We start from the raw sequence: 72089 nt of genomic DNA, 5'->3' as shown, positions 1-72089 counted from the left end.
AAAAATTATGAACCCAATATATTTAATATTTTATCTGCTGAACTTAAAATTTATCACCTGTAATGTAGCAATTTCTTCTTAAAACATAAAAAAAATATGTTTAGGCTTTGAGGATATCAAGTAATTTGGTGATTAAGGTGTCCCCACCACCCCCCCATTCTTAACCGATTAAATCACCCACATTGTCTCTCATCTGTACTAAGAGTTTGTAGAGAAATCAAAATCAGATGGTTCTATGGACGGAATTTTACACAAATTATGAATGCACTGAAAAATAGTTCATTTTCATAATATATAACTGCAAGAAATGAAAAAAGGCTTATTTTATGTAAGCAATGATTACAAAAAATTACTAAATATTTGTGTATTTATTATTCGCTCCAGATAAACTGCAAACTTTTATTATACAAATTACAATTATATTACAATTATACAAAAACCCTTAAAGCTTTTCAGTAAATAATAGAAAATATAAAAACAGAATAACTGCTTTTATCACTGTATGGATTTTATGCTATTACTGTGTCAATCCCCAAACCCTGAAAACCCTGTTGAGATCCTTATTCAGCAAGTTTAAAAAATCTGTGACATTAACCTTTAAATAAATACAACAGAAAACTGTACTGTGAAATTAAATACATAAATAATAAAAACTTCAGTAAATTAAAAATAATAAATCGTGGTGCAGACAAGTCAAGAAAGATGTTACTCAAGGTATGGAGTGAGCAGGTGACTCCTCAGACCAGGATGGAGATAAGAGGTTGTGCAATGCTTCTGTGCAGAGTTCCTTCTGCCAGGGTCTGAGGGGGCAGGATGATGATGCAGTGGGTCATCTTCAGGTTCTGTTCACTCTGACTCAGGAAGGCCTGGAGCTCTGAAGATTAGGACAAGTAGAAATTAGCGTTTAGTGTGCAGTTTTCCATCGTGGAGCTCCGGTAACATCCAGAGTCCAGCCCTTTTGAAACAAAGTCAGAGTAGAATCAGAACAAAGCGCTGCATCTGTATTGTTGTGGAGCCGTGATGTGATTGGTGGAGAGAAGTCACCAGAGAGAAGCTGTGGACAAGATGAGCAGCAGAAAAAAAGACTGATGAGAAGGAAAAGCCAATGAGGAAGAAGCTGAGGGGTTTAAGCCTGGAAATAAACATCGGCTTCGGCTAAACGCTGGACAGACTCTGGAGGGTGTACTCTTTTACTGATGAATAAGCCGTGAAGATATATAGATTGACTGGGAATTAATCTGGAAGAATAGATTAACATTCTCCTTCTGACTAATTACTACACTACTAATTTGCACATAATAGTAATCTACTGCACTGGTAACACCTTACGGAATTATTAAAACATTTATCTGTTTTGTGGGAGTGTCCTGCAGTGCAGTGCATCTGGAAGGTAGCAGTTTTCCTCATATCTTCTCTTTTACAACTATTTCTTCCTTTTTCCTGTTCTATTTCTGCTCAACATCAGAAACTTTAACTTTCATTAACTGCTCTCTGGATGTACTTGAAACGGGACACTTCATCAGGGACTACATCATGCAACTACAGAGCGACTACAGGGGATTATTTAATAATATTTTTTTATTAATATTTGATTAATCTGCTAGTCATGCAGGACATCAGAAAGTAAATACTAGTCAAATTTAAAAAATTACTGATTGTTTGTTCCTGTTTTGCATTTTTTTGTCTTTTATTATACTGTTAAAATAAAAATATATTCACCGAAATATAAAATCCAGCACACATTTAAGATCTGCTTGTACTTCATTCATGGCTATTCTATACAGCTCCAGATTGAAATACAGGTACAAATTACTTTAAAGTGCTACTGACACTACGTTGGACAACTCAACATGCTTGGATGTGAACACTGACTGCCAGTTCTGTTCCATCAACTAAATCACTAGCTAACATCTTGCCGAGTGATGGGGAATAGGAGGTGGGACATCTTACCCACCAAGAAAAAGTAAGAACACTAAGGGTGTAAAAGCAGACTGACTAATTGGAGCTCTGACTTCATGGTTGCGTTGCAAACAAAAAAGCATCAAGATGGAGGCAAAACATCTTATCAAAACATAATAGCTTATGTAGTTTGATCAACACGCTGATTAGGCAGCTGAAAGGCTCCACATGTGTGCTGATTAGTGAGAGAGGATAAAGAGAGCAGAAGTTCACAGAGAGCATAGAAAAAGAAAACGTGTCAGAGGTGTGGAGTTTCTAATGGGCCTTTGTGCTTTCTAGGACTTGAAGCCTCCATTAGCTCTCAGTGTTTTTGGTTAATGTAGGGGAAGGAATCTGGTTATCCCTGTCTAATTCTCTCTCGCTCTTTGTGCTCTATATGTGCATGCATGCTAGTTAATCTGTGTATATGTGATTGCAGCTAATCTGGGTTCTGACTGATTAGCCTTGAGTTTTAGGAAAACTTTAGGATTCAGTTCTTAGAGATGAAAGCCATTTACTGTACATCTACTCTATGTGCTTTTCAAGTTTAGCTTATTTTGATAAAACATTATTATTATTATTATTATTATTATTATTATTATTATTATTATTATTATTATTATTATTATTATTATTATCGGAACCTAATAAATTACTGCATTTAGTACTTCTAATTAATAGATTTTTTTTATTTGTTGTTAGTTAACCACTCAAACCCTGGATGTATTATTTAATTTTTAATTTGTATGCAGAAACTATAGTGATGTTTTGGGTGATAGTTTGGTTTAGCATCTCAAGGAGTCCCACCAGGTTCTATTTTAGGACCACTGAAACTGATGTTAATTATAAGAGTAATATGGTTATAAAAGAACAGCCTACAAGATCAAAGGGGTTAATTCAGAATGTCTGCTTTATCAACTACAGCAAGCATATGAAGCCAGAGTCTGAGTGTAATTCTGCCCAAATTCATTGATAATGTGAACAGCTGTTGAATTTCAGCAGTTGAATTTGTGCCATTTCGTGTAGTTTCTAACCAGTGAAGGACCAGCAGGACAAGTTGTTTTGTGTTCACATGACTGTGCTCAAGTGTCTCAGGTGTAGCCGAAATATGTCAGGAATTTAAGGTGTAATCTGTGGGTGATGGATGCTGTCGGATTTGCACTGACAGACATGCTGCTGTCTGCAGCCAGAATCGCTCATCCTGCCAGCCCACGCTCACCTTTTCACATATCACTTTTTCACTTCTTAAACATTAGTCTGTCAATCAGTGAAAGCACAAAGCACACATCACATAATAAGAGTACTATTACAGTGGCCTCAATCCAACAGATACATCATTGATTAGAATGTTAATGGAACATTTTTAGGTAACAGCACAGTAACCAATGCTGCAGCAGAGTGGAGCTCCAGTTGCCCTCTTAACAACCTCGACTAAAAACAAAATCCACCAACTTTATAAATGTGTGCTACTGTATACAACAAAAAGTATTGAAAAAGTGGGACCAATTTTATTATTTCTGCTAAAGACATTTAAGTTAATATGAGACAAAGGATGAACAATTCACCTTTTATGAACCCACCCATTTTCTTGTGAGCAAAATATTGGAACAGATAAACGTAAAATAGTTTCAAGTTAATATTGAGTTACAAATACTTTGCTTGCAATAACTGCATCAAGCCTGTGACCCACTGACATCCCTAAACTTTTGCAATCTTCTTCTGTGATGCTTCACTGCAGCATCCATCAATAAGTGTTTGTTTTGAAGGTTACTCCCTCTAGTCTTCTCTTTAGCAGGTAGAATGCTTGCTCTATAGGGTTTAAGTCTGGAGATGAACTGATGAACTCTTCTGTAGTCTTTTGGGGGTTTTGGGGTTATTATCTTGCTGTATGATGAGGGATTCCCAATCTGTTTGGTTGCATCTTTCTTTAAATTCACAGACATATTTATATAGACTTGTAAGTTAATTGTACTGTAACAGAAAATATTTATATTCTGTTGGAAACATTTAGAGGTAATACTGACTAATGTCTGACTTTATTGCTTTATTTATTAGACTATTGTTACTTTGGGATAAATTCATAGTGTTGGTATTCAAGTCCCAGGACAAGTCCCAAATCTTGGTACTCAAGTCCTGAGTCAAGTCCCAAGTCTTGGTGCTCAAGTCCTAAATCAAGTCCCAAATCTTTGTAGTCAAGTCCCAAAACTTTGTAGTCAAGACCTGAGTCAACTCCAGAGTCTTGGTGCTTAAGTCCTAAGTCAAGCCTGAAGTCTTGGTGCTCAAGTCCTGTTCTGTTAAGTTCTGAGTCAAGTTCCAAGTCTTGATAGACAAGTTCTAAGTCCCTAGACAAGGCACCAAATGTAATGAAATTTCAAGAATTAACAATGGTTAATTAGTGGATTAGTAGTATTTAAACTTTCAGTCGTATAAAATGTTTTTAAATGTGTTTTTAAACACAAGCTGTTTTTGATTTGAGTCATTGAGTCTTTACTTCTGACACCAAGAACCAGACATGTACTTGGACAGCAAACTAACCAACTACATATTAAGCTTTAGTTGAAATATTAATGAGACCATTGCAAGACCTCTTACTATGTTTTAGTGAATGGTAAAACAAGATATCCTGCTGCAGCCCCTTGCTGATTCCTTTTGCCCCCTTGCCTAATTAATTGTAGTACCACACCCTGCCTAGGCTGGATCAGGGTGGGACATGGTTTGCATTTTTCCAGAGTCAAACTTTTCTGTAAAAATATGATCAGAATCCAGTGCAATTCAAACACACGCCAGCCCACAGAGAAAGTGAACAAAGCCCTCATTCCGGCTTGCAGCATCAACCTGCCTGACGGCCAGCCAGCCGTGTGTGTGTGTGTGTGTGTGTGGGTGTGTGTTAATTTGCATGTTCGGCTCTTCTTACATAAGAACAGAGTGTGTAGAAATTATTTTTTTCCACACAGATAATGATCACTTGTAATTATAAGCCCCACATAGATAACATAGATAAGATAGAGACACGCCCTGGCCCTCTGCCTGTTTTTATGGCTCATGCTGTTTTTCAGTCCTGCTGTTAAACACAGGCCTGCAGTCAGAGCTGTTTATTAGCATAGCAGTGGTGTTAGCTTTCAGCTTTGCTGTATCTATGAATGACATTTTTAACAAAGCTTGATTCATTTTTATTGATTCATTTCTTTCAGTGGTGAACCGCAGCAAAGTAAATGTAGTTTACTGATAATTTTCTCTTGTATCATTTGTAAGTATTTCTATTTTAAGTAAGTTCTTATTTTAATTCCATTATGTTTCATGTTTGAAGACACGCATAGAACAGTTAAGTGTATGAATGTGCTCTGTGGACATTCCACTGCTGTTCATGCTGCCTCTCCCAGATTTAGTGGAAGAAATGTCTGCCAGTCACCCGGAACTAATAAAATAAAGGGCATGTTGACCTGATGTGTTTTTTTTAGGGCTGTCAACGTTAAAGCGTTTGGAATCAATAATGCATTATTCTTTTTTATCGTAATATTAAGTCACAATATTACAAGAATAAAGTTGTAATACTGCAAGTCTTAATATTACAAGATTCAAGTCAAGTCAAATAATTTTATTGTCAATACTGCAATACTGCAATATTCCAATTACGTTACTCTCCTTCCCAAAAATTACAGCGAGTACAGAAAAAAAAAATATATATAAATATAAAATAATGGGAGACACTATATTTACAGGGACACATATATAGACATACATGAGACAAAAGACAATAGTGCAATAGTGATGAGGGGAGGGGGGGATTAAAGAGGGAATGACAGTACAAGTATAAACAGAACCCGTATAACAAAGTGCAATATAGAGGTGTAAAAGCTTAAGGCTGATAAAGTGAACGAGCTCATACAGTTCTTTAAATTTCACAGTTGTAGGGGGAATAAAGTGGGTATGATAGTGCAAGTATAAGCAGTATTGCAGGTGTGGGCTGTGTGACTGCATGCATGCACTGGCTTCCAGTCAAATTCTGCATAGACTATACAATTTTCTTGTTAACGTATAAAGCACAATGCTGTGCAGGCCCCATATCATACGATAAAACAGCTAGTCAGGATGCTCTCGATGGCCCCTCTGTAGAAGGTGCTCATGGTGGGCTTGGGGTCTCCAGCTCTTGCAGAGAAAGTAGAGACAGTAGAAAGTAAATTAAGCAATTAACGTCATAATATTACAAAAATAAAGTTACAATATTACAAGAATATGGTTGTAATATTTTGAGGGAAACGTAGGCTAACTACTTGGGCTGCCAGTTATAGAATCTTAGAGTGAAAGGAGCATTTTCAGCTCATGATCTGTTACAGGGCTGCTGTGATTATCATCAGCAACCTGCTGCTTCTTGATGCCATATACAGCAAGCTAATTCAGTGTCCATTTTGCTGTGGTGGCGTCACTACCAGTAACTTAGCCTATATTGCGCTTCAGCTCCCCTGCAGGGAGACGCTTCCTGTGTCAGGATTTTTATCCAGATCATGGAGATGTTCTGCTGCCTTTAGTTAATGTGACCTACAGAATGTAAATACAATCAATTATCATGAATAAAGAAATTGATGCAGGTTCACTTCCTGTGTGTTATATAATCCATATCAAGTCAAAGTTATGATCTCTACAATGTGAAATTGTGTTTATTATTATTATTATTATTATTATTATTATTATTATTATTATTATTATTATTATTATTATTTGTCAATAACTATTTAGTAATATAGGGCCAATATGTATTATGTAAATAAACATAATTGATATAAGATATTCCCAATATTTCCCAGCAGATAGTCTACCTTGCAAAGCACCCCCTATAACTGTACATCCAACCATTAAATACTTTTACTAGGAAATGCACCCTTTAAAAAAATAAAACACATAATTCAGAAAATATAGCTTCAACAAATGTATAATTATTTAGTTTTATGTCTTTTATATGATACTTGTGACATGTTTCTTGAGCAGGACACTGTGATTTGACAATATTCAGATCTTCAGTCTATTTTATTTAATAATAAGAAAGAGATTGATCCAAAATGACCTCCATGGCAGAGTTCCAAGGAAAAAAATCCCTGCTGAACAGATGTAATGTGTCTCATTGCATCTGGTATAAAACTAACACACTTTTAGAAAAAGACGAGCTGACTGACTGCATTTAAATGTATTATTTTTTAATAATTGTGGACGTAGATTTTTTAGTAGTTTATATTATTGTCTTGTTGCATGGCCCAGTTGCACTTTAGCTTCAGTCGATGGACATAAGGCCTAACATTATGTTTAGGAGTTACATGGTAGATGATAGACAATCATCTACTACCATACTTCCCAGCAGTAAGATGTCACTAGTGGAGATGGCTATAAATCTCTACATTAGATTTATCTCTCTATAACAAAGATTTCCAAAATTCTGTTTTGCAACAAATCCCATACTTGCCCAATGTAATTTGAGGCTAGAGAGGCCATCGTCTTTTTATTAAGATAAAGCATGTATCTGCTTTTGTTCTTTATTTTGGAACTAACTGACAGAACATTAAAAGAGCCAAAGCACAATAACATTTAAAACATTTTTTTCTTTTTCTGTGTTGTATTTTCTTTTTTTTTTTACATTTTTTTTTATTGACTTTTTCATTAAATGTCAAGAACTCTGAATGATGAATGAACTTGCCTAGCCATACTCAGGCATCTTACCCTTTAACACAGAAACATGTGTGAATAATGTATAGACAAAGACCTACACAAACACACACGTTGTGTTTTTAGTTCTTCAACAGTTTTGTCACTTTGTGTGGGTGTAGAAACTGCATTTCACTCTCGTCGTTTTCGTTTAGTGAGGCTGAGATTACTGGAAAGATGTCCTAATTGTTCTGACCTTCTGCTAATTACAACCACACAGATTTTACATCACAACTATGGTATGTGATACTTTCATTCACAAGAACTCTTTTAAATGTCTGCATAGTGTCATAGAAAGCATGATTCACATACATATTAATCCTACTTTTAAAAACCTGCTAACTCATTTGCATGTACAGATCTCAGGCAAACATTCTGTTTGTTTGTCTGTTTGAATGAAAAGAAACTGGTTAGACTCAGTCTGTGTGTACAGGCTAATAAGTAGACCCTGATAAATAAGGTAATACTTTTGTAACACAGTGGTGAAAGGAGATATTTGGCCAATTGTGCGATGTTAAAAGATTATTCATCTTTATTTGTCCTGGTGTAATTAAACTCAAACACAACTGTTTCTCCTAAACCCTTTACTCATTATATTAACACCCTTGACATATACATCAACTTTTGATACCCCCCCCCCCATTATTATAGTCATTATTGATGTATAATAATAATAATACTAATACTAAAATAATAATAATAATTAATAACAATAATGCTTAAGCTGAATGAATGTCCTGACTGAGGTACAATGATACAGTACAGCTGATCTAAGTTCACCAGATGTCCCTTTGTGACCCATGTTTTTAAACTGTCAACTAAACTACACATTCCTGTACTAGCTGTGAACATGAGTGTATGTGTGTGGGGGTGTGTGTCTGTGTGTGCTGAGTGCCTGTGTAAGGAGTGGTGCAGACACACCTGAGTAAAGTATTACAGTTAGTAGAAGTGCCTGCAGAGATCCTGAGGGGACAGACTAAACTGCAGACAGACAGCTGTCTGTCTTTCATTCAGTGGTGCTAATGTAAAGCCAAGGTCACTTATTTTACTGTGCTCTGCTGTCTGTGAGAGCGTCAGAGGCCATGTCTCACACTCTCACATATTCTGTCTCACACTGTCTAACATTCACCCCTACTGTCTCGCAGTGTCTCATACTGTGTCACACTTTCTCACACTGTCACACTTTGCCCTACAGCAAAAGGGCTGGAGGGGATGATGTGGAGAGGGCTTTTCAGAGTGCAGACAACATGTACTGATACATCTAATTTACAACATACTCATCTCCACAAACCCTAAAATCCTAATTAAACAAATTATGAATAGTAGACAGTGAATACTAAGTACTTCCTGAATAGGTAGATATTAAATAAGTATTACTATTTTATTAGGTTGTAGCTAAATAATTACTAGTAGGTGAATTAGTATCACTTATTTTTTTGTGATCAATTATTTATTTATTCTAATTTTTATCCACATTACAAGCAATAACGTACATTGCAAAATTGAAGAACAAACAAAAAAGATGAGGGTGATTGTGTATGCCACCCTCAAACTCCCTTCTCCCTCCCCAAGGCACCCCTCCTCAATGGACAGTTAATCAAAAACAATGTGATATTTAAGTATCACTTCTTTAATAATCAGGATATACTGAATAACCAGTATGTTCTCATTTAAACTGCAACTAACCAACATACAAAAAACTTTTATTAAACGTTTTATTAAATTGTATTACTATGCCTCATATTTCCATCACAAATCCAAAATGGTAGGGCCTGGGAAGATGGAAAAACATCTAGTATAAAAAAAACAGTTAACTTTTAACTTCTGTAAAATTTTAATTGCAAAAAGATGTGCTTGTATTAAAAATCTCCTTTTAGAGTTTCGATTTCCATTTTATCAGACTGATTCCTATATATTATGTTGTTCATCTCTCTCTCTTTCACTCTCTCTCTTATAATCTGCATTTATCATGTGAGTTGATTTTCATTTGCTTATTAGGTGTGCCCAGTTTTAATATGTATTAACTCACAGCTCATAAATTGTTGACCCACAAGAGAGCCAGAGGCCTTAGCAGTCTTTAGTGCTTTGATTACTGGGTCAGAATATTTCTAGAACATCAGGCAAGTCTTTTAAAATGTTCCAGGTATGCAATGGTCAGTACTAAAGGTGGTACAATATGTTGCAATACAATTACAATTCTGTGATACTCGATATATCACAAGACAATTCTCAATGAAACTTCTAGAGTCCTCTGTCTGAGGTGAAGTTAATTAGAAACTGAATCTTTTTTCTATGTCACTGAACATCAACAATTCACTCAAACAGACCATATTAGTTATTTTTTCTGTGTCCAAAATCTGCACACAAATTGGCTCACAGAGAAAAAAAACAGCTACTCCCGATTTCGTTCAGTGAACACGTTTTAATTTGAATAGTGTGATGTTAAGTTCAATGTGCTCTTTTTTACTGGCTCGCTGGAGTTATACTTATATTTATATGGTTATATGGATCATTGTGACCTTGGGGAATATGATTTTTTTTTTCAAACATCTAGAAAGAAAGCACAAGGAGAAGTAAGTGCAAACTAGCAAGGTAACTAACATTAGCAGCGAGCTAGATAACATACTAATGTTACCGGGGAGAGAACAATCCTAAGCGACAAGCTAGCTAACCTTGGCAAAAAGCTAGCTAACCTTAGTGATGAGCTAGCTAAAATTCTAATGTTGCCAGGTATAGTTCTACCGTTAGTGACGAGCTAGCTAACCGACGAGTTGGCTAAATTACTAATTTTACCGGGGAGGGAACTAAAGCTAGAGACGTGTTAGCTAACTTTAGCAATTAGCTAGCTAACACACTAATTTTACCGGGAAGAGAACTAAAGATAGCGACAAGCTAGCTAACCATAGCAACATACTAGCTAAACTTAGCGACGAGCTAGCTAGAATACTAATGTTACTGGAAAGAGAACTAAAGCTAGTGATGAGCTAGCTAACCTTAGCAACAAGCTAGCTAAAATACTAATGTTACTGGAAAGTGAACTAAAGCTAGTGATGAGCTAGCTAACCTTAGCAACAAGCTAGCTAAAATACTAATGTTACTGGAAAGTAAACTAAAACTAGGGATGAGCTAGCTAACCTTAGCAACAAGCTAGCTAAAATACTAATGTTACTGGGAAGTAAACTAAAGCTAGTGATGAGCTAGCTAACCTTAGCAACAAGCTAGCTAACCTTAGCCATGAGCTAGCTAACACACTAATGTTACCAAAAGGAGAACTAAAGCTAGTGATGAGCTAACTAACCTTAGCGACAAGCTAGCTAACCTTAACAACCAGATAGCTAACCTTAGCGACAAGCTAGCTAACCTCAACAGCCAGCTAGCTAACCTTAGTGATGAACTAGCTAACCTTAGCAGCCAGCTAGCTAACCTTAGTGACGAGCTGTTTGAGGGAAAATTGTGATTGTTTACACATTTTATAATAGAAATTAATAGAATTTGATTCAGTTGACTTTATGTGGTGACTTCTGTTTAGGTTTTAGAAGAGACACAGATTAAGCATCATTTTGATAAATAAAGAAGATACTTTAATGTTTTTATTTTTAAATCTTAATCTGGTCTCGCTCTTAGTCTCAGTTTTTCCTGGTCTTGGTCTTGATCCAGATTGGCTCTAGCGGTCTTGACTACAACACTAGCTCTCAGTATTGAGCTGCACAGGACAGTGGATTACAGTACCAGTGAGAGGATAGCATATATTGCATATATTCATAATGAGTTGTTTCACACTGTTGAATAATTTGCTACAGTGTAGAACCTCGGATTAGGCTGAACTCTCTGCCCAGCATCTGAAAACTGAAAAAAGCTGCCCAGATCTCACCCATGTTGGTTATTTGTTCTTCTCATTGTTTGCTTCCCCTCGTCCTCTTCCCTTTTCTCATCTTGTTCTTTCTGTTTCTGCCTGGTACAGCAGGGTTTGGGGATCTGGTAGATGACTGTGGTCAGTGTATTCTGAATAGAATTGTAGTGTGTTGAGTTTGTATTTCTGTATGTAATATAGAACTGTGTTTAGAGTTTGGATAAAAGTGTGTTTTAGAATTGCTAACTGGGTCTAAGGTAAAATGGGCGTATAGTTTAATGTAGCAGGTTCAGAGATATATGAGTTAGTAATTCCCAGAATTGTTCCTCGATACTAGTTTTTGGGTATTGGCACCTGCAAAAAAAAAAATGTAATTAATTAAATACAATTATTAATCATTAAATAAACATTTAGTACAGTACAGTACAGTACAGTACAGTGATTCCAGTATTCTGACAGCCTAAAAGATTTACTACAAAACCATACAAGGTACAGAGTTTCCTCTCTAATGATCCAGTAAACACAGACTAGTTGAGCAGGTCAGTCTGCAGGATTTGTAACACTGCCCTCTACATGAAACAGTGTGTCATCACACAGATATGCAGCTGATTTGTTCAGACTGGGCTTTGTGTATTTTTAGTGAGTATTATACGGTAAGTAGAGATCATTCAGTTAAAGTGCTTTGTAAACACCACTAAAGAAAGATTTGATAATTAGCAGCTAGCAAATTAAGACTGCAGGAATAATGGAAAATAGGATGAGCAGGCAGACAAAGAGAAAGGCAGGATAAATATGGAGGACAGGCCTTCCCTGTGATTAACTAGCTCTGCTGCATTCCTGTGCCAGTCTCTTTCACACTGATCTGAGATCAGATCCCTCTTGTGTTATACATTTGTTCTGGATTTTGGTCTTTTGGGAATTTTGGTGCCAGTGGTAGACCAGAGACAGGACTTCTACATACAGCTCTGACAAAAAAAAGAGACCATTCAGTTTCTGAATCAGTGTCTCTGATTTTGCTATTTATAGGTATATGCTTGAGTAAAATGCACATTGTTGTTTTATTCTATAAACTACGATTAACATTTTTTCCAAATTCCAATATATAAAAATATTCTCATTTAGAACAAGAAATGGTTGAATTAACAAACAAAAAAAAAGATGCAGAGCATTTAGTTCAGTACAGAAATCAAAGTTTATTATATTATAATCAATTTATATATATAAATTGATTAGCTTTTGTAGTTGTGTAGTTGTATAGTACTATACACTATACGTTTTATTAGAGGCCATGTTGTTCTTTCACTCACTGTATACTTTGAGGTCCAAATAGCACATCTTTAAATTGTTCTTAAAACAGTAGAGGGACAATTAGAATAAAAATGTTTGGCTTCATAAATAAAAAACAGAGCCAAATGTTTCTAGGTCATCTGTGTCAAAATGCCCTTCAAAGTGTACCGTATAGATACCATAGGCCTTAAAGCTTAATGCAAAAAGTCTCCACCATCTACCTTGTTTATTACTGGTCAATTTCCTGTCATTATCTTCCTTTCACCCTGTTCTTCAATGGTCAGGACCCCAGCAGAGAACAGTTCTTATTATTTGGGTGGTGGGTCATTATTCTCAGCACTGCAGTGATTAGCACTGATTAGCATGGTGGTGGTGGTGTATGAGGTGTTAGTATGTGTTGTGCTGGTATGAGTGGATCAGATACAGCAGTGCTGCTGGAGTTTTTAAACACTGTATTCACTCACTGTCCTCCTTCTCTGTTTATGTTATGTGTTTATGTAAAGTAAAAAAGAGCAAATATTAGATTATATCAAATCATCTGAGAGAGAGAGAAAGAGAGAGATAGAGATAGAGAGACTCTAAAAATGAAAGACAGAAGAGTAAACAGGTATTCCCAGTCCATTCCACCTGCTCTGAATGAGAAACACCTGTTTCAGTAGGCGGGGCCAAAGCAGGTGAGAGCACCTTAACTAGCAAGAGGAGAGACCAGAGCGCGAGAGTAGAGAGCAGAGAGAGGGAGAGAGAGAAGGAAGGAGCAGAAGAGTGAAAGAGACACTGGGACTGCTCTTGCACTCCCATTCAGACACCCAGCATGTTCAAGAAGGAGACCAGCCCGATGAAGAGCGGCCAGTGAGTGCAGCTGTGTGTGTGCGCGCGTGTGTGTGTGTGTGTGTGTGTGTGTGTGTGTGTGTGTGTTGGAGTTTTTTTCTGCCAAACATTAATTTATTAACGCTGGCTAGTTTCCTCTCCGTTTATTGTATGAATGATTATTTAGTATCTATTATGTATTATTTATCACCTAGTATTATTTATTCAGTACATTACAAGTAATGCAGTGTTGACTGTGAGTTATTCATTATATAGTATTATTATTATGTATCTACTGTAAATATGTACTGTGATTATTATACACATTGTTTAGGATCTACTATGAATTTATTTAGTAATTATATAAATTATGTAGGATCTGCTATAAATTATTCAGTAATTTTATACATTATTTAGGTTGTACAATTAATTATTTAGTAATCTTATAAATTATTCAGAATTTGCTTTAAATTATTTAGTCATTTATACATTATTTAGAATCTAATCAGTATTTTTTTATTATTTAGGATTTGCTATTAATTATTTGGACTTTTTTGTTTAATCAGGATCTGGTATTAATTTTTCAGTAATTGTATAAATTATTCTGAATCTGCTATTAATTATTCAGTCATTTATTAATTATTAAGGATATGCTTTTCATTATTTATATATTTTTTTAATTATTCAGGATCTGCTATTAATTATTCAGTAATTTTATGAATTATTCAGGATCTCCTTTTAATTATTCAGTAATTTTATAAATTATTCAGGATCTGCTATTAATTATTTACTAACTGTATTAATTATTCAGTATGTGCTATGCATAATTTAGTATCTATTTTTTAATATTCAGCATCCATTTTAAATTATTCATTAACCAGCGTGAAATATTCAGTGCCTATTATTAATTATTCAGTTATGCAGATATACTGAATGTGTGTTATATAGTAATCAGTCTTTGCTGGTGAGCTGCAGTGTGTGGTGGGTGTGTTGTGTGTATAGTAAAGCTGCAGTTAAAGCACCTGTATCTAAAAACAGAACTCAGGCCTCCCTCTGCGCTGGGTTACTGTGGGTTACTGACTAATACTCTGATTAGTGCAGGAAAAGCGAATGGATGCAGTGCTCCACTGTTGGTGTTGAGAGTACCTTCACCCTACAGCCATAAATGGTTATTGGACTGAAGAACGCGTTGCGTCACCCACGCGTGTGGCAGTTGATGGGGCAGACCCACTAGCGCTGTATTTATCTTTATGGCAGGCCTCGCCTGTTCTGGTGTCCCAATAATGACTCACAGGGTTGTGCTTTAATGAACCAGGGTCAGGGAATGCAAAGGATAACGTGCATTATAAACTGTTTATGAGGTGGAATGTGGGTGCGAGTCAGATCGCTGGATGCAACAGAATTCAGTGAGCGGGAGTTCACCTTCCACAAAGGTTTCCAATCACCTTGTGTTCTTCTAAATAACGTCATATTGTGCCAAAACTAATGGGTGAATTGACTAATGTTGATTATCTGGTACCACATGACAAGAGTTGGATATTTTCAACAGCAATTGAGCAGTCAGTTCTTAAAGTTGATTTGTTGGTTTTAAGAAAAATTCCAGATTCTGATAGAGACAACCATACCAGAAAATCTCCAGAACATCAGGCAGGTCAGTACATATAAAAAGTGCCCCAATACAGGACCAACTTTAGGTCAAGGTTGTCCAGGGCTCATCAATCATGCATGGATGCCTAACTTTACAATTTACAAGACTTTATAAGATTTTAATAAAAATGAAAGAGCTTGTGCTAAATCTTGGTTCCACTTTACAGACCATAAGACACATGCGGGGTCTTGTGTCTTGTGAGGAATGGGCTACTTCCTGGATTCCTCAGAGCTGTTTTGGCCTACACAACATATATGTGTTTTGGGAACACTTTGCTTCAACAGTCCAATTGGTCTTCTTTGGTTTGATGAACAAGATTTACCTGAACAAAGATCTCAAAACCATTACAACTTAAAAACAGGATCTTTTTGCCCAAAGGTGGTTTTAATGTGACACTGAGGCAGATTAAGTGGATTAGCTTTGGCAGAATTCCCAGTATTCCATTAATAGCATTTTAAGTGGCTCGTCACATCCGGGAAATATTATTTTTTGTAGGAAAGCTGGTTGCACTGATGCAGTGAAAGTGCAAAGCAAAGAAAAGTGTTCATTAAACTGTACTCTGTCTTATCAAGCAAATGGCCTTTGGCTAAAGGTACGGCCTGTTTTCCTTTCAGGGTGTGACGGCAACACACGCCAATCCAGCTTATGAGAGGTGTTTAGCAGCCGTACCGCACATAGATTCAGTACACTGGCAGCGGGACAATGTGTTCTATGTGTTTGCTTGTGTGAGTGACTGTGTCTTTGTGCCTTGGTGGACAATGGCACAGGGAATGTCTTGTCAAAGTACCGGCACTGGATTTACTGTGTAGTTTCTCAAACTGGTTTGATCTGTCTTGCCTGCAGTGTTGATAGACTGCTTAATAACTTGTAGAACCGATGTCGAAAATGAATGTGTGTTTATTTAATCCAGCATTAGTGTTATGTGTGTTTAAGAGCTTAATTCTTCCCAATCCAAGCAGCATAGTGGACCAGTGAGGTGGAGATTTCCCTGTGGACCGGTGATAAACGTCTATTAAGAGTAAATGAACCTACATGGTGTATTAGTTTGTAGGTGTATAAAAGAAGTGTACCCTAGCATTTATGGGAAACCTATAAAAGGTAACACTGTACAAATGTTTACATTTAATTAACAGTACTTACAACAAAATATTGAAACATCTCTTAACAAGTGTCAATTAATAATTACATGAGTTATTATTTAACGTAGTAAATACTGTTATTTGCGACCCTTGTTGTGAAGTGAATGCTGCTGGGTCTCTTTTGTAGATCTGGGACCGGACAGGTGTGTAAATCATGCAGTGTCAGTTCTAAGCCCTGTCCTGCACAGTAAACGCAGGGCGCAGGCGAAGATTATTAGCACTGATGATCCCTGTGTGTTTTCACTCGGCATGTTTGTCATATTTGTTAGTACGTGTGGCATGCTGGCTTTTTGGGTGTGTCGCAAACATAAAAGGCAAAGAAGCCAAACAGGAACCCCCTGCAGTGCTAGCTTTAGACAAACACACACACACACACAGCACTCTCGTGCAGGGAATCGCACCTCTCTAATTCCTTTGCACGGTGTTGGTCTAGAACTCCCGACTTCAGATCTCAGAGTGACTTTATTTAACACTGTTGGCATTAATCTGTAAAAAATAGGAATTTATTAGGTTTGTAATTCGTAATTTGTAATTGAACTTCATAGAGATAGTTCTTCTACAATAGACATCATTCCAAAGTCTAGGTGTCTCTAAAAAAGGAAAACTACTCAGTTGTACAGCAATGCACATGCAATGTACTATTATATTTGATTTATACCATTCTTCTACATTTCTTATTATGCATAGAATTGTTCTGTTCTGACTATTTAACAGTTAACTCCAGTCCCACATTTTTAAAACATGGTCTGACCATCAAAAAGGTTTGGCAGAATTTCCAATATTTCCATTTTGGGTAGAAGTGCACATCCAGGAAGAATGGCTCTTGGTAGGAATGGTGGTTGCACTGCTGCAAAAAAAAGTGTTCAATTGCAGTTTCATAATAATTGATAAACTGGTGAACAGGTTTTACATAATCACTTTTTTACTTAACTGTTTTCCAGTTGGAATAAATTGAATAGTATTGAGTGCACACCTTTCCTCTGTCACAAATAACACAAATGATTTGGTGACACCCAACCAAAAATATGAAGTGCTGCAGCAACAACTTGACAACACCCTGGCAAATTGAAATAACATCATGAATTAAATAAATGAATAAAACCTTGAATCTCAGTAACCACCCTTAGCATCTTAGCAGTCACTGTCATAGCAACAACCCTAGCAAACACCATAAAACACCTCACCAGCACCATGACACCTGCTATGAAGACATTAGCAGTCACTTTACATTGGCAACTGCCTTAACACCGAGGAACCTGTTTCCAATAGCACCCACCCACTTTGCAAGACATATACCTTAAAACACCTATACCATTAAATACCCTAGTACCCACAAATAGTACTACAGCTGCAAAGCAATAACTTAGCAACCACCTGGGATATCATAGCAACATTCGCAAAAAACAGATAAATTAATGTTTAAAGGAAAGCATCTATCAACAACTTTCTGGTCATCCAGAAAAGAAAGGCTAGCTCGTTAACTAGCGCTTGATACATTTGTGCATGCAATAGTAATGAACCGGGACCTCATATCCGAATCATCAAAATAAACACAGAGGTAAAGTTACTGAACTGTGTTCGGACATGCTGGGTAGTGGAGTGAGGGGTTGTGGGTAAATGTGGACTCTGATAGCTGGTTCTCCTGAAGATATCAGTGACTCGGGGGCGGTGATTAAGGTTAACCTTTCCCTCGTAAGACTGATTGTGCCATGCAGTGTTCAGTATTGTCAGCAGAGCAGTGTAAAGAGAGGAACCCCGTATTTAACCCTCTCTAAACAAAAGTCATGCCTGAGAGCGCAGCTTTTCACAGCACTGACAGTGTCACGCACAGCTGCGCAGAAAATCCCTCGAAAAACCAGCATGAAATACTCCACATTCCACCGGACACACCCAGTCACCCTGAGGGCGGGGCACAGGACAGGGCAGGGCAGGCAGGGTTGAGTAATATGGAGCTGGAAGGAGGGAGGATACCCGTGATGAGGCTCTTTATGAAAGAGTGCTGTATACAGATGTCAATCCAGCAGAGACCTGTCATGCACTCATTAGGCAGCAGGAATATTAGTGTGCACTTTTGTGAAGTGTGAAGTTTTTATTTCCTGACTCTCTCAACTACACTCTAAGAAATATAAGTACAGATTTGTACTTAAAAGAGTACAAAGCTTGTCGCTGGGGCTGTACCTTATATTAAGGTTCAAAAAAGTACCTTTCAGTGAAAGTACTTTTTTGTACCCATGGTTTTTGTGCCAGTATAGATTATAAAGATTATAAACATTGTCATCAACTAAAAATGGCTCAAAAACTTGATGATACAAAATTGTCTGGCTTTCAAATAAAAAATGTGCAATTTAAATATATACTGTTCATTAGTACAGTGATGCAGAATACTGAATGTACCTTTTGGCTGGTTAAATGGTACAAATCTGTACTTATTGCTGTTAGAAATGACTTTGTACTTCAGAGGGAACAAATCTGACCCTGTAAAGACCAATATTGTACCTTTGAGGGTACAATTATAAAGAATGTACCTTCGAGTACAAAAAAGTACTCATATCGTACCTCTGTTTTTTAGAGTGTACATAGCTTACTCATTAATACTGATTAATTTATAGTACTCACTGAATCAATATAATATATAAAATATTTAAAGATTTATAGTAGATACTGAGTTTCCAGTCAATGCTGAATGATTCATAGTAGATTATTATTAGTCCTGTACAGGGGCCTGGTTATGTAAAGGTCCGGGGCTCAGCCCAGTTTCCTACTTCCCTACAAGCCCACCACACTCCACAAAACCAGCAAGCTGATTGGCTGTTTCTCCTGAAAGGCGGAGAAACAGTTCGGGACTACTGGAAAATTATTCAGGGCTAAAGCCCTGGAAGCCCAGGCCAGGCGACGCCCCTGGTCCAGTAACTTTTTGATGAATAAATTATAGTATATATTGGAACATTTACACTAAAATAACTCATAGTGGATAATGAATATTTTATTAAAACTGGATAATTCATTGTAGACACTAAATAATAATTCAGAAATCATTTATAGTGCCTCCTGTTTTGTGTGAAGACATATATGTGTAGTGTTGTCTGTATGTGTGTTTAGGTGTTTGTATGTCATGTGATAGTTATATTTGTGGCATGCTGGTATGTTTACATGACTAATAAGTGTGTGTGTGTGTGTTTACAGGGTGCAGACGAATGATCTGTCAGTGCTGGTCACACGTGTGCAGAAGAATGCAGACCAGGTGGAGAAGAATATACTGCGGGCTGAAGATCTGCTAGCTCAGGTAACACACACACACACACACACACATATATGTATATATTATGTACTTCTAAATCGACCCAAAGTGTACATAACAAATTCAGTTGTGAAAGTGTCTAGTACAAGCCAGTTTTTTCCCCCTTTACTACTTTGTTTCTTTTTCCATATTCACATACTCACTCTGTTTGTATTGTGCATCTTAAACCCAATTGATTATTGGTTTATTGTCTCTCTGCTCGATCAGGACGCTGAGGATGGCAGGCAGGGCCGGTCTCTGACTCGGAGGATGGAGACGGCGGATAATCTGACAGAGGCTGAAACTCTCCTGAAGGACCTTTTCCTGGATGTGGACAAAATTAAGAAGCTCCAGCATCCTCAGGCTGGAGAGATCGAGCTGGAGTGAGTGATGATAAACCAATTCTTACAGTAAATTTACAGTGCAGCCTCCTCCTTCTCTTCACATCAGTGTGTCTCATCCAGTGGGCCACAGACCAACATTTAGTAGTCCGCAGACAGTAACCTCATGAGACCCTGACTTTAGGATCTAACAAGCAAAAACAATGTCTTCAATTAGAAATTGTTATTTTAAAATGTAAGAACTATCTTTGACCCAATTAGTCCAAAAACAAACTTTTCTTTTTTGACAGTGAGCAAATAAACACAAGGACAACAGTTTCAAACATAAAATTGGATGAGAGTTTTGTATCGGGCCCATGTTTCTGTCTGAACTGGCTGTAGAAATCTTGATTTCAATCAATTAAGTGTTGAATGTTGCCGTGTGACCACTAGATGATACAGCAGTGTGTCCATATGAGGCCAAAGGGATAAAGTTTTGCAAAATTATTAAGTATAATGGTGCAGAGAAGCAGAAATGTGATGTCCTCATATGAGGACGCAGGGTCTCAATAGGATATGGGGGGGTGGTACTCTGTACCTGCGCTGTGCTCACTGCTCACGTCGTCATCAGCTGCTGTCAACAATACTTGTGGGTATTCTGTTTGTGGGCAGTGCTTTATATTTAATGACCCTGCGTGTCTGCTTCACCGTACTCCATTACAGTTGCATCTACCACAGAGTTTCAAACTGTGAAGTTTGCCTGCGCTGCACATAAGGCATAAACCACAAAAGTGGAAAGAAAATCAATGTTCAAACTATAAACATTATATAAACATAATATAATAGAGACAAAAAAATAAAAACATATTAAACTAATAAGTCAGACATAAGCAACACAATTTGACATAATAGTGCCTCATACAGACAAACAGAATAAAACACATAAAAACAGATGTACCATGAGGTGAAAACGTCCAGATCCCCTGCTTTACATAAAATATTTTAACCTAGCTTAGAAAGCAGAAGCTGTGCCTAGGAGTCTTGCTTAGTAGACCTGGGTCTCAAACCCAAAAGCTTCTGATCAATAACCATGTGCACCACATAACAGGCACTTTCATTCTTTTGCTGCCTAGACATTAAAATTGAATGTGGGAATATAAACGTTGTAGTATTATAGCTACTGATTCTAAGCACTACTATCTATTAGTGTCTTATTCAGAAATAGTACACACAATACTGTTCAGCTTCTATCTATGGACAAATTCCCAAGGGGTTCGGATGCTTAAAGGACTGCATAATATATGATAAACTATTATTGATGACAACAGTGCTAAACTAACACAAAGCTAATAAACACTGCTAATAAACCTAGGATATAAAAAGGTAAAAACAGTCAATAATTGTTACACCAGGGGTGGTAAAAACTGTTTTTGGAAATGTTGGTAAAAGTGCAAAATGTTTAGATTGTTTAACTGAAGCACTGAAATCTCAAGTCATTCCCAACTCCAACTTCCAATTTCAGAGGACTTATCCATATGTAGTCCAGACTCCCGGGAGCAGAGAGGGATTTATGAAGCAGACCTGGATTTTAAATCCAAGAACCCAGCAGCTAAATGTCATCAATAAACTCTCTCTCTCTCTCTCTCTCTCTCTCTCTCTCGCTCCTTTAGTGTGAGTAACCTGCATGATCGCTGGTCGAAGGATTGTGCCAGGTATCGAGAGCTGTATAAGCAGAGTCTGAATCTGGATCTCTCACCCAGAATAGACTGGGCTCAGGTGCTCACAGACAAACAGGTGAGAAAAACTTTTTTTCATAAAAAATGAAAAAAAAAAAAACTCTTTTTTTTTTTTTAGAAACAAATTAGTTATTCGGTATTTACTATGAATTATTCAGTATGCACTATGAATAATTAATTCTGTTGAAACTCATACATGTTGTTTGCGCAACAGTAGTTTAGGTATGGCTTTACTTACAGGCCTTTAGGATTTAAAGGGTTATAAAAATGCATAATGCTGCTAAATTTTCGGTTTATTTTATTTTATTATGATATGCATCTGGCAGTTGTTCTTTATATAATTTCTCAGAATTCGAAGGTGAATAAAGCTCCACAATTACTTGAAATAAAACCTAATCGTTAACTGTTTATTAATTTTATCCAGAGGCTTATTCAGGGGGAGGCTTATGGACCGACCCTGTCGGACGTGGAAAAGCAGATTGCTGCTCACAACATCCTGCATAAAGAGATAGAAGCTTACCGCTCTCAGATTGACTCACCGGTAATCACAATTACACACATTCCATTCTCTCAGTTCTCTTAGTACTACTGATGTTATAGCCAGTCACAAAGAGTGAATACAAACTGATTTAGCAGATTTAGTCACTGAGTCTTTTTTCTGGTCTCTATTTCTTTAGGCTGATAAAAATATAAACATTTGATAATACATGTGATAATTCTCCCTTACAGGATCTACCCTCTCTGAAAAGACAGTACACCACACTTCTGGTAGGTTGCCTTTATGTGTTTGTTCATTTAAAATTTTATCAATCAAACCTCCATCTGAGAGAGTACAGTAGGTCATGCTGTTTCTCACTGGGTGGGTACAGTAGGCGGCGCTCTCTCCCCTCATCACTCCCATAGTGATGCTGGTTGGTACAGACTTCTGTTAGCTGATGTATCAGAGCTGGGGATCCAGCGCTGTGTGCTTCCCAGTGATGCTGCACTGATTAGTGGCAGCTGAAAACGAGTTGGAGTCTTTACTTCATATATATCAGAGGAGGCTAGTGCTAGTCTACCCCACTAGCATTGGGGCCATTGTTGTGGAGAATTCTTTAAATAGGGATTGGGTAGTTGTTCTTCCAAACTGGGGAGGAAATTGGGTAAACTTATAATAGTAATAATAATAATACATTTTTAATATTAACATTCTTTATGCTTTCTCCCTCTTTCTGATGCTCTTGCAGGAGGATTCTCTGAGACGTAAGCGTGATCTGGCCTCTCTCTATGATTACCTCCAGCTCTGTAATAAAGAGCTGCAGTACCTGTCCGATCAGCAGGAGCGCATGCGCAAGAGGGACTGGAGTGACCGCATTATGGACGCTACTGGAGTGCGCATGGAGTACGAGGTCAGCAGTGACAGCAATCGCATCTGGTTTTAGTGCTGATGTAACGTAATATTATAAGATGTTAGATTATGGTTGAGGTTGACTAGTAAGCTTATTGTGATAAACAATTTTATTGTAATATTGTAATTAAAAAACATTAAACTACACATACATCTCTGGAAAAAAAATAAGAGAGTACTCAAAAATGTTTCTTCCTCTTCAAGAGGAAGATGGATGATCACAAGCCATCAAACCAAGCTGAACTGCTTGCATTTTATCACCAGGAGTGGCAAAACGTTATCCAAAAGCAGTGTGTAAGACTGGTGGATGAGAACATGATTCATAAAAACTGTGATTAAAAACCTGATTTCTGAACTCATTTCAGCCAAATAAATGCTCAAAATGACAATATTTTTATTTGGAATTTGGGAGAAATGTTGTCTATATTTTATAGAATAAAACAACAATGTTCATTTTTTTCAAACATATACCTATAAATTGCAAAATAAGAGAAACCGATTTTCTCTTATTTATATTTTAAGTGCTGGACTTAAAATAACGTATCCACGCAATATTGAGGGGGGCAAAATGTATTGTAAACCAACATGACCAGTATGATCAGGGTGATTGAGCAGCATTATCAGCATAACAAAGCTGTTCAACAAACACAACCAAAATGACCAGAATGAGCAGCTTGACCATGGCAGTGGACCAATTACATTTTTTATCGTAATAGCAAGCCTATAAAACTGAAAAGATAAACTATTCTGGTCAAAAAATAATCTGGTTTACTAGCTTAACTATTTTACCAATTTACCAGTATTGTGTTTATTTTCACCTGGATGACCATCAAAGCGCAGCTGCCCCTGAGCTGGAGTTTTCTGCAGGGCAGTTTTACTGCAGTTTAGCTCTAATTACAGAAATAATTTAAGTTTATATGTCAGATATGCCAAATGCTGAATAATTTTTGTGTGATGAACTGATTTGGCAGAGATTCAAGAACAATGGCTTGCTGAACCATGAGACTGAGGTGCACAAGCTGCAGGATGAGGCAGATGGTCTGATCAGCGCCAAACATCCAGGCTCCTACACAATCACGGTAAAACCTTCCCATTCATATCCTGCCTACTGTATCATCACTGTAAAGAAAGAATATTGTTTTTATACTGTCTTTCCCAAGTAAAGTTTTACAGTATTTTCCCCGTTCTGTTTTGTATATATATTAAATACTGATAATATATGAATTATCAGTATTTAAAAGGAGCATTTTCTGTAATTTTACACAAAAATGTTATGAAAATATCTCACTGTCAATTACAGTTTCTAATTTCAAGAATATATAAGAACATTTATGTAAAACCAGTAATTATCTTTTAACCCCGCTGACAGAATGTTAATGATTTTTACAGAAATGTTCTATATGTAAAAGAAAAAAAAATATATATAAAATATTTGGAATTTTCCCCATGATGCTTAGGTGTTTGTATTTAATTAGAAATAAGGCACGTTCTGTAAGAATATTCAATGAATTGCTCAATATCTCAATCACTTGACTTTGATTTGTTTTAGTTTTGCCATAGTCACTTTCAGATGATTTAAAAGAGATATATTTCTAAGCTGAGAACTGATGTATCTGTGTTTCAGGACCACAATGCTGCAGTGCAAAAGAAATGGGAGCAGTTCCTCAGCCTGCTCATCTGCCAGGAAGCTCACCTGAACAACGTAGAGGACTACAAAAAAGTAAAATAACTTTATATATCATACACAGGAAATAATGATTACACTGTTTCTGTTCCACAGTACAACAGTGTTCTACAACAGTGATTTTTATGTTCTAATGTAGGGAACAGTGAATAAAACTGTTTCTGTTTACTAAAACAATATTCTATATAGTGATTCTGATGTTCTAATGTAGGGAACAGTGAATAAAACTTTCTGTTTACTAAAACAATATTCTATATAGTGATTCTGATGTTCTAATGTAGGGAACAGTGATTAGAACAATGTTCTATGCAGTGATGTGGTATTGTCTGTGATGATTGTTTGGTATTACTCTGCAGTATCAGCTGGATGCTGAGACGATCTCCGAGTCTCTGAAGAGAATCAATAGCACCATGGAGCCGTCTCTGTTGTCTAAGATGAGCAACCCGCAGATCCTGATGCAGCTGGAGGTTAGGCTGAGCTCCTGTACCACTTTGTCCTGGCTTAAATATCTTTACAATACCTTAAATATGTCTTACTATTAATATCTTAAATGTAATTAGTTTATTCATAAATGTATTTATACATTTATTTAGTTCATAAAGAGTTTTTTATATCATATTTTTTTATTTTATCTTGCTGTCTGCTGTGTGTGTAGGGAGAAGAACGGGCAGTGCAGAGGAACGAGCGCAGGCTGGCAGACCTCAGAGAATTCTGCACCAAAGTTGTCCCGCTGCCGCTGCGCCGCTCCACAACCACCAGACTTCCTGTGGTGGCGCTGTGTGACTGGAGCGCTGACAAGGTACCAACACACATTTACCTGTACTTGCATCTGTCATGTGCAAAAAGCCTTTGGGCATCGGAGTAAAAAAAAAAGAGTCTTTTCTGAAAATATGTGTGTTTACTTAGAAAAAATACCCCACAGACTTGTGCAAGCATGCAATCAAACATTAGTAACAGGTATTGATCCTTCTTGTAAGACAGTAGATGGTACTTTAGAACACATAAGCCAACATAATGTAGTGATTGTACCTCATAATATCAGCTTCAGAATAATGTTGATACTCCACTGACTATAATAGGGAGAATTATTTCTACCAGAAGACTCCAGAAAAAACTTGGGTGTTTAAGATGCAAAAAGAAACCATCTCTGTATTGGTTTATTTGTGGTGAGAATGTGATCCAAATGGCTGATTTATTACCCAGATAATTAATAAAGCTATTAGCTAATGCATCTCTGTTTTTTACTTTCAATAAAAGCCATTCTGGATTGTTTATATTGGTGAAACCGTGTAAGAGACTTGAATTATTTAGTAAATCATGAAAAATGGACATGCATGTTTTCATTAGAAAGTGACAAAAAGGAACACTGAGAGAAAAAAGAAGCTGGAAACACACAGAATTCCATTACATCTGCATTACAAATGTTCTCTCAACCCACAGATCAATAAAATCAATCAAAACTATTCTAATGAAATCAGTTTCAGCTGTGGTGTGAACATCTGTGTTTGTTGTGTCCAGGCGTCAGTAAAACGAGGAGAGAAGTACACTCTGGTGTCCAGCCCTACAAACGAGAACTGGGAGGTAAAGAACAACCTGGGAGACACCAAGATTATCCCCGGAGTGTGTTTCGTCATTCCTCCACCTGACCGTGACGCCATTGAACGAGTGGACAGGTGAGGAACAATCTTACAATATAGATCTTTGTAGATAATTACAGTGAAAATAAAAAAAAAAGCTCGCTATCAACAGCCTGGATATTTGCACTAACCCCTTCTAGTAAACTGTGTGACTTTATCCCACCAATCTGGTGCCATTTGGTACCAGAATTTTTTAGACTGCTGTAACTGGAGGCTACCACTGATCTAGCAGGCGTAGTCACATAAGCTTGTTCACAAATATTTATAAATAAAATATTTATCTAAGTGACTGAGCTTAAGCTATTTTATATAGAGTTTTGGATGTTTTAGCAGTCATCATTTGCTATCAAATATTTTACTTGAAATCTTCAAATGCAAATATTGGTAACACTAGTTACCTAAAATTAATAGGTAACTAAGCAGGATCTAAGAAGTAACTAAGTAATAGTACTGCATTAACACCTAAATCTCTTCTATTAACTACCAGGGAGTACTGAGTAATTACTCAGTAGATAGTACTGAACTAGGTTGTAGTAGTTCGATTAACTCCACAATAATTACTGAGACGTACATATATCCTGGAGAACTACTTACTAAATATGTTTCCTTTATAATAACTATTCATTAGCTACTGCTTAAATCAACATGATCTGTTCAGCTGAAAACCCTTACATGCCACCTGAGAAACTATGAATTTAAATCAATGAACCTGAACAATTATTTGATCTGGCATATTTTAATGAAGCCAGTGACACCATTTGTAGTAGTAGTAGTAATCTTATTTACCTTATTATCCTCAGTATCTTCCAAATATTAGCAAAACATAGTAAAATAATCCAGCGTGTAGTAGTCTGCTTAACCCTCATTATTTGGAAGAGAAAACATCACTATGTGTGTTACTGGTGTTTATTCTATACAACTGTGCTCCACTTACATCCTCCTGGAGATGTGCTCAGTGGAAGTGATGGCTCATACATGCATGATTTACTGTAGGTCGTGTCCTACATCCTTATTTTGGCGTAATCTTGTTTAAATGAATGAAAAGTCGTGTTAGATAACGGACTAGGTGTCCCTGTGTTCTTCATAGATAATTAGTTAGGAATTAAGGCATTTCATATATGGTGATACTGAAGTGTGTGTGTGTGTGTGTGTGTATACAGTTTGGAACAAGATCTGGCCAGTTTAAAGAGAAGAAGAACCTCTCTCCAGGCTTCCATTAGAGCTCCCCCTACAGAGGAGGTGGTGCACGTCACTCGAACAGGTAAATACTATTCTCATTGTATCTTTTTGTTGTGTGTTTGATGTGTCATTCTCTTTTTTTACATCCCATAGAAACCTTTAGGATTCTGAACAGCAGCTGCATCCTTGATTTACAATGGCAAATTTAAGCTGGTGTTTACTGTTTTGACCTATTCAATATACATATACAGTTTAGTTTTTAATAAATTTGTAAAAAAATCCAAAATTGTGTTTTCAATTTCTAATTATGGGGTACTACCGGTAAGTAAAGAATGATGGGGCAACGTAACAGAATGAAAGACTGAATGCATTTTATAGGTAGTATGCATTATACATTTCAGTAATATATGCAGTTTATCAATTTGTTTGTGTTATGACTAGCAGATATGCAATTATAATTATAATTAAAGACTTTTGAGCTGCTGTACGTTAACCTTTAACTGTTTTTACTATGCTGTGCTATGTTGTTGCCTACAGTGATCGTGAACAGTGCTCCTGAGGACTCCTCTAGGTCCAAGGACCTGGCGAGCCGTCTGGACAGGCTGATCGCTGACCTGCAGAGGCTGGAGAAGGAGGTCCTCGGTAGACTCAGAACTCCTCTGGATGCGGGTAACCACACCGGAGACCTCGCCATCAGAATCCGAGACCACGAGGTAAGACGCTTCAGCTCATCCCATATTTAACGGCAGAGATTCGGTGGAGAGAACAGAGCAATCCTGATGTTTAATCTGATAAATCACGACTTTCTGTTCCCTGAACCAGAGAGCCGTCTCGACCCTGAGGAGCCTGGAGGCCGAGAAAGCGTCCATTCAACGAGAAGCAGAGCCTCTTCTATCCCAGAAGCCTCTGGGTCCCACAACTTCCACTCTCCCTGAGAAACTGAGCATTGCTACCAACAAGATCGAAGACCTCAACAATCTGACAGACCTCTATGGGAAAAAGTATGTTAGTTTGAGATTTTAATAAAAGTTCAACGGAAGACATGAATAAGATAAAATATTATTAGTAGCCATCTTCTTTTAAAAAGCTGGTAACACTTAATAAATCTACTAGTTAAGAAATTATTAATCATTAAACATTTTTAACAAATGTCTCAATTCATTATTATATGCAGCATTTTAAGCATTAAAATGTAGTAATGTTTTATAATGTTATAACTGCTGAAAATTCATAATAAGTTGGAACATTATTACATATTTCACAATGTAATGTTATATGTGAATCCTATTGTAAAGTTTTACAAAAAAAAACTTATAAAGAGCTTTATATAGAACTCTTAATTGCAGTGATTACATTCTAATAGTGTTGCTTATCTTCTTTGCACTTATTGTTTATATTTTTTAAAGGGCAAATGCTGTAATGTTTCTGGAGAACCAAATTAAGAAGGTAGACAACACTCTGACAGGGCTTGAAGATCAACTGGCCAGGCAGACAGTCATCCTTGATAAAACCAGTGCCATCCAGGACCATACTTATGACCTCCAGGTAGGGGAGCAAAGCAGATTGGAGTACATTTATAGAAGATATAAATCATCACCCTTATGTGATGTGATTGGTCTCATGCTTTTCTTTTAATATTTAATTTTTTTTATTAACACACAGAACACGCAGAAGGATGTTGTGGCCAGGAAAGATGAGATACAGAAGCTGAACCGGGATCTCGAGCTGACGGAGCAGCTGTGTGGTCATCTCCAGAAGGGTTTCCAGGAGTACTGTCCCGACATTCAGCGCCAGGAGACCGAGGTCCGACGCCTCAGGAACCGCTATGCTAACATCAACAACCAGCTGCAGCAGAGGTGATTCCAGCGCTCATATTTCAGAAACTGAATCAACAGAAACATACTATACTAAAAATACTAACAAACTTTGCTGTGTTCATACCATATATATGCATTTGCCTCCAGAATTTCAAGAAAACAAATATAAGGTTCATATTTATGGTGCAGTTAAATCATTTGCTGAAATGCCATTACAGATTAGCCCTGACGCAGGAAGCAGCCAATAAGGATCAGAGTTTCCAGAGTAGCGTTCATTCTCTCAACAAATTTCTGAACTCCATCCCAAACAACAAGATCTACTCTACAGACAGCGAGACTCAAATCACCACCAAACTCAACTCACAGAAGGTCTGTTGATGCTATCTACTAAGTGAATTTTAAGATGCTTATACGATAACCTATATAAAAGTGTGAAACAGTAGCACAGATTTTGTAGAATTTGTAGAATTGTTTTTGAAAATATAATTTAAAATAAATAATTCTGTCTTAAATTGTAAAGAAAATATAATTTATCTACTTTTTCAGAGGACAGTGGAAGAACTCAGGAGGAAGTCAGATGATGTTGACCAAATTGAGAATATATCTCATGAACTGCAGAAAATCCTTAAGGTATGTCTTTTATTTTATGCCCTTTTGAAGTACAGTATAGGGGGAAACATGTCTTTACTGTGGCTTTAAATGAATTCATTTCTGTCTGTGTATACAGGAATATGAATCAATCGCTTACAAATATGGCAGCATTGTGGGCAATGCTGATATAACCAAGCGCAACTCCTTTACTCTTGCCAGTGCTGTGGACGTGAAGGTACGTTTATAAATGGTTGTTGTTGTCGTTTCTAATTGATTAAGCTTCATCTCAGGATAAAGAAGTGTTCTCTTTTGTAGGAAAGAGATGTTGTGAAGCGCTACAACGAAGCTTTGGCAGAGAACATCCAGCTGCTGGATCAAATGAAATTCGCCAAGAATGTGGTTAACAAGGTGAGGTACAGATAATATGATCAGAAGCAGTTTCACCAGATCTAGAGCCAGATACACTAGTGTCATTAGAATTAGCATCAAATTAGGATCATGTACTTGTTGATCTTAGGTGAATAAAATATTAAAATAAATAGTAGATTTAACACTAATCAAATATTAACAATGTGTAGTAACAGCTCAGTTCAGTTCAATATTTAAACATTTACCTGGAAGTATTTAAAGTATTTAAAATTGCTGCCAAATACAGTTTATTTACCTGCAACCTAATTTTGTTTTGATGACCCACTAAACAGAATGAAGAGATTGTGAGCCGTGTTGTGGTGCACCAGCAGTTACAGCTGCATAGCCAGCAGAGGGAGATTGAGGAGGTGGAGGCTCTGAAGAGAGAACTGACAGAGGAGATTTCTCGACGTATCCATGCTGAAAACGAACTAGAGAATTACAGGAAGAGAGTGTTGTCGCTCAGAAACCGAAGAGGAGTGGAAAGGGTGGAGGAGAAAGAGGTTTTGCAGTACTACCGTGATCCCAAACTGGAAGCTGACCTGGAGATAGTGAAAAAACGGATACACGAAGAGGTCTCGAAGCGCTCTGGAACCAATATAGAGATAGAAAGAATCAATCATAAGATTGTTACTCTGGAACATGAGATGACCACCATCCAGCCAAAGATTGTGACCAAAATGTTTACAGAGTACGAGAAAGATCCAAAACTGGAAAAGGAGGCAGCTTGGATCCGAGAAGAGCTCCGAAGAATAAGGGAAGAAATCAGAGTACGAGAGACTGAAATAGTGCAGAGCAGCACTGAGATCACATTCTTGGAGCGAAAGAAACCAACGATTAAAGAAAGAGTTGTGAAGAAGGAAGTTGTGAAACTGGAGAAGGATCCAGAAATGCTGAAAGCTGTGATTAGGTTTAAGGATGAAATCTCATCTGAGGGCATCAGAAGCAAGAACCTGAACGATGAAATCTTTCAGATGAGGAGCCAGATCAACACACTCGAGAGAATTATCCCCACCGTGCAACCCAAGATTGTCATAAAGGAGCTGAAGAGGGTGGAGCAAGACCCAGAGCTCCTAAGAGAATCCAGGACTCTCCGAGCAAGCCTGGAGGAAGTGATGCAAGAAAATAGCATCTTGTTGAAGGAGCTCAGTAGTCTTCAGCTGCATTACAGCCATGTTGAGACACTGAAGCCCAAGATTGAAGTCAAGGAGTTTATAAATGAAATCTTCAGAGTTGACCAGGAGACTGATGCAGAACTAAAACGCCTGAGAAAAGAGCTTCACGAATATGGAAGAAGGCGCGTTGAAATTGAGAATGAGATAAACATACTGATGGTAGATATTAAAACCCTGCGTTCTCAGAAACCCAGGGTGGAGGTAAAGGAGTCGACTCATGAAATTGTGAAAGAAGAGAGGAGTCCAGAAATTGTTCGGGAAATCGCTAGGCTGAACGAACAGCTGACCCGCCTTCGGACTAGCTATAGCTCTACGCTGGAACAGCTGAAAATTCTGTGCAAAGAGAGAGATCAGTGGAAGGTGGAAAAGTCCAAGGTAGAGACAAAGATTCTCACCAGGGAAGTGGTGAGATATGAGAATGATCCTCTGCTAGAGAAAGAGGCTGTACGACTGAGAAAAGAAGTCAACGAAGAAGTTCAGCGTCGCCGCGTGGTAGAAGAGAATGTTTTCGATCTTCAGCAGAAGTATATCATACTGGAGAGACAGAAACCTGAAGAGAAGATTGTGTACCAGGAGGTTGTGTATCTCCAGAAGGATCCAAAACAGATTCAAGAGCACGAGAGGCTGGCAAAGAGATTTGATGAGGAAACCAAGTCACGTTGGTCTGTGGAGGTGGAGGTTCAGAAGCTGAGGTCCCTTGTTTCGGAGAAGGAGAAGAGTCTGGCGCACATGGATGACAGGCAGAAGAAGATTCTTGTTGAAACAGAACTTAGGCAGATCAAGTCTCGGATCTATGAGCTTGAGACCTCTCCTCCTCCCATTGAAGAGAGGATTATCATTGAGGAGGTTGTGAAAGTAGAGAGAGATCCCAAGTTGGAAAAACTAATGCATGGCCTTCGGAGTCAGATAGAGAACGAGCACAACTTGATAAGCACTCTTGAAAGGGACATTCGAAACCTCAAAGTTCAGGTGGAGCTCCTGGTCAAAGAGAAGTCTGTGGAGAGGACAATCTACAAGGAGGTGATTCGGGTAGAGAAGGACCAAACCGTGGAGGCTGAAAGAGAGCGACTGAGAGACCAAGTAGCACAAATCAAGAGTGCCAGGCGAAAGCAAGAGGATGAAATCCAACACGTCAATATTAAACTGACTCGTATTCAGACCACGGTGAAGTCTGTCTCCACTGAAGAGTCCACCCTCATCACAGTAAGGGAGACACTTCTTAAGGAGAGGGATGAGTTTCTTCGACAGCTGAAGAGACTGGAGACTGAGAGGCAGGAAATCACTGTGAGATTCCAGTATGAGTCCAAGCTACTGAGTGAGAGAACTCAAACAAACAAACAAAGACTTTTAAAGCTGGAGTCAGACATACAGAGTTTGGAAAAAGATATCTTGCTTGAGAAAGAAAGAATTCACCAGAGAGAAGCCACTATTATTGAGCTGCTGAACAGCTTGAAAAAAGAGGATCATTCTGAACAACAAACCAGAGAAACCACTAAATCCACCCGAATCACTATTCTGGATCCTGAGACTGGAAAAGACATGTCACCTTATGATGCCTATATAGAAGGTCTTATTGATCGCGCTCAGTATTTGCACCTGCAGACACTTGAATGCAGCTGGGAAGAATTTACAGTTAGTGGGTCCAATGGGGAGACCACAGTTCTACAAGACCGCAAGAGTGGAAAGAAATATTCCATCCAGGAGGCACTGAAGGATGGGCGACTGACCCAGTATGATGTGCAGCGATACAAGGAGGGCAAAATTCCCATCTCAGAGTTTGCTCTGATGGTTGCAGGAGAGAAAAAGGAAACTTCGTATACTAGTTCCACCATAATTCCATCCTCCCCAGTGAAAACTACATCGACATCTATGCTGAACTCAACTTCCACACTGACTCAACGCCCACTGTACTCAAGCAATGGCTACCTAAATACAACCACCACGATCACTAGTGGAGATGAGTTGTTCCCCATCTCTGGTGTTATGGACACAACGACGAACAGTCGCATGTCTGTGCGAAGTGCCATGACCCGTAAACTGATCGATGCAGACACGGCCCAGAAGCTCTTGGAAGCTCAAGCAGCTACGGGAGGAATTGTGGACATCAGCAAGAAGGAGCGTTTTTCAGTTCACAAAGCTGCAGAACGTGGTTTGATTGACCAGAGTCAAATGGTCAAGCTCCTTAATGCCCAAAAGGCCTTCACAGGTGTCGAGGACCCAGTAACTAAGAGCCGTCTTTCAGTTGGAGAGGCGAGTCAGAAAGGCTGGATCCCTACAGACAACGCCAGGCGGTACATGGAAGCACAGATTCTCACAGGTGGCCTTGTGGACCCCAACAAAGCCGGCCGAATGAGCTTGGAGACTGCCGTAGCTCTGAAGGTGGTGGACAAATCTGTAGCAAGTGTGCTCGAAGATGATCTAAAACACCTGAAGGATCTGGTCGACCCCATTACAAAGAAAAGAATCTCATACAAGGAAGCCATGGCACTGTGCAAAAAAGATACATCTACTGGACTTCTCCTGCTTCCAGTGGCATCTACTGACGCAACAGATTCTCCCTCATACTCCAACTTCCAGTTCTCTCACTAGGAGAAACATTGTTTCCCTAAAAAACAAATAACAAAGTAATTATACTGTTTGCAATATTATACAGTTTGTGGTGCAGTTTACATTTTTATGTTAGCACACTGGATAATCCTTTAATTTCCTTATTTTCTTCAGTTGTTAGTGATGGTAATGGTGTTGAGATGATCTATATTTGGAAAAATGTATACCCTTTATCTATATATACTACATTCTTCCATATGGTGTTTTTTTAAGTCTTCAGCAGTCTGTCACTGTATCGTCTAATTTCATAAAAGCTTTCAATAAAAGTAATTATTCCTCAGATATTTGTTTTGTTGTACGTTTGTTTAAAAAAATTGATTAATGCCTGCAGTGCATTAATTAATTATGATGGATGACCCTCTGACTGTGCCTGCACACTGCAAACTATGAAAGGGATTCAGCAGCTGGAATTCATTGATTCTCAGAGTCAGCGACACCCACTGGTGTTCAGTGATGTGACTGTGAGCTACGCAATGTGGGTGAATGAAGCTCTGCACATGAGCAGTGACAAGTGGCAGCGAATACCAGTAAAAAAGCTTCCACATTCCCTTAAAACTGCACCTCTGACTTTGGTTCCTACTGAAGATTGTTCCAGCAATTTCAGTTAAATGGAATAAGGTGCTGTGGACTGATGAATCTAAAATTGAGTTATCTGGTGGGCGGTATGCATAGTAGAAAAAGAACACAGTATTCCGGGACAAACACTTTACTGCTCCCCACAGTAAAATTTGGTGGCGGTTCCATCATGCAGTGGGGGTGTGTGTTCAGTGCAGGTACTGGGAATCTCAATAAAGTTGAGGGTCGCATGGATTCCAGGGAATATCAGCGGATTCTTGAGAACAATGTTTAAGAATCAGTAAGAATTTAAGAATTTGCACCAGGGCTGCATACTTTAACAAGACAACTACCCTAAACTCTGTTCAAAATCTACTAAAGCATTCATGCAGAGGAACATGACATGTTTAACTAAATTTAACTAAAATTGCTGATCTGAACAACCAAATATTCATTAAGGAAAATATTGACAATGATCAGGGGTTCACTGGTCCCTGTAGAGTTGATTGATAGAGTTGAATTAAATATTTCTCACTTTTATTTTACGATAAAAAAAAAAATTTAATCTACAAACAGTGCATGATGGGGCAATAAATGATAGTTTATAAGGATCTCAATAATGCAAATCACATGCTTTACAGGCAACACACTTCAATCCAGTTGAATTTAAATGGGATTTAAATGGTGTTCAGTGTTGGAGTTATTCTACAGAGTTGAATATTTCAGTGTTAACCCGAATAAATAAATATTCTGCCCAACTCCACAGAGATTTAATGAATCCACTCCCACTTATTTTACCTTTTGGTTTGAGTTAACAAGACTATAATATCTACTCAATACCTTTAAAGCAACAAACTTAAAAGCTGTAAAAGTGCTGGTCATGCATTAATACTGTGCTGGATTAAATTCCCTATAAAATGGAAAATAGACTGGCAGAGTGAAAGCAGGGAAGTAAGCAATAGTAATTCATATTGATTTACTAATCATTCTAATTCATTTTTAACAATATTAGCATAACAATTTAGTTTATTTAACTCCAAAGAGTTAAACCCTAGAAAAGAGCTGAAATCCAGTCTGTGGGATAGGTGTAATTCTGTTAGATTTTATTAAATTTAACATCTGTTACAGCATTGTCAGTTAAAAATAAAAGAATTATGAGCCAACACATATAGAAAAATAAAGATATCCTTAATATAGGTCTCTTAATTACACACACAAGTTAATACACATCATCACAAAGCCCTTCTTCTTGTTTAATACAGTCGTACCTTTGTAATGGTGTTAGAACTCACCAGCATGACCCGAGTGACCTCGGGCTTACAGAAAAAGACAAAACAGAAATTGTTACAGTAGCACCCATATGTATAAATATTTACAATAAGTCTCATCTGTTATCATTTCCATGTATTTTTTTTTATTAACTTGATTGTTTGTCCATCAGAGGGCGCCACAGTCTAATGCTCGGCTTTTTATGGTTTGGGATCTTTCAGACTGTCAGTGCTCTACATGAAATTTGATTAATATTGATTGAAAAAGAGCTCTGAAGAGCAGGCTGTCAGCCATATAAATAAGAGCTTAGACAAAACTGCTCTGTATGCTTCAAATATACATGTGCTGTGTGCTTTGAGGATCTGTCAGAAGAATTGTGCTCTTTTTCAGGGGCAGCTTAGTGTTCGAGCTAAGAGTCTTAATGCATGTTGTAAACCTCCTGGATTTCATTTACCTTTAATATTAAAATATACCTTTAATCCACTTGAGGGATGATTGCGTGTTACAGTGCCTAATGCAAAAGCGAATAACTTGTGACTGACGTCACTACAGCTTAAGTCTACGGATTTTGTATTTTGTGCATGTTTTACAGCAAATAAAAAAATAAATAACTGTCATATTACCAGACTGACTGTTAAGATTGCCTAAATAGATGAACTCTATAACTAAGCAATAATACACTCGAGGTTTGTGCTATAATGTGTAATATTTGCACTGCTGCGCTGGTCTTTGGCACTCAGCACAGCAGTTCCAATATTACACGTTACAGCATGAACCTCGCGTGTATTATTGCGATTATACCACAGTTCTGTTATCACTGTTTATTAAAAGATTTAGAGTTGAAGAGGACGAGAAATTCAATCTGTTTGGTTATAAAAACTCTATGAGTTAAAATAGTTCCATTGCTGCTCTGCTTGTAGCTGCGCTGTTTGGCTTGTAAGCGCTGCACATTAGGTTGCTAGGTTACCTGTATGAGGTGGAGTAATACACGGAGAGCTTTAGTTACAGTGTATTACCGTCACACTGCAGGGTCTTAACAAACTGTGGTATAATGTATACTGTAGAAGGTACACGCTGAAACTACTCTTTTATGTGTACATTGCAAAAAAATGTAATCTTGGCATCATCTTAAAATGTATACACCAAGTATAATATAATACATAACATTGGCAAGGAGTCAAAAGTTAAATAGTTCTTATTTCTTGAGACACTTCTTTACACAATTGACTACATAAAATGACTTATGTTCAATACAATACAATCTTACAATAATATTCTGACAATGATAAACTAATTTAGTATGATTTGGCTTGCTAAGATATCATTTTTTGTTGCAGTGCATGGCTGTTTTCATGCTTCATCAGATTGTCTTATAGAAATCCCACACGTCTTGTCGATGGGTTTTATGCATAGTTAATTCTAAACTAACATTACAATCAGTATGAATTATGAACAGAAGAATTTTTTGCTAAGGATGCTGTGGTTTTCACACTTCACGTCACACACAGGATGAACATATGTACGCATTGTATTACACATTATATATTATGTTGTTCATTTAGCTGGTGAGAGGTGGGGGTGGCTGATGTTCGGAATGGTACTGCAGGGGAACAAGACGTCCTTCACCTCTGCACTTCACAGCAGAGGATGGGAGGATCCACTGACCACACCCATGCCAGCTAACTCTGGATGTTGATTGGCTTGATAAAAATGAACCGACATAAAAACGCGGTTGGCTTAGGTCTAAAATCCTTAACATATCCAGTTGCAACCTCAGGTGTTCAAACAATGAAACTACATAAGATTTCATAATAAACACTGGGGTTGGATGAAATATTCATATGTTGATATACGTGGCCTCAAATTTGGATATTGTTATTGAAACATACTCAACAAGCTCTAAACTCCCTAAGACTCACCCCCCAATTACACTTGTGGTGAAAACCTGTGGTGAAGAGTTTACATTACATTTACGTCATTTAGCTGACGATCTCACCCAGATCGACCTACAAGGTTATTTATATTATAGAGTTGTGCCAAAGTAGTGTTAGGAGTCTTGCCCAAGGACTCTTATTGGTGTAGCGCAGCATTCAGTCACCCAGGATGGGAATTGAACCGCAGTCTTCCACACAAACTGGTAGTTAGCTCACTGGCAGGTAGTGGTGTTTTCCAATGCACCACACCAACCACCGCTTGTCAAATTGTGTGAAACTGGCACCAATAAATCCATAATTTTTGGTGCTTGCTTATTTAGAAGTATTGAGTATCACAGAATCATGGTATGGTGATATCATCGTTTTCATGGGCAACGTATAGTGATAATATTGCCTCGGGAGATACCCTGTGATTCTCTCACCTAATATACTCATATTGTAAAATCCCCACAATGCATATTGTGCCATTTTTCCACCACAATGTATCACGTCAAAGTACTTCATTACACTTCGAGTGGCTGCCAATCTTATGGTTTTCAAAGTAGTCACAAACTACACTCATTTTGCCTTAGCATTGTGAGTAAAGAAGAGCTTCAGTCCAATCATAACCCTTTTTTCAAACCCTTTAAATAAACACTGACTCAATGTCAGAATTTCAACACTAACAAATGCCTATTCGAGGGTGTTAAATAAAGGTGTTTTTTTCCATCAACATTTAAAGATTTTATGCAACCAAAAAACGGTTTGTTCTATTCTCTTTGCTATAAGGGAACCAACCACTGGGCAACACAGGGTTATTCACGCAAAAGCTCAGTGAAGCTTAGCGGCTCTGACAGCCTTAGCATGTTCTCCTGCATTAAATCAAACCTCCATATACAATATTCACACTGCGGTGAGGAAGGAACAGAGGATGAGAACAAGAGGGAAAAAAGAATGAGAGAGAGGAAGAGTGAGGTCACAGGTCAGTTTTTTCGACTCCACGAAGGGAGCGCACTGTTTGCTACAAAACCCCGTACCAGTACTGCACATGCCAACTGCTCACTGAGTACACAGCTGGCTAAAACATCCAAAACGCACAGGAATAAACTCGTAAGCTATTAGCATTAGCTGCCCATGTACTCTCAGCGTGGGATAAGTGCTGTTACACAAAATTCAGAATGAGTTTCGCAGTGGATAACAGTCAGCAGGATGCCCTGCATTAAAATGAAACATTCAGAGCTGATAATTCTGTCAGTTCCAACGTAGTAAAAGACTTCTCCCCTCTGGGAATTTACACAAATGCTACAGCTGGTGAGTAACACTGTCATGGAGCAGTACCTCTCGCCCTCACGCCAGCCACATAGCGTGTGTTTCTCTCAGGACACACACACACACACACACACACACACACACACAGAGCTTCTGCTCTCTTAGCACATGTCACACTTATCCATTCAGACAGCTCAGTGCATAATGCACTCCTATAGGGCCCTTACACTCACACACACACACACACTCAGCAGCACACACCCGGCAGCCAGACCAGCAAGACCATCTGACATCTAACCAGAAACCAGGGGGTGGATCAAATAAGACAAATAAAACCTTAGAAATCATCTGAACAGTAAAAAGAATACTACCTAATGTGCACAGCCTTCAAACTTTTACACCGAATTTCAGGGCGTCGTGTTCAGTCAGGTTCAGAAGACCAGGGTTTTGGATTTGCCCAGAGAAAGACTGCATTTATAAGCCAAGTAGTTGTTGTAAAGTTTTCATTGAATGGTATCTACATCTAAACCAGGGCTGGACAATGGGAGGGCAAAATTCAGCCCAATTTTCTGATTTCCTTACCCTAAGGCTAGAGATATACTTGCTTGTGTACGTGCTGAGCTTGTATTTTTTGTGGAAATAGGCAGTCATCATGTCTACTACGCATAGTTAATGGCAAGTATATCTCTACTCTAACAGACCTACTAAAACTTGGCCTTTTCAATTAAGCATATTTTGTACCTGTAACCTCAAAACTCTCTTATGGTGACAAGTATGCCGAATAGGGACTAAAACATGACGTGTAAACCTTGCAGAGTGCAGATTAGCCAAAGAGACTTATCACAGCTGCAGCTAGTAAAGATCCCTGTTGTTTTTTATCTTACTCACAAAAGCAGCTCCTAAAATTGTGCTGTGGTCATTAAAGAGGTATTTAAAGAGGTTCTTGGGACTGATGGCCAGAATCCAGGCACAGAAAACTACCATGCAGTGAAAAACAGGTGATCTGAATGGACAGGAACTCCGCAGTCCAGATCTTAAAACCATAAATAAGAATTTCTGCTTATCATTTTTTGGGGATTTAAACAAAGTCACCTCGTGTGATGCTCTCAAACTGTTTAGGTGGAAATAGTCAAACTGGATGTCTAAATTTTTCCCCTTATAAGAAAGTTATTACACCAGATGTTTATGAATACATTGCCTGATGTCTGACACACAGTTTTGAGAAGGTTATAATCTAAATTACTGTTAAGAAAAACTGCTAAAGAGGAAGAAGTTTGTAAAACTATGAATGAATTTGTATATTCATATTTGAAAAACTGAAATATATGGAACTCAATATATTTTTATTTATATATTGTTCAATAATTATTATTACTATCCCTATCTATCTAGTCAGTAAATGTTGTACATCACCTCCTTGTGTAATGAAACAGTGAAGATTCAAGTGAGAAGCAGAATGACAATCATTTCAAGAAGGAAATTGAAAATTTCCTTATCAATACAATTATGATCATTATTATTTTTTGTTGCCCAGCCCTTGTTCAGAGGTCATCCTGAGATGATCCTTGCACATCCCCTGTGCACCTGCGCCTGGACAGGTCCGTATTCCACCTGTTCCCCATCCACAGTGATGACCCCAGGCCGCGTGACCGGTTCCAGCCTCAGTGCCCTGACCCGGCGGTACACCAGGTGTGGGCTTTCCCCAGTAAGATGCGTCCCCTTCTCCATAGCCAGGAATAGCCTGAGCAGAGCCGGGCGCGACACGCCCGCAGTCACATAGAAGAGATGAATGTGGCCGTCATCTGGACGAGCGTCCGGCGCCACCATCAGGTCCTCGGCCAGGTGAGAGTGACACATGGCCAGAACCAGGACGAAGTCTCTTTCTTCCACTACTGTCCAGTCTGTGGGTACTGGCTCTCCGAGGGGGGTCATGAGGTCATCAACAGGCCCATGTTCCTTTGGGTCAATTCCTGTTAGATAGAGAGAGAAGCAGTGACAGCAGGTTATCTTTCTGAAGCGACACAGAGATCAAAAGTAAATTATAATAGAGGTGACGCCGAGTGGCACGGATTTGGCAAATGATTTGATGTAATGAACTTTAGATCTGCACAACTTTATGTAAATGAGCTGTGATGTGCATTGGTGACGAATGACCAATCAAAAAGCAGAGTGCCTCTAAACCTCACCCCACTGATTTAGTTCCTACTGAAGATCTTTTTCCTTTTAGTAAACTGAGTGAGCAGCAGGTAAAGGGACACCAACAGTGAGCGAAACAGTCTCTTGCCACCAATATTTTTATTATTCAGTTCCATATTTTAATCTTATTTTTATAGGATGATTTCCCAACAGAAAAGATGAAAACTGGAAATCTGGAAAAATGTAACTGGCTAGCTACGAATTCTTTTTTCAAATGATACTTTTTTATACACTTTTGGGCTGTGTTGTGAATAAATAAATAAATAAAGCCCAAATCATCTGTTTGTTCATACTGGTTTTCTGAACAATGTGGTTCAGAATGTGTGACAAATCTTGATGCTGGACATTACTGCCAGTAACTGACTTCCTGCTGCACAGCGACAGAGGACACCTGCGGTAACTCAGGAGGTTCACTACTAAAAAAACGGTTCTTCAAGAGTCTAATTAAAGGCAGTGTTTGTAAATGGAAACAGGACAACTTAAAGAAACGTCTGGATGCTGTTCTCTTACTTGTAGCTGGATCTCTCTGGAGGCTGTGTTGTTCCCGTGAGGAGCAGAAGGTGGATCCGGGAAGGGAAGAAGGATTGGTGGTGGCTGTCACCGAGCTAGACTCGTCTGCTGCCAGCAGAAAGGATAACCTGCCCTGATAAGAACGTAAAGATGCCAGACGGACCAGGGCTCCCACCAGGAAGCGCACAGCCCCCACGGGACGATACTTCTCACTCTCAATGTCCACATCAGCCACAAAGCCCCAGGCTAGAGAGAGGAAGGAGAAGAGCCGGGGGCCAGAGGACAGCCGTACAGACAGCAGATCCATCGGACACACCAGACCCTTACACAGCACGAAACCACAGCTCAGCAGCAAGTCCTCACCAAACACTGCACCTGCCCTGACACACACACATACACACACACTGACATAAATACAAGAATACATATCTTACATACGTATATACCGCATGATATACTTAACATAGAAACTCCCCATCGGATCACAAACAAAACCTAGATTACTTCAAGTCTGTAGCAGGTCAAGTTTCTGATTCACAAAACGACTGCTATTGAAGGTGATGGTGGGTGACTGACGATGGCCTTGATGGCTGATGATGTGCCGACTCTCAAAATCTGTCAACTGGGCAACTGGGCAGTTAAAAATCTCTCACCTAGAGGTGCACTAGCCAGAAGTTGTCGCTAATAGCCTTTTGACAGGACAGTGTGGGGACCTTTTATGTCCTCTTGTGGTAAGACCCAGTTTAATTTAACCGCACCTGTAATCATTTACGTATCATTACATATCTGCTGCAGTCCAGGTATGTGTTTTTTTTTTTGTCAATGTGCGAATGTAAGTAGTAGTAATGCAAGTAATGCTATAATATGTGCTGTGTGTATTATATGATTAATACCATTAAAATTCCCCATAATGAATTTTTACATTGACTTTCCATTGAAAAACATTCACTGACAGTAATTCTATATTCTAGTCTTTGCTGCCTCTGCTATCTCAAATGAGTTATGGTTAATCTTTCCCATTGGTTCATTGTGCTGATGAATAGCTGCGCTGCTGTCAGGGACTGTGCTTAATTTCCTGTGTCCTATGCATAGAAATGACCCTATTACTGCACTGCACTCATCAGCACATGTCCACACAGCTAGCAGCTCGCTGGCCTCTGGCCAAACACCGGTCAGATTAACAGAGACTCAGGAGTCCACAAGGTAACGGCATCAACATCAGGACATTAATTTATGGGTGATTATGTGGGTGGAATTGGCTGATAATTAAACGTTAGCTTGTGTGGTTCAGGTAACAGTGTGCATGTTTTTAAGTACTTGCTGTGTTTAAAGTACTTACTGTGTGTAGTGTAGCTACAATTTGCTATGTTCCCACTGTGTGTAGTGTCCTCACTATGTGTATTATACTTACTGTTTGTAGTGTACTCACTGTGTGTAGTGTACTAACTGGGTGTAGTGTACTCACTGTTTGTATTGTACTTAATGTATGTAGTGTACTTACTGTTTGTAGTGTACTTGCTGTGTGTAGTGTACTCAATGTGTGAGATGTACTTGCTGTGTGTAGTGTACTTAGTGTTTGTAGTGTATTTGCAATGAGCTTGGCTTACTCACTATGTGTAGTGTACTTGCTGTGTGAAGTGTACGTACTGTGTGTACAGTACTGGGTGTGTGCAGTGTACTTGCTGTGTGTAGAGTATACGCTGTGTGTAGTATACGTACTGTATATATTGTGCTTACTAAATGTAGAGTACCTACTGTTTGTAGTGTACTAGCTGTATGTAGTGTTCTTACTGTATGTAGAGTACTTACTGTGTGTATTGTACCTTCTGCGTGTACAGTACTTGCTGTGTGTAGAGTATATGCTGTGTGTAGAGTACTCGCTGTGTGTAATGTACTTACTGTGTGTACAGAACTTGCTGTGTGTAGAGTATATGCTGTGTGTAGTGTACTAACTGTGTGTACAGTACTTGTTGTTTGTAGTGTACTTACTGTGTGAAGTGTACTCACCGTGCAGTGTACTCACTGTGTGCAGTATACCAACTGTGTGTAGTGTACTGTGATGGCTACCCTGGGGTCAACTCAAAATGATCTTTTATTTAGCCAAAAATGCCCTCCACCACACCCAAACTAACTCAAATCAACATAACGGTGGCCCAGTGAGGCTCTAGTCGCATAACTTCAGTTTTTTTGGGTCTGTTCTGCCTCAGCCTTCTTTTTACCGTCAGCGTCTCTCCAGAGTGAAGGCAAAGTCTTTATGTCGCTCCCCACACCAGGATGCACAGCCTCAATCTGTCCTAGCTGGCCTCTATTGGACTAAGCAGCCAGCTGGGACCAACTGCACATCCTGGTGTGGAGCGAACATACGGCTCCCCTGCCCTTGCACGTCACAGTACTCACTGGGCAGTGGTGAACTGTGTGTAAAGTACTCACTGTGTAAAGTACTCACTGTGTAAAGTACTCACTGTGTGTAGTGTTCTCACTGTGTAAAGTACTCACTCTGTGTAGTGGTGAACTGATGCAGCCACAGCGTTTCCAGAGCCTCCAGGCAGGATACCCAGCGGAGTTTGTATGGCTTCCTCCCAGTCCTCTCTCTCCATCAAACCGTTGATTACCTACAGCACACATCACGAGATCCAGAGCATTCATGCACACAAACACAGCTAGCTAGCTAGTTAACGCTTACACAACCAATACACAGTTCTGAATGGAAAGCTAAGTTTGAATCCCTCATTTAAAATCCATTTTACACTTAGCTTACCAGCTAAAACTTAGAGTCCTTTCCTACAATAGAAAGATTATACATTTTAACTTTCAGTTTTTACCTCGTTTTTCAGGAGATGTGTGTTTTGCAGGGTGCTCTCACTCCTTCTACATGATTAGCATAGCATTAGCTTAGCTTTCCAGTTAACATATTAGTGCCAGTTTTAGTAGTATTAAACTTAAAATCTGTATCAAATTGCAGATTTCACCAAGATTACAGCTTTTAATCCCAAATGCCCATGTGTGTCAGGGGCTGTGTCTCACGCTCTTTCATCGCCTTGTGATTAATGACAGTTAACATCTATGGCTCTTCCCTTTGTATTGTCAGTGCTAGCTATGAGTGCATAAAACTGTTAATAAATGAAAGACATGCTGCAGAACTCAACTTGGACTTCTGTGACTCACTCTGAAAGAAAAATAAAAGTAAAGTAGATGTGGGTATTACCCTAGAGCATTTAGATCTAGCCCAAGTAACTACAAGTTTCACCTTTTTCTTGTCTACGGCTGGGAGATCAGAAATCAGAAAAGGTAAAATCTAGTCATGTAGACTGCTTCTATAAAAAATGGGTCTCTCTCAGGAGCTCAGCAAATTCCACAGTGGTACTGTGATAGGATGCCACCTGTGCAACCCAGTTGTAAAACATCCTAACAACTAAATATTCCACAGCCAACTGTCAGTGCTATTATAACAAAGTGACTGGGAAAGACAGTAACTAAGCCACAACTGGTGGATGTTGAGAAACATCAATCACTACATATATTAAAACTTTACATGGCCTTCAGATTAGCTGAGTCCAGAGAGAGCTTTATGAGACATGTTTCATTCCCTGAGCAGCTCCATTCAAGCCTCACATCACATGACTGCACACCAGTGCACAAATCAAGCTCCATAAAGATATAAATAAGTTTGGTGTGGAAGAACTTGACTGGCCTGACCTCAACCTGATAGAACATCTTTGGGAGGAATTAGAGTGGAGACTGTGAGGCAGGCCTTCTCCCAAACATCAGTGCCTGACCTTCTGGAAAAATGTTAAAAAAGAGTTCCATAAACACACTCCTAAATATAGTACCAGTGTTAAATCAAGGTACCAGTGTTTTTCTTCCAAAGTAAGATGGGTAATTTTATGGTGCACATAACCAAAGAATCGTGTTACTAAAACCCTAGAATAGGTAATAGTGATTTGCTACGGCTGGTGCAGAAGAACACACCTCAAACAGCAGCCCGTCCCCTGACAGAATGACGATCGCACTCCACTGAGAGAGGTCAGCATTCCGCACCAGCTCCCGAGCATGATTCTGATAATCTGAGAGAGAGAGAGAGAGAGAGAGAATAACAAAGAGAATGAGAAAGAGAGCGAGAGATAATAAAAGAGAGAAAGAGAAAGATAATAAAAGAGAAAAAAGACTCAATTCTGTCTGTGGAAAGACGGATGAAGTGGATTAAAGAACAGAAGTATTGAGTTTCTTTTTGTCAGCCTGTAAAACACCCCCCCCCCCATTCCATCCACTTACAACCTTCCAAACGCTCCACTTATTCACACACACACACACACACACATGGTGCAGAGGCAGGGGTGAGGAGAGATTGGACGGGTTTAATTTCATTCTGCTTTAGTGGATCATCTCAGTGAGCGAGTGTTTCTCAGACATTGGATAACCGGAACTGTCAGTCAGGATTCTGCAGTGGAATCACTGGACCGGGAGTCAAGGGCATTTAGAGCCGGTTCCCAAGAGACAATGAGCTTTATCCTAAACCACAGTAATCGACTTCTGTCTAGATTTACACTCATACTGCACAGTACAGGAACAAAGGATACGTCCATATTGCTGAACTGCATATTTTTATTCAATAATTTGCTCATTGTCTGTTCAAATAAGGCAACACTTTAAGTTTGTTTGATAGCTGGGGTGTGTGACTCCTGTCCACTATTTGTTCCAATGCGTTTATAAAGGACATGTGAGAATAAATAAATAGTGCACTGTAATATAGAATAGAGGAGCGGCTTTGATTTCTCTGGGCTCTGAGGAATCTGAGATGGACCATTACACAGTGGAAACAAAGTGTCCTGATCTTTTCTGAAATGAATTGATGCTATACCCATGAAAACTATCTTAAAGACCTTAGAGCAACATACGCTGCCTTCAGGACCAAGGATCTGCATGCATTTTACACATGACAATACAAATCTGCATGGTGCACACATTACACAGGAAGGGCTGTGGAAGACCAGTGTCTAGTGTACTTGCTGCTCCTGAACTGTGCCAAAGGGAATCTGTGGACAATTTTGAAACATAAAACCAATGTTCCTATAATGTTGTAAATCTTAAGGCGTGTTTAAAGGAAGAATGAGACAAAATAAAACCTAAAACATACTAGTGTATTGTATTCTTACAAAATAAACATATTTTGGGCTGCTTCTAATAATTCTTTTGATTAGTTGATTAGTCAATGTTTTTTTTTGCCATGCCCTCCATCGCTTTAAAACAGGAATACTTATAGGACCATTTTAAAGATGGAGGAAAGTCCTGATTTTTAGTGAGTAAATGTGTAATCTGTTGGAGATAAAGAGAGTTAAGGGTAAATTGAGCAAGTAAGCCCATGAATATCACCAAACACCCAACTGCGTTTCTGTCCCCAGCACTTAATGCAGTGCGGTGCAGTGCAGTAATACATTACTGATTAGTCGACACTGAAATTTGGACATAAATCAACATTTCTAATTACATTAACTAATCGCAAGCTGTTTTAAGGTGTGCATACATATATTTGTGTTTGTGTATGAATTATTTTGTGTGTGTGTGTGCGCGCGCAGGCAGTAGAATATGGGTCAGCGTGCTGGCTGTGTTTCTGCAGCTGGCTGCTTCAGTGCTGTGTAATTATTTAGGCATATCTGTCTTACTAGATTAACCCACCAAACCCCACGAGCAAGCCTGCACTTATACCATTGTGTGTGCATGTGTGTAGTTGTATGTGCTTTTGTGTGTAACTGCAAAGCTGTAATTGTGTATTTGTGTGCAGCCTTTTGTGTGTGTAATTATGTTTAAATGTGAGTGCAAATATAAATAATATTCATATTCACACAAATACCAACTCAATTACCTTGTATTTGACCTTAGTTAATAATTGTAGATATTCTCTCTAAGCTTCTCTCAGGAGCATGTTGTTTTTCTTTTTGAAATATCCTTATTGCTACTGTTTTATTTATGTAGCTTGACATAATAATACACACTACAGTAGCATGCTTTGAGAAGGTAACAGAAATGGATAGAACACCGGCTCTTAGGTATTTTATTATGGTCAAATCTGGCTCCTACTGTATAAGCTTGACATTATGTATATATTTATAGAGAGTTTTATTTTGTGCTGTTTGAGAGACTCTGAGAAAAGGTAGTGTTTATCAGTTCCATCCACTCATCCAAGATCTGCCTCCTAGTTGTTTGAATGAGGGAAAAAAACGGAATACTGTAAACTGAAGCTCTAATTACCATTACGTGCAGTTTAACCTAATTCAGAAGCTGGGTTAAGCGTCTTCCAGTAAAAATTCAACCAGATGCTGTTCTCCTCATTAATAACATCTCTGTCAGTAACAACTGCAACTAATCATAACTTGTTTTAGCTCACCGCATGTTTAACGCCTGTACACATCATGTCAGTGAGATTTCAGTCAGCACTTTGAGAAAGCTGTGGACACAGCCTCAGAGTGAGGTGAGGTAAGGTGAGAGAGAGGGTGGGACAGACAGAGTGAGAGAGAGAGAAATAGAGAGAGAGAAATAGAGAGAGAGATGGATGGAAGTGGATCTGCAGTTTCAGCTACACAAAAAAGAGCTGAATCAGCATTCTCTGACAGTCAGTGCATCTCTCTCTCTCGCTCTCTCTTACACACACACACTCACACTCAAACACACACACACACACATACCTAAATGTCAGATATACAGCCTCTCTCCATCATAAAAAATGAACTTCTGTCTGTGGACTTCTCCACTGGGACAAACTGACTGCACACACACAAACACACACACACACGCACACGCACGCACGCGTTGTAAAATGGAATGAAGGGAGAAAGACACTAGAGACAGAAAGGGTGACAGTTTGTGAGTATGATGTAGGAGATTTCAGTAATTCATTCCTGACAGCAATGAGGTTAGCTGTTAGCATGGCTACACAGACTAAAGAGGCGGAGTCTCTGTAAAAAGGCTGTTCCCACTTTCCTCCCCCTTTTCTGCCATCAGGACCAGGCCAGTCACTGAAAGGTCACTCAAAGTTCACTGCTTCTCTGTGCTACTTTCCCATTAGCTCCACCCACCCCAGAGAATCAGCAACAATAAACACCTCTCTTCAAAATCTCTCAGTGAGACTGGGATCAGAACCTATGCAGAACCTATAGGCCAGTAAACATATTTACACCAGATATATTTTAAATTGTAGCAGCAGCATTACAAGAGAGCAAACCCTGAAATTATACAAGTTCAAGATACACAAAGTTCATTGCACAAAGACAACTTAAAATAAAGTTCCTAGAGAGCTGCATCTGCAGTTGTGGGATCAAAACTAATATTTAGCCTATTTAAATTCCATAACAATAAGCTTTTTCTAGATAACGTTTTTTACTTTACTGGTGACACAGTACTAACTGGAAACTGTTTACACTTGTTTACGCTTGTACTTATTAAAAGGTGCCTCAAGTGTGACCAAATGAGATCTGATTTTACTTTACCAAATAAAAGTAAAGAAATACAGTTTCTTATCAAGGCTGTCTATATTGCATTTGCTTTTATATACATGCACTATATGTTTTGCACTTTAGTTTTGCAGTAGATTCTTTCTTACATTATTTAGTTTGTGAAATTGTTTTTTAATTATTTTAAGTCATGGTAAGTTACTGTTTTTTCCAAAATCAAAAATCTTGATTTTAATATCGACTGGGCTTACTATGAAATGTATTGTAGCTGGTGCCTCTGTGAAGATTTACACACTTTATTAATAACCAAATACTTTCTGCTCGTAGGTCTTTCTTCTCTAAGCCTCAGCATTCTCAGTAGGAGTGGGACTAATTGTTGATATTATGCAGTGAAGAGTATTGAATGTTAAATTGTGTGAAACTGACACCAATAAATCTGTAATTGCTGGTATTTGCTTATATATCCTCTTCAGTAACACATATGCCATAAAGTATTTTAGAGAATTGTCTTGTGATGCATCAAGTATCACAGAATCACAGTATTGTGGTATCACCGTTATGGTGGTTCCCACTCTTTATCCTTATGAACAAGATCAAGCAAGTCGCGCATCCTTCCCCATACTTCATTTTCTTTAGTGTAGTGCCAACTGAGCAAATCCAAGCCTCTAACTTTCTGTAGCTCCTCTCACAAATATTACTAGATCTAAAAGAGGCAAAGTCCTAAAAATACCACGTCTATAAATAGCTGGCTGTGTGTCTCCGGCTCTTGATGGTGGAGAGTGTGTTCTCCTGCAGTGTGCACTCGCTGCCTCCTGACAGAATTGGGGTGTGTTTCTGTTTTCTGCTTCAGGGCGTCCCTAATAGAGAAAATAAATAAGTTTGGGAAGCTTGGAGGCTTTCCATTAGCTGTCAGAGCTGTCTTCACAAACAAGGGCCGACTGGCCTCTGAAGAGCAGACCATACAAGAGAAAAACAGCTTGTTTAGAGGAGAGAGTGAGCCGCCAGCTCCATTTATCAGCTGTGTGTGTAGAGGATGACAGTGTGTGTGTGTGTAGAGGATGACAGTGCGTGTGTAGAGGGTGACAGTGCATGTGTGTGTATGTGCAGGGTAACAGTGTGTGTGTGTGTAGTTGGTGAGTGCGTACGTGTGTGTGTGTAGAGGATGAGAGTGTGTGTGTGTATAGAGGGTGACAGTGCATGTGTGTGTATGTGCAGGGAACAGTGTGTGTGTGTGTAGTTGGTGAGTGCGTACGTGTGTGTGTAGAGGATGAGAGTGTGTGTGTGTGTATAGAGGGTGAGAGTGTGTGTGTGTATAGAGGGTGACAGTGTGTGTGTGTGTGTAGAAGGTTACAGTGTGTGTGTGTGTGTAGAGGGTGACAGTGCGTGTGTGTGTGTGTAGTGGGTGAGTGCGTACGTGTGTGTGTTGAGGGTGAGAGTGTGTGTGTGTATAGAGGGTGAGAGTGTGTGTGTGTATAGAGGGTGACAGTGCATGTGTGTGTAGAGGGTAACAGTGTGTGTGTGTAGAGGGTGATAATGTGTGTGTTGAGGGTGACAATGTGTGTGAGTGTGTGTGTACAGGGTGACAGTGTGTGTGTGAGTAAAAGGTGACAGTTTGTGTGTGTAGAGGTGACAGTGTGCGTGTGTGTAGAGGGTGAGAGTGCGTGTGTATGTGTGTAGGGGTGTGTAAAGGGTGACAGTGTGTGTGTGTGTGTAGAGGGTGAGAGTGCGTGTGTATGTGTGTAAGGTTGTGTAAAGGGTGATAGTGTGTGTGTGTGTGTAGAGGGTGAGAGTGCGTGTGTATGTGTGTAAGGATCAGTGATGGTATAGTTATTTTGAAAAAGTAATCCGATTACTGATTACTGATTACTCCTTTAAAAAGTAACTTAGTTACTTTATGGATTACTTGATTTTAAAAGTAACTAAGTTACTTTACAAGTTACTTTATTAGTTACTTTCAGCAGCTGCAGACACCACCTCCCGCTGCGGCGCCGCCTTAACATAAAAACTATACTAAGTATTTTGCCAATACTCGCTTTATTGAAAATGCATTTTTAACAGCAACAATTTATCTCTATTAAGTTGAAGTATTTCCTAAAAAAATAAAAATAAAAAAATTAACTTCACATAAATATTTTTTAATAAAAAATTAAATATGGTCTTTCTTGATTTTACTAAACATAAATACTTGTTTTTATAAAAAATATATAAAATAAAGAAAGTCTTTTTTGACCTGACATATTTAACACTGTAAAACTGAACATTGAACTTGTTGTTCTCTGCAGGGACGCAAGGAGTGGTTTTATAAAACAGAACCGTGTATATGGTCTAGACCAGGGATCACATATTTGCAGACTGCGGTCCGGGTCCGGACCCAGACGTTGTCCAATACGGACCCATACCGGACCCAACTACTGAAAAGGATTTAATTCTGACAGTGTTCATTTAAAGCACCGGAACTTTTCTTGTCTTTACGGTATGTGCGCTCTGGGCCACAGTGAACTTCCAATCACGTGTGGTGTAAAATCTTTAAATGCTCTCCTCTGACAATCAAATTTGTGGCAGACCGCTGCCCTGGCTAGTGGATTGGGACGCGGCCGCAAAAAAACGCCTTTATAAAGAGATAGGGAGCACGAGAACTGGCGAAAAACGAAAACGGGCGGAAACTAAAGACACGCCGAGCGCGCGCGAGAGAGACAGGGGAGAAAGCGAGACGCGTGTGATTGGGGAAGAGCGGAGGGGGAATGGGTAAGGGAGCGGTGTGTGTGTGTGTGTGTGTGTGTGTGTGTGTGTGTGTGTGTGTGTGTGGAGGAGATGAGGTGGAGAGAGAGAGAGAGAGAGAGAGAGAGAGTAACGCACAGTGACTAAACTAAGTAACTTTAATCTGATTACTGGATTGGAAATAGTAACGCGTTAGATTACTCGTTAGTGAAAAAAGGGTCAGATTAGAGTAACGCGTTACTAAGTAACGCGTTACTGACATCACTGGTAAGGTTGTGTAAAGGGTGACAGTGTGTGTGTGTGTAGAGGGTGAATGTGCGTACGTTTGTGTGTGGGTGTATGTAAAGGGTGATAGTGTGTGTGTGTGTGTGTGTGTGAGACTGACCTGTGGTGATGAGTGTGTGAGGGACAGCCGCCTCGGTCAGCATGCGGTGAATAGGGCCTGTGTAAAGAGCCATGGCCTGACCTTTCCCACTCAGAGGATTCACCAGAACCATCAGCCGCCGCATTCTGCACACCTGACTGTAATGTCCACCTGAGAAAAGAGGGATGCAGAGGGAGACAGATAGAGACAGAAGGACACAGGGGGAGACAAAAGAAGACAGAGGGAGATAAATGGAAACAGAGGGAGCCAGACGGAGACAGATAAAGACAGACGGAGACAGATAAAGAAGCAGGGAGACAGATAAAGACGGAGGGAGAAAGATAAAGACAGAGGGAGACAGAAGAAGATAAATGAAGACAGAGGGAGCCAGATAGAGACAGATAAAGACGGAGGGAGACAGATGAAGACAGAGGGAGACAGAAGGAGATAAATGAAGACAGAGGGAGCCAGATAGAGACAGAGGGAGCCAGAGGGAGCCGGATAAAGACAGATGGAGACAGATAAAGACGGAGGGAGACAGATAGAGACAGAGGGAGCCAGATAGAGACAGATAAAGACAGAGGGAGACAGATAAAGACAGATGGAGACAGATAAAGACAGACGGAGACAGATCAAGACGGAGGGAGACAGATAAAGACAGAGGGAGACAGATAAAGACGGAGGGAGACAGATAAAGATGGAGGGAGACAGATAAAGACAGAAGGAGACAGAAGAAGATAAATGAAGACAGAGGGAGCCAGATAGAGACAAAGGGAGACAGATAAAGACAGAGGGAGACAGAAGAAGATAAATGAAGACAGAGGGAGCCAGATAGAGACAGAAGGAGCCAGATAGAGACAGATAAAGAGAGAGGGAGACAGAAGGAGACAGATAAAGACAGTCTAAATTCTCTTAGACTATGATCAAAAATACAATTGTATTTGTGGGAAATATTCACAATTTTAAAATGAAATAAAAAATGCTAGTAACACTATAGACTAAGAAGCATGAACTTAATGCTTAAGATGTTGTACATAATAATAAATTGTGATAATGTGATAATTAATTAGTGTCATTTAATAATTTGTTAAAAAACGTTTGTACTGTTGATTTATGTACATGTAATTTAAAATGCTGTCTCTAAAACTTGCCAAAAGATGCTTTGCTTTGGCCACAGTTTGAAGGAATGCAACGTACACCTAAAACATACCCTATTGTATCCTACCATATCGTTAAAAAGACATTGAAACTACTTTCTATGTAAGTTGAGAGGGAAAGATAAAAAGACGTCTTTTTACGATGGATGAAAAGAATATTTCAAATATTTAAATTTATTAACTGGGCTAGTTTCTTAATAAATAATGAAATATATGTAAAGTTGCACTATAAAACCCAGCTAATTCCCCTTTCTCCTCACAGTTGTACAGAGTGGCAGTTTATCAGACTTTGTTGGGTCTTAGGCTCGTCCAGCTAACCTAGCTAAGCTAACTACAGATTTTGAATTGACCAAGCAGCAGTTTTTCTTTCTTCCGGTACACAAACAGAGCCTGCTGTCTCTCTTACTCCCACTTTATTTATAAATAATCAATATATATTCCTACCTCATAGATATTAATTTCAGCTCTAAACACACATCAGAAGCGAGACAAACAAATAAAAAAGAGCTAGCATCCACCTGACCTGCTACCACCAACTAATTTCAGAAGTTTTGTCATTAAAACAAAAACACTAGCAAGCTGTAAAACGTGGTTGGATGAAAGTATAATGGACATTTCAAATTAACCAAACCAAATCTGAAACTCGTGGGAAGCGGTCTCCCAAATAAATACAGAAAATATAGCTCACATTAAGTGTGCCCAAAATGTTCAGGGTTTTTTTTTAATACATTTTATGTTAATCTTTTTAATAATAGCTCACTTTTTACACAAGTGCGCTGAAAATGCTGAGGAATTTAAGTATTTTCAAAAGTTTACACCTGGATTCACGCCTCATAAAAAGATTACGCTTCATCCTGTAGGTGAAACCAAGCCTTAAATAAACAATTATTAGCATTCCCAAAAAGACTTTCAAAACCTAAACATTCATTTACAATAACTTAATATTACACACTTTCTAACTCTAAAATTCTGGTCAAAACAAAGGCTAAGCTGGACGTTTATCTGATGTCTGTCTGGAAGCCAAGTCTGACGACCTGGTTTCCTGCAGCTTTGCGATGTGGAGACAGATGTGTGTGTGTGAGAGAGAGAGAGAGAGAGAGAGAGAGAGAGAGAAAGAGAGAAAAAGCTGGGGTAACTGTGTGCAAATCTTTTTCTGACAAGCGGCTAAACAGACAATGCAGAAACACCAATTTGATATTGTACGCAACATTTTCATGAGTCTAATATACATCTTTTTTAATTATGGGCTAAATCTAGACTAAAATCAGACGGACTAAACACAGCCCAATTTCAACTACTATTTTTGGGCTAATCAAAGGCCAACTCTAAAATACTGGTCTACAGTAAGGCTAAACTGGTTGTTTATCTGATGTCTTTTTGGAAGCAAGACATAACCAACCTGATTTTGACCCAAATTAAAGGACAGTACAATTAAAAAATGTTTAATTTAATGCCCTTCTCATTGTTCACCACACGCAGACACCTGCTACTTCGAGAGAGAGAGAGTGTGTGTGTGAGAGAGAGAGAGAGTGTGTGTGTGTGTGTGTGTGTATGTGTGAGAAAGAGAGAAATAGAGAGAGAGACGGAAAACTTTCTGACATATGGTTCTTATAGACAAAATGCATGCGATGTGAAAAGTCTCTAATTGGAGTTGGTGTTACATATATTAATAATGTAAAAACTGTTCAGAAAAACTAATTTGGATTTGTACACAACATTTGCATTAGTCTAATAATTAAGGTTAAATGTCATCCAAAACCGACATCCATGCTGGGCTAAAATTGGACCAAAAGGGAGGGACTAAACACAGCCCAATTTTCAATGTCTATATTTGGTCTAAATAAAGGTCATGACCATAGACTGTATATGGACGTCCCCATTTACTCTCATTACAGCGTTTTGTAGCCAAAATATGTCCGAAATGGAAGCTGCCATCTTTGCGTGCGCTTGCACAGTAGAGGCAAATTGGAGCCAGAACTGGCGCGGCGGAGGCGTGGCCGTGTAACTGCCCAAACCCCGCCCTCCCTCTCAATTACTCTGCGTTTCACAGTCATTTTCACCAAACAAGTTAACCTAGCAGAAAGATCTGACTGTGAGCTCCGCGACTGAACCTCAGTGGCGGTGCGCGTTCACGCTCTCAGGCGACCTGTCTATCAAATTGCATTAACTGTAAAAAAAAACACTGGGGGTTATTAACACAGGAGGGGGGCTTGCAGAATATGTACAGAACCCAACTTCCAAAAAAAAATCTTGGATGTGTAATTTTAGATTAAAGATTCCCCCATCTCTCATTCAGTTGAATGGAAATAGGCGGGTTAAAAGTTGTACTGGAGACAGACACCAAAGGGCGTAAGAGACGTAGTGGCTTCACTTTTCAACTTCTGTCATGCTGTCCATACTTAAGGCCCTGTCCCACTGCGATTGCGTCTAAATATCCACTAAAGTACGTCCAAATTTATCAGAAAACACTGCGTCCACTGAGTGAACGCGCTGCGTCCAAAATATAGACGCACTGCATCCAAATTACGTCCATATTCCGTCTAAATTGAAGTTGGACGCCGACTTCCAAATTTGTACGCCGACTTCCACTCTTTGGACGTCGACTTCCACTTTTTGGACGTCGACGTCCAACTATATATGGTTGTTTTTTCTAGTGAATAATCACTTCTTCTTGAGCTACAAGAGAGAGCACATCTATTCTCTTCTACACAACCATGGACCACAGATTCCTTGCAGTGATGGTGCAGCAGCAGAACATACTCCTCCATGTGCTGGACGCTTGGCGGCGGCCGTCTTAGCGGAACCCTACCTCTTGGCTGGCATCTTGGAAAGTGTGGAAAAGCGATGGACGGCAGAAAAATATCGCTGTACGTGCCGTCCAAATATCCACTAAAATACGTCCGTACTGCGTCTAAATATCCACTAAATTACGTCCATATTAGTCGCCGTCTATTCCGAAAATTTTGGGAGGTACCAAAACCACTTTTGCGTCTAAAGTGGACGGCAACGTCTAAACTAGAGACCGACCGATATGGGTTTTTCTAAGGCCGATGCCGATACCGATCATCAGTGGTCAGAGTCAGCCGATGGCCGATGTGACCTGCCGATTTTTAGGGCCGATATGCTATCATATTATATTTATTTGGCATGCTTAAAATCATACTAGTAAGAGGAGGAACAACAGTTGTAAACTTCACACAATTTATTGAAAATAAGGTTAGCATTTTATAGTGACTTTAATGTTACTATATCACTATATGTTAATAAAAAAATATTAATTTTATTTAGATTGTATTATCCATAGCATTTTATTTTATTCATTATATAACATATGTTCTATATACACTATATATTCATGTTTATAGTAGAAATATTATGTTGGCTATTATATAAAATTTACTGTAGGGGCCTACTAATTAACAAATGTATGACTTGTTGCAGTCTGTTAGTCTATTAATTATTCATTTTAATATGTTTAACAGAGTGCAAGAAGACTTCCATAATGTGACAACTTTAGATAGTTACTCCAAAACGGCAAAGCTCATTTCTTCTTCAACTCCATGCAGTTGAAAACGAATGGACATGGGAGGACAATGTTATAAAATGTTCACATTAGGGCTGCAGCTATTATTTTACAAAAATGGGTGACGTTTAAATTAAGAATAAAATTATAAATAATGCAAAAACAGACAGGTGCTGTAATTTAAATATAGCTTTATCTGTTTTTTTTTTCTTCTTCAAATGAGCTCCTTAGCCAGAGAAACGCGTCTCATCAGCTGTACTGGAGGTTCGGTGCGTGAGCGGAAAATGAGTTGAGAAAGCTGAAGAGCGCGGACTTTATAGGTTCAGGATAAAATGAGCTTTTATCAGAAAAGTCTGGAGGGGGTTCTAAAGTAGAACCCGACAAAACAGAAAATTCTGCTCATCGTTTCATTTAATATCTAACAGCGCAAACCGCTTTAAACGGGTGAGTTTTACAGCAGAACAGCAGGAGGCGGCACTAACGCCGGTTACTAACGCCGTTACTTTTTTCAGTAACGAGTAATCTAACTAATTACTATGACTGTAACTATAACGCCGTTACCATTTCCGACACCCCGTTACTGCACGTTACTTTAGCAGCTCTATGAACTTTTTTTTTTTTTTTTTCGCTTTGCCCTGGTTAACCCCTCCTCTGTCCGGTGAACTTGAGCTTCTGGCCGCTGTGCCTGTGGTTTGGCGTGGTGAAGTGAGGCACAACTGTGACGATTTGCGTGCTCTAATCAATTCAGTGATTGCCGTGGACAACCCAAGTTCCGAATTAAGGACGTTAAGCTCTTTTTAGCTGCTCCGGTTTTTGTGGTGCTGCTGCTTTCTATTTTAGAGCTTAGATTCTCTGCCCGAATCCCACCTGACCTGAGGACCGACCCGAAATCAGGCTCCTATTTTTATTTTATATAAAGCTCTGGTGTGATAATCACATTGTTGCTAAGTAACCAATTATTATTGTTCACTAAAGCGAACGGAATATGGAAAATTGAAAGTGAAAAACATTTGTGTTAACTGAATCTAATAAAAACGGTAATTAAAAGGAAAAACATAACTATCTCGAACTGTATTTTGTGTTTATAAAACTAACTAAAACGAACTGAAATTACTGATAGAATACCCTCATTTTTGTGTTTAATTTATTTATAAGCGCTGTTGTACAGCGGAGTTGTACAGCGGGAGTTGTTGTGCCGAGCGCGCGGCACTCGTGGTCCGTTAGTTCTTGTGTAAAGCGCTCGCGCTAGCAAGCCCACCCTAAAATGAACAGAAAAAATAAAAACAAAATAAAATTAAACTATAATAAAAATGAAAACTGTAATCACGTAGCTCTGGGCGCACGTGAACGCCTCCGCGTTTGACTTGCAGCATTGTGTGTAGCTGTTCTTAAAAATCATTTAAATTAAATAATAGTTCTATGCTTCTATTCTGATTATATTTCGCTCATTCAATCAGCCCGAAAACAGACAGTTTATGGAGCGGATCGGGTCAGGCTCATAATGACAGTTTATGGTTCGGGCTTGGGCAGAATGTGCACGGGCTCCGGCTGGGTCGGATTTTTTGGGCACGATCTAAGCTCTATTCTCTTTTGGTGAAGCTGTTATATTAATACCATTTTAACGGGCATTAAATTGTTGTTTTTGTCCATTATTTTGTTTTATATATACATATTTCTTTTGAGTGTGGCTTGGTTTGTTAAATTTCATCCCCAGACGCGTTTTTCCGCTTTTTTCAGTATTACAAGTTTTAGTAATTTTCTTTGGTTGTGTGGAGAATTTCGTTTTATTTTTTTGAAATTCGTTAGATTATATTTTTGTCAACATTTTGGGTTTATTTTCGTTTGTTATTTTTTGTTATTTTTCTAATAATAATAGTAAATGCATAATTGATTTCCTTTTTTTGACGGGCGAATAATAAAAAGTAACGCAATAGTTACTTTTACTGGTAACTAATTACTTTTATAGTGGAGTAACTCCGTTAGTAACTCAGTTACTTTTTTGGAGAAGTAACGAGTAACTATAACTAATTACTTTTTCAAAGTAACGTGCCCAACACTGTTTATATATAAGGAGAAGTACAGTCCTCTAATAATCCTGACTAACCAGTAATTATTATTTCAGAGCAGCTGATGCTGCCAATATCCTTAAACAGTTTTAGTCCTGCCCTTTTTCATTTCGTCTAAAAATAATTTAAATACTGAAAATATCAAGTGTTAATTTGATTTTATTTACTTAGATTTTCGTTTCTGAAGAAGAGAAGTCAGTTATTTTATACTAGAGCTTATAGATAGGGCTTGCCTTGCATAGTCAGGGCGCATTCCAAGAGAGAAATGCTACAACACCGATGCAGTTGAAATTCTATTCTTTTTCAGTAAATGAAGCAACATCACAGATTACTAATCATGAGAGAAAATATAGACTTTGGGACACTGGATTGTAAAAATGGATGCCTTACCCGTTGAAAGTCTTGCTCACTCTTGAAACCTTGCGCTGCGTTCCAAGTAGCTGCCCGCAGATGTGCCGGATTAAAATCGGCGCGGCCAAATAAGAAAATCGGCCGATGCCGATTGATAAAAAAATAACAAAAATCGGCCGATTAAATCGGCTGGCCGATCGATCGGTCGGCCTCTAGTCTAAACTACGTCCACTTGGACGGTGCCGTCCAAATATCCACTAAACTACGTCCATATTGCCTCTAAATATCCACTAAATATCCACTAAACCACTAAATCCACTGAAATTTGGACGTATTTTAGTGGATATTTAGACGCAATCGCAGTGGGACAGGGCCTTTATATACAGTCTACATTTCCCCCAAATAAAAATGTCCACATAACGTCAAGTGCTTGGTACAATAGGTCTTATTTATTTACTAAAATCTGTTATTACTGAAATACATGATGGAGAATATTTTGTTTTAAAGAAGGCATTCAAGAATGAAGAAACCAGCCTCTCTGTGTTCTAAACTTCCTGCAGAGTACGGACAGATGGAGGATGCCTGCACTGAAGGTGTTGATCACACTTCCGTGAAGGCTGAAACAGAAATATCACAGTGAGGGTATATTTAAATACAACAGTTCTCACTCCAGTACACTTAGCCTACCTTCACACAGCAGGTAAAAGTTGTCCAAATCCAACTTTCTTACCAATCATTTTAGGCTGCTCACACTTTTTTAATGTTACCCACAGCCGCTTCCTGTTGTGCACAGTTTGTGCTGTGGAAGTGATTGCCAATGCTCAAAACAGCAGCACTTCACATGAAGTTTCAGTTTCATCCTTCTTAGAGTCTCAAAGCTATATTTGATTTCAGGCTGAGCTGAGTTTATCACTGAGAATTCACTCGAGCCTCACTGTAAAAATTCATGTTAATTAGTCACAGACAAACAGCCCTTTCTATAAACTTAATTTTTAAACTTTTTATTTTTTTTTTACTCATTCTATGGCCTTGTTTAGCCAGTTCATTACACACACTGAGCGGGTGTGGAATAATAATGTTTCAAAAGTCACAGAGCCTACGGGGTTAAATAACGTTTAACACAAACTCAGTCTAAATTATACTGACATAATAATTCACAGCAGTTTCTGCATTAGGATGAATAAACCTTGTGTTCGCTGAGAAAAAAAACTTCATAACAATACATTTTTCAAGATTTAATCTGAATGAACACATTATTACTTATATAAAGGGATATTCGCCTTTACCTTTAAGAACTTTTTCTACATTTTGCACTTTTTTCTTTGCTAGATTGGTTTTAGGATTGGCTAATAAAAATATACTGGTAATACACATTCCTTTTTTGTATGTGTATTAACAAAATTCCCAGCCCTTGTCAACAAGACTGCCCACTGAAGTTGAGCTTGTGGTGGAAGGGACACACCCATTATGCAAATATCATTTATAGTTATATAAGTTGCAAACACTTAATATTTGCAGTAATATGCTATTTAAAGTCACTAACTCAACTAAATAGCCCCCCTCAAATTTAGTACAATTAGTAGAAGTCATTAGATAATAACACAATGGGAAGATACGAGTTATATTTACAAAAAGTTTTCACTAAAATCAGTCTCTAAAATTCTAATAAATAAAATCAATATTATTAATTTTACAGTGCAAACTATGAATGTACACATTGCTATTACATTTATAAAGTTGGTCAAATTGTCCACCCTGTTGTGCAGCTTACCATGAGAATAAAAAAAGTAAATAAACTGGGAAAATAGCTGGGACTTCTGTGTAGTCTGTAGTCTTATAAATATAATAATATTCAAAACAGTCAATAATCTTAAGTAATTGTTTTGATAGTTGTATATATTCTGATAATGACTTATAAAACACACTGTAAATCCTAATAAGTTAAATCTACTTAAATCATTTGTGGTAATGCCTTTAAAGGAATTAAGTTTTTTAAAACTCGTTTTTTGTAATTTATGATACTTTATGGAGTTCATCTTTAGGTTCAACAGACAGACCAGAAGTACTTGACACTCAAAATGTGGTGTACCTAAAACGTAACTTTCTAAGTTAAAGTAACTTTTGAACAGTTGGTCTCTCTTACTTGTTTAAGGTTATTGCAATAATTACATTAAGTTGTTTTCACTCAACATCTGCATATTGTAGCTGTTTTAACGACCAAAAATTCTAAATGACATGATTAACATAAACAAAACATTAATAGTCTTTTCTCAAAATTATTATTTTACATAAATTAGCTATAGAGTGAACAGTATTAAGAGCCCAGTCAACATGATGAAAATGATGCTTGTTCTTACAGCCAACAACACTGAGACCAGGCAGTTAATCATAATATATGATCTACAAGTTTACCTAAGATAGCCTGGGGGGAATCACTTCACACTGATGGTGAGTGTCAAAAAATTAGGGACACACCCAGTATGCAAATAGATTGTGCCAGAAGCCAATGGAAAAGAAACTGCCAATGGGAATGGACTAAATGTATTATACATTGGTTCAACTTAAAGATCTCTGTTTTAATGTATATGGGTCACTCAAAATTGTTGAGTAATGATTATAAATAGCATATTTATGTAAAACAGAAACACTACTAGGGTTTAAATTGTAGCTTGATGCTCTGAGACAGGACTCGGCCTCGAAACCGCTAGTGAACAGATCCAACAAAAATCAGGCTGGCGTGGAACAGACAGATCAGACTCTGGATCAGACAGCAGGGAGGGAGTGATGGGGCTGTTTGGGGAGGATGAAGTGCGGGTCCCCAGGGCCCTTTACTCTTTTCTCACCTCCTTTAGAAAGCCGTCAAGAAAGTCTAATGTTTAAAAGTCTAGAGAACTGTAATTCAAAAAGAGATCTAAATGCATCTTCTTCCATAACCTGTTTGTATGAATCATTTGCTTTCAGGTCCAATTTCTTTACTGCAGAAACGATGAAAACATTTTATAAAGAACTGGAGAGCAGAAAATACAGTGCATTCAGTTTCCATTAGAGCATAAGGACAATGGTCTATATAGCTGCTTTGAGGCAGTCCACTAAAAGGCTTAAATCAGTTTTGAGCTCTACATACTTTATTTATTTATTTATTTATATTTTTAAACCTAATCTGATCTGTATGTTTACTTTAGCTGGCTTCTGGTGAGCTGCTTAAAAACTAAACCAAAACAAAATATAGAAAATGTAATTCCACTAGTTTCATTCCATGTAATGCCTTTAAATAAAGAAAATGAGGAAGACAAATGTGGATGAAAAACTAGATGCATCCATATTTATGTATTTGTCAGTTTACCCACACAAACAAGCTGTTAGCCAAGATGAAAAACAGCAGCTAACAGACTGATAGCCTGACCGAACAGTATTACTGTGTTTATGACAAATAACCGCTTAGCCTGACACCAAAAACATTACAGGACCACATTTTATCTTAAGTGACTCAATTCGATCACCAGATATTAAAGATAGAAGCTCAAGCATTGGCATCTCTTTACAGCAGAGCTTCTTATTTGATCTTACATGTTCTTCTTTGACCTGATTGGCACAGAACAGTAATCTATGTGGGTTATATCCTCTGACCCGGCACACTGCCATTCTCCAGACCCATTTCCACAGCCTGGGTTGCCAGGTAGAGAACACAATATCAGGCATTTGCTACAGCAGCCATAGAAGTGAGCAAGCACACTGGTTTAGCAGAAACATCATTAGGTTCCACACAGTAAAAAAAAAACAACAGTTGTGCCAACTCATACAATGTTCACATCATTGGCTTAATTTAATTTTTGTGAAATGTATATCTTAAGTTCTGTTGACAACCCTATAAACATTTAAGCTTGCACAACTAAAAAAACTTGGTATTACATTTGCCCAAATATTTTGTTGCTGTTCAAACTTAATATATATATTATGTCTTGGACTTTTGTTATGTATTTTTGTTCAACCAACTTCAACCAAATCATTCAGTGAAAGTAATTCAAACTTAGATATTCAGTTAGGCCCAGAAATATTTGGATAGTGACACAATGTTGGTGATTTGAGCTCTGCATGCCATCACACTGGATTTAAAATGAAACAAGTGAGATCTTTCAGGTTAAATTCAAGGGGCTGAACATAAATATCCTATGAAGCATTTAGGAATTACAACATTCCTCCACCATGTTTAACAGAGGATGTGGTGTGCTTTGTGCTGAGCCTTCTCCATACTTTCTTCTACCCTGGACTGGACTGGTTTGTTTATATGTTTTTTTCTTTTGGTAAAGTCTGTTAAATTGATAAATTGTAAAGTCAAGATTGTAAACTGTTGATTTGGCCACTCTCCCTCTGATGCATTTCTTCTATTTTTCAGACTAATCATGGTCTGTTTCTCTTCCATTGAGAGCTCCTGTTGAGAGTTCAACAGCATCCAAGAGCAAATACCACACCTGGAATCAGCTCCAGACCTTTTTCTCACTTAACAGTAAACAGTAATATATATTAATAAGAAAATATCTCATGCAGCCTTTAAAACAGGTTTTGAAATAATTTGTACAATTACTTTTGAGCCTCCGAAATGATCAGCCATAACATTAAGGCCACCTACTAAATATTGTTTAAGTCAGCACTCTGAGCTCTGAACTCTAACCTGTTGGGGCATGCATCCCAAAAGACCCCTAAAGGCTTCCTGGGGAGATGGGAAAGCTGTACACTGGATGTTACAACATTGTTGTATTGAGAAGTTGCTTGCATGACAAAAGTGGATGCCTTTGTATGATTAGTTCTCCACCTTCACATATATACACAGTGCTACTCCTCCACAGCTCAGTGCTAGGGGCAAAGGGATTTTAACCGTAAACTCCCCACCTGGCATTAGAGACCAATAGGCTCATGTTTATCTGCTTCAGAGCACTAAGACATACTATCATTAACAACTCATAGAATGTACAAAAAAACAAGCTACGTGGGAAAAACTACTAGCTAATGTCACCCTGACATTACCGGAACACTTAGGGTTCCTCAGTGTAGCACAGTCAGTCGGTCAGCATTAGAAATTTGTGTAGATTACCATCCAGGATTGACTCGTCTGATTTTTTTTTTTTAAAGAATTACTGTTTTGTTTACTTAACCCTTCTGTTATATTACAATGCTATGTAAACTACTGTTTTATATTTTGGTCTTTCAAATGTAATAAAGTAGTGAAACATTAAAAAAAAAGTTGGAACATGTTTTAACTAGTGAATTATTCTAATTGAACCACTACCTGTTAGAGGTAAGGAACACCACTGGATTAAATATTGATAGAATAATTAGTAATGGAGTTAGTAATAAAATATTCACCCTGCTTGATCGTTTTTATTTCAGACATCTTTTGGATAATTAAACATGCACCAATTCAAATTAACCCCTGGAATACCATTGCTGTTCCTTACAAATGAACATAACAGGAGGGTTAACTTAGCTTAGCTTGCCACCCAGACATGCTGAATTTTAAGGAAAACATTTCAACACCCCTGTTCCTTACTAGTGTTGCATGCCCCTTATAATCTGGTGCACCCTATGTATAAAAATAGATCAGAAAATAGACGTTCATTAATGGTCTTTTAATCTGGCACAAAAAGTAGGGTAAATATGATATTTGTTGTTGCTTTTTTTCAAGTTTAAGGACATTCATTCATTCTTTCTTTAACAGCTTAATAAATAATAATAATATATAGAATTGTGAATATGAGTGAAGACTGTAAGAAAATCTAAACAGTTTTAAAACGTGCACCTGTCTGAAAACATGCCTCACTTGTGTTCAGAACCTCAGAGACACACAGCAGTTGTCATATTACACCCATTCAGTGAGGAATGCTCATTAAAGTTCATTCTAAATTAAGAACACCAACACTAGCTCATTAGCGTCTGCTGTAGATGTGTCAACTCCAGTGCAGCAACAAAGGCCTAGTCAGCGCTAACAAACGCTAATTAGCAATTAATTAGCATGTTTCTACTCACTTTCATTCCCACTGCCTTTACAGTACAATGTGTACAGAACCGCTGCTAGCAAATCAAACACACAGTTCTAGGTCAACATAAACAACAGCAGAGAGAGAGAGAGACATAATCACTTTTGTTTACTATTGTTATTATCAGGGCAGCTGTTATTATTTGGGTGGTCCTGTGCCCACTGATAAAGGACTAAATGATGAGCAACACAAACTACAGAAACAGATTTAGAGTTTATGTATTCTGACTTTCCTTCATTTTTTGAAGTGGAGCAGCTATGGGTAGGAGTGTTTAATAGATCAAATCCATTTTATTTTTATAGTGCTCTTTACAACTGATTTTTTTTGCAAAAGTGGCTTTACAGAAATGTAGACAGAGTGGACAGTGTGTGAACACAGTGTTTAAAAACTCCAGCAGCACTGCTGTAGCTGATCCACTCATACCAGCACAACACACACATAGTCACTGCAGTGCTGAGAATAATGACCCACAGCTCATGTGGGGTCCTGAGCATTGAAGAACAGGGTGAAAGAATAATAATAATAATAATAATAATAATAATAATAATAATAATAATAATAATAATAATAATAATAATAATAAAGTATACAGCAAAACAGATACAGAACTACAGTCTGTAGTTATAGAACTACAGTGTCTTGTATGATCAGTGAGCTGAATAAATGGATAATGGATGATGTCATAATGTTGTGCATGATTGGTGTATACGTGCCATTTGGATAGTCTCTATTCTATATGCTGTAAACTCTAATCCACACAGCAGAAGCCAGTGTTGGATTGCTGGTTTTGGGGATAAGCCTGGATTCTAGCTCAGTGGTTTCCACAGCAGAAGACAGCGACCAATAGTGAACGTTGTCATGACTCGGAATCAAACAGATCCCCAGAGGGATTAGCTTTCTATTTTTACTCTGCAGTACTTGCATTACTGTGTTTGTGCATTTTTCCAGTATGTGCTTATGCGTACCAGTAGAGAGTGTTAAAGGTCCAATTTGTGCGTGTGTGTGTGTGTGTATGTAAAAAATGCTGTGAGCCAGGTGTAGCCCTTAAGCCAGCTCAGCAACAACTCCGCACAGCCTGGTTTGTTACACAGCCAGTGAGTGTGTGTGTGTGTGTGTGTGTGTGTTGACAGGTGTAAAAGTAAAACAGGAAGGACAGATCCTTTTTTTTTTTCTGTGCAAACCTCTCAACCCCCCCCCCCTTAAATGCAGAATTTTTCAATTCCTCAACATTCATCACAACAGACATTAAACAAAAAAAACCTTAATAAATAATAAATAGTTAATTCACTCACATGTTTCTAGCATTGAGACTCACTTTAGGGAAATTAGGAAAAATCCCAGGCAAAACAAGTAATCAAAAAATATATTTAACTTTCTCAAAATGTGACCTAGTCATGTTAAACCAACATTACATTGCATATATATTTGTTATGACATCACTATGTCACATCTTGAGAAATTTTATTACAAATATATTTATTTTATTGTTAATTATTTAATAAATGCTCCTCATTTTTTTGGTATTTTTCCTACAGTCGCTAAAACAAGGCTTTAAATATAACTCGGGGTATAAGCACCCCACATTTGAGTCAAGTCGAATGAGTTATTTTCAGTCTATCAGAACTCGTACATGCAAGAGTGTGTGTGTGTTTGTGTGTGTGTGTGTGTAGAGATATGTAACTAACCCCCCGGTGTGCCGGGTCTGCCGGGCGTACTCTGAGGGTCCTGTGAGACGGCTGTGCTGTAAACACACCAGCCAGAACCTTCACATCTGCCAAGAGTTAACAGTCCTCTTAAAGTGACTAAATACATCTGCAAAACATTTAAAATTCACTCAGTGGGCCTCCCTCAACCCACATGTAGTGAATTAGCTCAGATATGTTTCCTTAGGTTTCCACAGGAGCTACTAATGTAGATAACAAGTAAAAGAAGCTCATCAGTGCTATTCAGCACTGAACACACCAGCCAGCTGAAAACTGTTTTAGGACCCGGGATTTTATCTGTACTTGTCAACTACAAGTTTCCCAAAACATGTGACGTAAGACGGCTGCTGAAGATGCTGCATCACTGGGTAGCATCACAATGCGCTTGGAGGAAAGTGCCAGATTCCCAGCTCTGATACCTCAGCTAACGGACGCCTGTGCTGAACAACATCACCTTAGCAATGGTGGGGGGAGAGAGTGCCACCTACTGTACACACCCAGAGGGAGCATGAATAATTGTGCTCTCTTCATTATGTTGGTCATTCTGGTCAATTGGCTCGGCCATACTGGTAGACCTGTTGCAATAATACTTTTTTTGGAGGATATATTGTCCCCAAAATTACGATACAATACTAATATTACTGTCACAACAGTCTAAATAAATATAACAACTATAATAAAACTACTGTTTTCAAACAGAGTTAACATAACAGCCAATTTACATTCATTTGGACTTTTTGGTAAGAAAAACATTCAAGAACATTTATTAATAATATGGCGGGCCAACTTGGTCACGCATGATAATACTGGCTGTCTAGCTGTGTCAGATTGATCATAGTTGCAGATCAGCTAAACCATCAAACTCAAACAAAAATACACCCTGTGCCCTATTTTAGCGATCTATATGTAAGACTGAATTTTGGTTTGGTCTGTCTTTGGTATTGTGAGGATGCAAAAAAGCATGCTTTTGACACCCTTGAATCTGAGTGCTCAGATTTCATGTTATTATTATCCTGCAGATGATCTGTAAAACAAAACTGTATGTAATGAAAACCAACAATACACAATATTTCCGCCTCCTCCCTCCTGATCAGAGATAAACACTGTCACTCATGCTGGTGTCTGGAAGAAGCTGCTGGAGCTTGGATGCGTATGCTTGAGTCAGATTAGTGGGGCTTTATGTAATTAATTCCGCTGCTTCGCTGCCTGATTGCTCTGAGCTGCAGAGAGCAAAGGCGCTCAAAAGGCTCACCCGCCCTTTTCAACCCTGCTAACTGCTTCATTCAGACAGGAGAACGCTAAGCCCCTCCTGTCTCAGCGACGTGTTTGTAGGGAAGAGTCTCTACTATGGAAAAATGTGAATAGGAACCAGCACTTTTGGATTATTATTCTTTTACATGGAAAATCAGTAAAGTATTCAAAGTGTGGTTTTGTTGAGCAGTGTAGCCTGTGTAAAAACAGCAGCTTGTAAAAAAACAGAAAGTGAGCTTTAGCTGCTCAGTAGTTCTCAGTGTTTTACTGTTTAATTACAGCACACCTGATCCAACTGATCAATTAACAAGCCCTCACTGAGGCGAGCTGAGTGTTCCAGCAGGAAAACGCTAAATCTAGCAGGACAGTATTACTCCAGAACTTCCAAATTTTGTATCAAACAAACTTAAAAATCAGACAAATATAACCTGAATAAATATAAAAAGCATTTTTAATTAAAATTTTATGTATTAAAGGAAAAAAAAAACAATTTAGCACTTTGTGAGGTGTTTGCCCCCCATTGATTTGCTGTGATTAAACACACTTTTTGGAAAGCTCAGTTTAAATAAAATGATCATTTAAAATGCTTTTTATATTTACTCAGGTTATCTTTGTCTGATATTAAAGTTTGTGATAATCTAAAAATGTAAGTAAAAACTAAAAAGCAGAAAAAAAAATAGAAATGTAAAGGGGCAAATACTTTTTCACACTGCTGTATACGAAGCACCACTAGAAGAATTGTCTAAAGCGCTTAACGTAACAAGGCTGTGTGTGTGTGTGTGTGTGATGTCCAGATGATCCAGAACGCAGCAGCACGTCTGGTCTTCAACCAGCCAAAACGGGCACATGTCACCCCGCTGCTCATTGAGCTCCATTGGCTACCAGTTGATGCTCGAATCAAATTCAAAGCTCTTACAATCGCCTACAAGGTGATGACAGAACAGGCTCCTTCCTACCTGCACTCGCTCCTGAAGGCTTAAGGTGCTTACACGCTGCACGCGGTAGGTGCGGCGCGGTACGCTGACCCCCATAGGATTCAATAGTGTCTAGAGCGGTAGAGCGGTGCGTCGCTGCCGCGGAGCAGAGCGGAACGCGGCGCGTTTCCCCGCCCATAAACACGCCTCCACCGCGCTACCGCTTACCGCGGGCAAAGTTCAACATGGTTCAACTTTGACCTCGCGGCAAGCGGTACCTCGGCAGAAAACGCATGACGTGAACTCACGCGACTAGAGAGAAACTGTAGTCCAAACAACAATAAACGTGCGCGAGAGACTAATAATAGCGATTAGTGAATCCCCTCAGCTGTACATCACTTCCCTACACTCATATAGAGATAACAGGAGGAAGAGAAGAATCAGAGCTTTGTTCTGAGGCTGAGAAACAGATACAGATCCACAGAGGCTGTAGAGACTCAAAACTACAAAACACCGCTCGCAGAGGTGATGGGTTTTAGAAAACTCCGCCTATTATCAGCAGGAGACGCTTGGCGTCAGCAGCAGCCCAACGCAACAACAACTGGCCAGCGTCCAGCTGAGCGGCGGCACAGCGGAATACAGCGCGGTGTACCGCGTTCAGTGTGTAAGAACCTTTACGCTACCTCCCGGCCGCTGCGCTCCTCCAATGAACGTCGCCTCGCTTTGCCAAACATTCACACAAAGCAATCCAGACTGTTCTCATACAGAGTTCCCCAATGGTGGAACAAACTACCTTCCACTACCAGATCAGGAGAATATCTCGCTATCTTTAAGAAACTCCTGAAGACAGAGCTCCTCAAAGAGCACTTACTCTCCTAACACCTCTAACTAACTACCTTCCACTACCAGATCAGGAGAATATCTCGCTATCTTTAAGAAACTCCTGAAGACAGAGCTCTTCAAAGAGCACTTACTCTCTTAACACCTCTAACACACTAACTACTTCTAACCTCATTTCCGTCTTCCCCTCCTTCACTCCTCTATCCTATTATTCCCCTTTGACCTCCTTTTATCCCTATCCAAAGATGTTTTACCTTTAAACTTATTTTACATTGTACTTGACTATTGTAAGTCGCTTTGGACAAAAGCGTCTGCCAAATGTAATGTAATGTAATGTAATGTGTGTGTGTATGTGAACCAGCAGACACAAAAAAACAGAGAACAAAATTCGGTCTGACCTTAAAATTGTTCATTCTCTTTCTCCCCAAACTTGACACTGACAATTCCCACTCACTACTACATCAGGGGAGAGACTAAATATCAATATGGCGATGTTTTGTGTTGTTTGTAAATTTTTTTCGTTATGTGGCGTCATTTTATTACTATTAAAACAGAAATGCAGCTTCATTTTTCCACATGAATGTGCTACCCTTATAAAAATAAGGCAAACCCGTGGTGAAGAATATCAGTTGTTATATTCAGTGAAACTGACACCAATAAATCTATAATTCCTAATATTTGCTTATTTAGGAGTATTTTATCCTCTTCAGAAACAGATGCAGTGAAGTATCTTAGAGGAATAGCCTTACACTATAATTGGAATTTTTTGCTAATGGGCACCCTCTACAGTTGTGGAGTATAATAAACTTTTACCCCAAATCAACAAATTCAAATCATGTCTTATGCCCCTCTTATGGACAGCTGTACAAGAGCATTTGTTGACAAGCTGGGAAAATCAGAAGCATGTGAGATCTGATCTAGTGTCTCTGATCCACTCGTACCAGCACCACACACCACTGAGTCCATCTCCATCCATCTCCTGTTCAGAATGACCCTGTTCTGAGTGCTTACACTTCTAGTATAGTAGTAAACCCAAATTCATCTTAAAGGAGAACTTTGGTGTGAAATGGACTTGGGGTGTGTTTAAACATGATATACCAGCATTTTACACAGTTCCTTAAGTAAGTTCTCCTTTAAAAATTCCCAATAATACATAAAGTGGTTTTATGGTAGTGTTTACACATTCCAAACTATAGTCCACAATATCTTTTTCTCATTCTGGAGGAAAGGATCTTCCCCTATGTCATTTGAGGCAGGAAATGTGGCCACAAAAACAGCTGGTTGAGTTCCCACTTAAAATACTCCACATCAGGAGGTTTGTAACACCGTTGACTTCACTCTGAAAGAAAACTGTCAGGAAACGTGAGCTGCAGAAGCTATGGCACATTTGTATGCCCCACACAGGTCTAAACCTTTCAGTATGGATGTGCTGATGTCGAATTTCCCTGTCCAGCATTCTGCCCTGAGGGCAGCGTATCTTCAGGACGTTCATTAAGTGAATAATTGGGCAGATAATTGAACGGCTGGGTAAGTGCCTGATCGGGACTTTAGAGCATTAGTGTGTGAGAATGTGTGGACAGTGTTCAGTGTCATTTCAGACTTACAGCTGATTAGATCAGACGCCTGCAACTAAAAAGGGAATTCCACTGTTCCTCTGTCATTTTACTTTGAGATGTAATAAAAATTCATAGTGAGGGTTTGGTGTGAAAGGGTTCATTGTAGACAATCTTACTAACTAGGCTTCGTACTGACTACAATACAGCATGATGTTTATGCCAAAATTTGGGGTTCCATTTCTAAACTGCATTTCTGTATGGCCTAAATGAATGGGATTG

At 38.6% G+C, this 72089-nt stretch overlaps 2 protein-coding genes across 2 annotated transcripts; one reads left to right on the top strand and one right to left on the bottom strand.

Moving 5' to 3' along the window:
* Positions 1-13462: 13462 nt before the first annotated feature.
* evplb (envoplakin b) lies at positions 13463-34460 on the top strand. Its single transcript, XM_049476135.1, has 22 exons — positions 13463-13615; positions 19544-19643; positions 19866-20020; positions 21628-21751; positions 22118-22234; positions 22423-22461; positions 22920-23081; positions 24052-24159; positions 24705-24800; positions 25121-25231; positions 25420-25563; positions 26283-26437; positions 27562-27662; positions 28118-28293; positions 28403-28581; positions 28987-29125; positions 29243-29436; positions 29616-29766; positions 29944-30027; positions 30125-30223; positions 30304-30396; positions 30690-34460. Exons 1-22 carry the CDS (start codon positions 13578-13580, stop codon positions 34158-34160), a joined length of 6036 nt encoding a protein of 2011 aa, XP_049332092.1. The 5' UTR covers positions 13463-13577; the 3' UTR covers positions 34161-34460.
* Positions 34461-35817: 1357 nt separating this feature from the next.
* LOC103040500 (sphingosine kinase 2-like) lies at positions 35818-53312 on the bottom strand. Its single transcript, XM_049476134.1, has 5 exons — positions 52439-53312; positions 45860-45954; positions 44387-44502; positions 41891-42270; positions 35818-41154 (listed from the first exon to the last, which is right to left on the bottom strand). The coding sequence occupies exons 1-5, from the start codon at positions 52560-52562 to the stop codon at positions 40733-40735; spliced, it is 1137 nt and encodes a 378-aa protein (XP_049332091.1). The 5' UTR covers positions 52563-53312; the 3' UTR covers positions 35818-40732.
* Positions 53313-72089: the final 18777 nt, after the last annotated feature.

Source organism: Astyanax mexicanus, chromosome 3 (assembly GCF_023375975.1).
Source record: "Astyanax mexicanus isolate ESR-SI-001 chromosome 3, AstMex3_surface, whole genome shotgun sequence".
NCBI classification, from domain to species: domain Eukaryota; kingdom Metazoa; phylum Chordata; class Actinopteri; order Characiformes; family Acestrorhamphidae; genus Astyanax; species Astyanax mexicanus.
The sequence above is the reverse complement of the archived record's forward strand: the minus strand, read 5'-3'. Positions and strand labels throughout refer to the sequence as shown.

What these genes read in the sequence shown, in the direction of transcription:
- evplb (XM_049476135.1), top strand. Translation starts at nt 13,578, where the DNA reads ATGTTCAAGAAGGAGACCAGCCCGATGAAGAGCGGCCA. An exon ending in CTGAAGATCTGCTAGCTCAG is followed by an intron (nt 19,644 to 19,865) that starts GTAACACACACA and finishes CTGCTCGATCAG; the next exon opens with GACGCTGAGGATGGCAGGCA. An exon ending in GGTGCACGTCACTCGAACAG is followed by an intron (nt 27,663 to 28,117) that starts GTAAATACTATT and finishes TGTTGCCTACAG; the next exon opens with TGATCGTGAACAGTGCTCCT.
- LOC103040500 (XM_049476134.1), bottom strand. Translation starts at nt 52,562, where the DNA reads ATGCGGCGGCTGATGGTTCTGGTGAATCCTCTGAGTGGGAAAGGTCAG. An exon ending in TCACACACTCATCACCACAG is followed by an intron (nt 45,955 to 52,438) that starts GTCAGTCTCACA and finishes TCTCTCTCTCAG; the next exon opens with ATTATCAGAATCATGCTCGG. An exon ending in CCAGAGAGATCCAGCTACAA is followed by an intron (nt 41,155 to 41,890) that starts GTAAGAGAACAG and finishes TCTATCTAACAG; the next exon opens with GAATTGACCCAAAGGAACAT.